This window comes from Solanum stenotomum, chromosome 4, assembly GCF_019186545.1.
Source record: "Solanum stenotomum isolate F172 chromosome 4, ASM1918654v1, whole genome shotgun sequence".
Classification (NCBI taxonomy): Eukaryota; Viridiplantae; Streptophyta; class Magnoliopsida; order Solanales; family Solanaceae; genus Solanum; species Solanum stenotomum.
In genome coordinates, this window is record NC_064285.1 from 9,220,199 (window position 1) to 9,275,389 (window position 55,191).

General features: G+C 34.4%; 2 protein-coding genes and 2 pseudogenes across 5 annotated transcripts; all 4 read right to left on the minus strand.

Annotated features, from left to right (window-relative positions):
* Positions 1–11,187: 11,187 nt before the first annotated feature.
* LOC125861254 (WD40 repeat-containing protein HOS15-like) lies at positions 11,188–46,090 on the minus strand (annotated as a pseudogene).
* LOC125862422 (uncharacterized) lies at positions 40,114–43,102 on the minus strand. Of its 3 annotated transcripts, none has more exons than XM_049542484.1 (8): positions 43,007–43,102; positions 42,827–42,931; positions 42,369–42,743; positions 42,140–42,192; positions 41,135–41,299; positions 40,955–41,059; positions 40,732–40,869; positions 40,114–40,364 (listed from the first exon to the last, which is right to left on the minus strand). In XM_049542484.1, exons 4-8 carry the CDS (start codon positions 42,152–42,154, stop codon positions 40,350–40,352), a joined length of 438 nt encoding a protein of 145 aa, XP_049398441.1. In that variant the 5' UTR covers positions 42,155–42,192; positions 42,369–42,743; positions 42,827–42,931; positions 43,007–43,102; the 3' UTR covers positions 40,114–40,349. The 3 variants fall into 3 exon arrangements, with proteins under 3 accessions (XP_049398441.1, XP_049398440.1, XP_049398442.1); XM_049542483.1 differs by having other exon boundaries at positions 42,140–42,229; XM_049542485.1 differs by lacking the exon at positions 41,135–41,299 and having other exon boundaries at positions 42,140–42,229.
* Positions 46,091–46,409: 319 nt separating the features above from the next.
* Positions 46,410–47,569, minus strand: LOC125862421 (protein PELPK1-like; annotated as a pseudogene).
* A 1,341-nt stretch (positions 47,570–48,910) lies between these two features.
* Positions 48,911–50,516, minus strand: LOC125862780 (protein PELPK1-like). 2 transcript variants are annotated; one of them, XM_049542906.1, is made up of 2 exons: positions 49,433–50,516; positions 48,911–49,237 (listed from the first exon to the last, which is right to left on the minus strand). In XM_049542906.1, exons 1-2 carry the CDS (start codon positions 50,480–50,482, stop codon positions 49,133–49,135), a joined length of 1,155 nt encoding a protein of 384 aa, XP_049398863.1. In that variant the 5' UTR covers positions 50,483–50,516; the 3' UTR covers positions 48,911–49,132. The 2 variants fall into 2 exon arrangements, with proteins under 2 accessions (XP_049398863.1, XP_049398862.1); XM_049542905.1 differs by having other exon boundaries at positions 48,951–50,002; positions 50,117–50,516.
* Between the last annotated feature and the right edge of the window lie 4,675 nt (positions 50,517–55,191).

Genomic DNA, 55,191 nt, shown 5'->3' on the forward strand with positions numbered 1-55,191 from the left:
TTCTTCTTCTTCTTCACAATTAAATATTTGTGTACTTTGCTTATGTTGAGTGGCTCGCTGACACCAATGTTTTTGTTATAAATCCTGGTATGTAGTTTTACAGTCATTAATTTATGCTTATGTTATTACGGATAAATGATAAGATGTAATAATTTTCATTTTCCTTTACATTATTAATGTTTGTTACTACGTAATATTGTATGTAAAATAATACAGTGTTTTAGTTTTAATGACTGGTAGGTTTTAAGTATTATTTTATAAAATCCATGATAGGAAATTACTGCGCGAAGCGCGGATAATTTTACTAGTATATATATATAAAAGAGAACCTTAGTCCCGCTTACGTGGCGCCACCACAAACCAAAATTTCCTTTTAGTTTATTTATTTACAAAACTACCCTTCCCTTTTCATGAAAAGTTGTGACTTTTATTAAGAGTTGCGACTTTTATGAAAAGTTGCGACTTTAATGAAGAGTTGTGACTTTTATGAAAAGTTGTCACTTTTATGAAAGGTTGTGACCTTTTCGAAGGATTGCAACTTTTCCAAATAGTTGTAACATTTCCGATAAGGCACAATAAGCATTTGTTCACACTATCCTTTGTTCTCTATAAATAGAGGGATTTCCTCTCATTTTAAAACAACGAAAATTCTGAACCTCCTCCTCCTTTGACACCATGCTTATGTTATAGATCTTGGTATGTATTTTTTACATTCATTAATTTATGCTTATGTTATTAAGGATAAATGATAAGATGTAATAATTTTCATTTTCCTTTACATTATTAATGACTGATAGATTTAAGTATTATTTTTATAAATTCCATGAGTTGCGACTTTTATGAAAAGTTGTGACTTTTAAGAAAAATTGTGACTTTTATGAAGAGTTGCGACTTTTATGAAAGGTTGTGACGTTTATGAAAGGTTGTGACCTTTCCGAATGGTATAAAAGAGAACCTTAGTCCCGCCTACGTGGTGCCACTATAGACCAGAATTTCCTTTTAATTTATTTATTTCCAAAACTAGCCTTTACATTTCATGAAAAGTTGTGACTTTTATGAAAAACTGTGACTTTTAAGAAAATGTGCAACTTTTATGAAGAGTTGCGACTTTTGTGAAAGGATGTGACGTTTATGAAAGGTTGTGACCTTTTCGAAGGTTTGTGACAATTCCAAAGAGTTGTGACCTTTCCGATAAGGCACAATAAACATTTGTTCACACTAACCTTAATTTGTTGTCTATAAATAAATGGATTTTCTCTCATTTTAAAACAATGAAAATTCTGAACTTCTTCTGCACAATTAAATATTCATGTACTGAACTCCTGTTCAGTGGCTTACTGATACCATTGTTTTTGTATCAATGCATTGGTTGATAAAATCGTTTCATCCTAAGAGGATATAATTCTTTAAACTTCATGTATTAGAGGGGAATAAATTTCTTAAGGCGACATTGTGCACTTAGTGGACTCGATTTTTCCTTTCTATTTCCATCTAATTTTACATATCCTGGTATTTTTTTACAGTCATTAATATATGCTTATGATGTTAATTTTTGTTTTTGAGTACATGTTTTATACTCTGTTGTTATGTTTCTGCAAAGTTATTGTCTCCAGCTATATTGAACATATAGAGGCACATATAGTAGGTATTTTCATTGTGCAGAAAATAATTATTGTACTCAGTTCCAAGAATTCATGTTTTGATATTCTATATAAAATTCTATGACTTAAAAGTACTATATATAAACTTACATATTATTTATTTTAACATAGATATGAAGTTTCTCACTTATCAATTGAAGAAATTCATTATGATAGTTCAAAAGTTATAATTGCTTTCATGTTCAAGAGTAATTTCTGTTTTGACTATGTTAACAAATTTTTGAATTTTTCCTTGAGACATATATCATAGTTGTATAATCTATGCAACTTAAATGTGTTCTTTTCTTATGAAATTTCTTTATATATATTCTTATTTTCTTCTTTATTTTCCTTTTAATTTTGATTAAAGAACCAAAGATTTATTATTTCTGAATAATTCATTCATTAGAGGTTCTTGAGTTATGTGATAAATAATCAAATTCATGTTGGAATATTTCTAATATTTTTTTAAGATCCTATTTTTTATTTTAATGTATGAATATTAGTAAAAGATTATTTGCAAGTTCAATGCAAGTATTATTTATGACCGCGCGAATCGCGGGTAAATTACCTAGTTAATAATATTCGTTAGATATTATTTATTTTACACTTAATGAGATAATTTTAAATCATTTAATTAATACCATTTAAAAATGGCTTAAGTTATCGACGACCCCTTAAAGTTGGCATGATTCACTTAGACACCTTAACTAGGACTAGTACATTGAACATCTTCGCCCATTCAAATTTGAACAATTTTTTGACAATCAGCTAAAAAGTATGAAATATGTGTAATACACTCGCAATGTGTTAGTATACTGATTAATGAATTCATCTCATAAATTGCAGAAACATTGGAAATGCCTCAATAATTCATCTCATCATGAATTGCATCGCCGCTGTCGCCTTCAAATCATCTTAATCCAAAGGATTTTTCAGATCTGACTTTTTTTAAAGTTGAAAATAACAAATTACATATACATAAAAATTTATCAATACATGAACCATCTATAATTTTAGATATCAATAATTTTATTGACTATATAATCATTTATGCAAAGCGTAGAGAAAGGAGGAAGGAGAGGTGATTTGTGTTCTTTTTTTAGATCTGATTTATTCGAGTACAAATATATACTTTTCAATAAGAACAAAAAAAGGGAGAAAAAAATAGAGTAGTAATTGTGTGAATTTCTATTTTTTTTGGTGAATAAGATCATAGTATCCGTCGGATTTAAAGAAAGTGGAGAATAAAATAGTGAGGGTGTTTTACAGTTGAAAATGATACAAGTGAGGGAGAGGGAGAGGGAGAGATGACTGAAGAAAAGAGAAGGGTGGATGGTGGTGGTGGCAACATCAGCGGCAATGATGGAAATGGTGGTGGTGTTGGAAGAAGTTATGGCTAAGGAAGAAGGAAGAAGAAAGAGTTTTAAAAAATAATTAAAAAGTACCCTTCAAACAAACTCAATGCATGTGTATAAGTGTATTGCACCTTATTTGCCATGTAGCGAAAATTGTGTAATAGGTACTTATTTTGAACAATAAAAGTTCTCAATAGAAACAAGTCTTAAATAAGGTATCAAAATAAAATATGCGGACAATTTTAAGGAATTCTGTATCACTTAATCCTTTAAAAAAATATTTGTAAACAAATATGGAACCCGTGTACAACTTTGATATTTCATAAGTAGTATATATATACATATATATATATATGAAAAAATTACATAAATACACAACTTAAGATATTATAATTCCTAAAATTTTCTACCATTTAAAAAAATTTACAAAATTCCCCTCTCGGATACATTTCTATCCCTTTTCACATACAGTACTATCCCCTCTCGGATACATTCATCCCCTCTCGAATACATGCATCCCCTCTCGGATACATTCATCCCATCTCGAATATATGCATTCCTTACATCCCTCTGATTAAATAATGTATCATTTGCAATGTATCATACATCCAAGAAATGTATCGGAGAGCCCCTCTCATTAAGTAATGTATCATTTGCAATGTATCAGACATCCGAAAAATTTATCCGAGAGCAATGAAACATCCAAAATTTTATAATTAAGAATACCTTCAAAATACGATGTAACTAACACCTAAATATATGAGATTTTTATACTTTGAGAAGTGCTAAATGGTCAAAGAATTTGGCCAGAAAATTTTTAAAAATATAATTTTTTTAATTTTAAAATAAACTGATGTTTTTTTCACTGTTAGTTAAAAGGTATTAAAGTTAAAAGGATAAAAATGTTTAAAAAGATAAAATAATATAGAGAAAATATCATTTTGGCCAAATTCTGTGGCGAAAAAGATTTTTCCTTAATACTTTATATATATTCCCTCCGTCCACAATTGTTTGGCAGGTATACTAAAAATAGATGTCCAAGATTAATTGTCAATTTAAACAATCAAGAAATAATTAGTCACTTTTTTCCAATTCTGCCCTTAATGATTATGTAGTTCAATTGAAAAGTTATGTGGACTTTTGATATTCTTGATATAGTAGGGTTATATTAGTCAAATTACACCTTGTATTAAATTTTCCTTGAGGAATGTGCATGACCTTACCCTGACAAACAATTGTGGACGGAGGGAGTACTATTTATATTGGAACTTTTACCTCAAATAACGTGTATGGATTTATTGCTCAATATTAATTGGACCTTGTGTTTTGGGATTTGTTAGGAATAAGAATATATACATGTAAATATGGCACATGTATGATGAACGTTTAGTTTGATTAAAATTGCTCCCTCCGTTCATTTTACTTTTTCAATGTAGTATAAATAGTTGTCCAATTTTATTTTTTTAGTTTGAAAATTTTAAAAATAATCTATCATTTTGTGTCTTTTTTATTCTTATACATTAATGAATAGTTGAATGCTATTAATTTTTTAATATTTAGATAACTTATAATTAATAGAAATAATATACCAATATTACCTTCTTCTTCTTTTTTTTGTTTCTAAAAATTGTGTTAGTCAAACGAATCTATAAAATATATTAAAATGAAGAAAATGACTTCTCTGATAACTATCGAAAACAAGTTTCATAATAATATTCCAAAGCAATCTTCTCCTTCCCACCCCTTGGCCATCCGACCAACCCCAAAGTACTCTCACTCTCTAACAACCATTTTGCCGATATAGTGTTTGCTCGATTATATATAAAATGCTCTTGGGATAATATTCTTTTTTTTTATACTTAACAAACATTAAATATTTATTTTCCAATAAAATATTTTCCTTTCATATGTACCAAGGGCACCCTAATCTTAAGGGTTAATTACTCTAACCACCCTTACAATATGAATAGTACTGTATTAAAATAAAATCAACATAACATTAAATATTAATTTCATAATTTTTGTAGAAGAAAATCAATCTTATTAATTAAACATTTATTAAATTAATGACATCTTTAATTTCAATACAACTAGACTTGATTCTCTCAGCTATTAAATGGCAAAATCAACATATCATTAAATATTAATTTCTTAACTACTTTAAAGGTCTTGATATATCATGCAATATATTCTCCACAAGCTGCGTACACTTCTAATTGAATAAATGAATTGGCAAATGATATAGCAAAAGTCAAGTGGATCTCTTGCAAATTAGGTGAGTATATTTAAAGTTGGAGTGTTATTTACTTGTCAACTGAGGTCAAGTTTGAGTGTTTGTTTATGTATTATGCTTTATATTATTATCAACGACGGAGCAAGGAATTTCGTTAAGGATGTTCAATCTTTAAAAGAGTGAATATTTTTTTAGCGAAGTGGCTACACAATTTTTTTTATTGATAAATGGGAAATGCAAGTTTAAACTGATGAATGGTGAACTTAGTTAACCGACTTAATTGTCGAGCATAAGACGATTAGATATTATTTGAATGATTAAATCTAGTGGTAAAACTGTAATCATATTCAATTTTATTTTTCAACCACATATAGTATAGTTTATATGTGAATATAAGTGACGTCAGCTAGCTACAAATACTTTACATCTAGTAGTTTTTTTATGGGGTGTATCTTTAAGAAATTGTAGCCTTTTTTTTGGTAAAATGATTATCTGTCTGTATATAAGCAAAGTTGAAATCAATTCTCAATATGCATACAAACTTTTTAGTAAGATTTTCAGGTGGCCGGTAAGGGAAGATCTAACAGAAAAGGCTGAATGTAGTCAAAGTCATTCTAGTTTCAATTTATTTTTCAAGAAATCGATTAAACGAAGTAAAAAAAAATTACTTTATGAATACTTTAAATCTTGTCTTTTAAGGTCTGACAAGTCTACACCTCAACAAGGCTCGAAGCAAGGTGCATTTGCAAATATTAAAATTTTAATAGTTAAATTCATATTAAATTTTGGATTAAATCTTAAGCTCAAGATATGTCGATCTAATCAAATTATTGGTTGATAAAGGTAAATTAATGTTTAAGTTAAAATTATATGACTTAGATGAAGGTCAATTACATTTGGATAAGTCTGTTATGTTGACAAGATGAAAACAACTGATGCTCTTCAAGCCCAGATTCCGCTAAAGTCTAAAATACCCCCAAACCCTAGCCTATGTAAAGGAGTCTTCATAAGATGAAAGGAAGAAAAAAAGTAGAAATACATAACATAAAGAAACTTTGTTATCGTTATGCCAAAATGAGTCATTTGACACCAAGCTTGAAAAGAAGAAACCACAAAAATAAATACATATATACTAAATGAATTAAATTAAATTAATTTCCACCACCAGCAGAGGCAGCATCACCAAGCAAATCCCCAAGCAAACCATCAAGCAAACCACCAACACCGCCACCGCGTGTTAAATCAAGCAAACGCCTGTTTCCCATTTCCATGTTGGTTGAAACGATGCCACTCACAAGAACAAGTAACAATACCACTACTCCAACAAAACGTGATGACAAACCAGCCATTCTAAATAGGATTATGATTCTTATTCTTCAACAAGAGATAAACGATTTAATAAATTTCCATTTCTTCGTGCAACTATATATAGTGTTTGAGATCCCCTTAAACTGTGTGTTAGGATGTGTATGTGGAGTAATTTTTTGTTTAAATGATCATCCCTTCATCATTAGATTATAAGAAATGTTTTGGTAGACATTGCATGTGGCTTTCCATAAACTAAGCACACTATCATATAGTATGAGAGACTCAAAAATGTGTAAGAACTTCAAATCGAAGAAATGAGTTGGCAAATGATCTATCGAAAGTCAACTGGATCTCTTGCAAATTAGAGAACACTGTGTAATGATTTTGAAGGTCATTTTTGGAAATTTTCGGAGAACTATCGTTTTACCCCTTCTGATAGTTGCCCCCGAGTTATTTCTGATCAGTTTGCAAAGTTGGTTTTGAAATTTGATTGAAAAGCTGTGATTTTTGGGAGTTTTGAGTTTTGGAGGTCTAAACTTTGTTAAAAGTGTTTTTTTGGTAACAACCAGATTTACGAGTCTCAAAATGAAATTTCGTCAGTATCATCAGCTCCGAAATGGAGAATGTTTTTATTGCTTTGACAGGATCATCCCTGTTGACATTTATGTTCCAAGTTCACTTACTATCAAGGCTTTTCTGTACGAAATATTGCAATTGGAGAAGAAGATAAATGGGCACAAGGATTTGCTTATGTGGTGGACCAAATAAGAGCCTTGTTTTTATGTTTCCATCGATCTGTGTGGAAATAAACCTTTGGCCAAGTACCATATTTTTTGTGATTATTAAGTCAGAATGAGGACTGAGAGTCATGTTTGTGTTACTGATTGTGGCTATAAGATCATGTTGTCTTGTTTTACTAAGTTTTGGTTACGGGTTCATATTCTTATAATTGGAGCTAACCGATGATCCTATTAGTACATCGTTGATTTTGTGTATTGATACTACACTTTCTCTTCTTCTGTTGACTATAGAGCATATTCCAGCGGCTGGTGCGCGACATCAATTGTGAATCTGCACTTTTTGAATCCAAGGGTGAGTTGTTTCTTCCGAGATGCTATGGGTTAATCTTTTTCCTGTAGTCCATTTTTGGATATAGACTTCTTTTGTTTTGGGGTTGTATCCCCGTATTCTAAACTATGTAAATATTTTGATACACGAATTTTCGGTACTAGGGGGGTTATTTCCGCAAATTTTTTATGATAATGGGCTTTCATTATGCGACTTGTTTTAATTGTTGAAAAGTGTTACTTCTAGTTGTTTAGTTGATTGCATGTTAGTAGATAATTGGTTCTCCCATAGGGAGTTTAGTGTGGGTGTCTCTCACAACGAGTTGGGTTGTGACAAAGATGGCATAGATCCCTGGATTCATTGATCTCGTCGTACCAAAACAAGTTTACTAGAGTTTTGCAAAACGATGGAGACGTTTGTAATTTTCTTCAGGAGGCTACAAGACTCTAGGATATCATCTCTTATTTTCTTTCTTTGTGTTATGACTTGATTCTGTTATATTCTAGGTGTTTTGATGATCCTCATAAATGCAGGGACCCAATCCCTAGCAGAGTGATCTCGTCCAGATTCAAATGGGGTACAACTATAAAATTGTCATGTCAGGTGGTAGGTGAAAAGTACAGTGTATTGCACCAATAAGAAGAGCAGACGAGACTATCTGTTTCAGTGGCTCACCAATGCAGGGACCTGGTCCCTGGCAGAGTTCTCTCCATCAGATGCATAATGGGGTACAACTGTACAGCTGTCCTGTCAGTGGTAGGTGAGGCGCAAGCGTACTGAACCAATCAGAATGGACGAGGGTGTTTGTCCAATGGGTAAGAACTCTTTATGGTTGATATTTTCAACATGCCAAACAACATATTAAATTCATTCATTCAAAGGAGGAAGTGAGCCAACAAGCCTTTCAATAAATCACAAAGAACATTGCAAGGGACCTGGTCCCTGCAAGATTGCTTACATGAAAATGTGACAAGACAGCTGTCAGAAAAGCCGCCACCTCTAATGTGGTAGGTGCACAACTTTTCTAAACAACAGGCTTTTAGCCAATAGGGTTGTCTCAACGAGTTTGTGTTGATTTCATATAGTCTCTTCTCAAAAACACAAACTCAAGATTTAGCAAACAAAATCTCACAAGCTTAAAAAGACAACGCCATCTTCAAGGAAGAACTCAAGCACAAGAACGCATACAACAAGGACCTGATCAACTGAAGAAGAGCTTTCCGTATCTGCTGTTGTTCTTGATTGTTTGTATTTGAGCTTAACTTGTAGGATTCGTTTCACTTGTGTTAGAAATGTTTCAAAACTTGTGTGAATCTTTGTAAGAACATAGTTAGGGGTAACTTTGTGTCTTATTGTAAAAGTCTATATTAATCGTTGAGGGTTAGTATAGTAGGCAATGCATGCATTGCTTAGGCTCGTTTAAGTAATAGTTGTATTACTTAGTGTGAGATTAGGAGGTTAATCTCATTGTTGTGGTGTAAACTATGTTTCGCTTTTGCTTAAGAAGATTAGTGAAAACAGTTTGAAAGTCATGTGTGACAGGTCGTGGTTTTACTCCCTTGAGCAAGGAGGTTTCTATGTAAAACTTTTGTGCTTGTTTTACATTGTGCTATTTATTTTCTGCACTGTTATTCTATCGAGGGACCTGGTCCCATGATCACTGGTGAACGCATACATTCCAACATATTCCAATTGGTATCTGACGATCCAAATTTATATATGACTTCATTCTTTGTCTAAGGATGGTTGGCACCAGATACAACAGAGTAAGGAAACCAACTCTAGCTGCGGAACCAACAGCTCGAGGGCAATGAAGGGGTAGGGGTAGACTGTAGAGGAAGGGGCTGGGGTAGAGGAATAGCAACACCCGCTAGGGGTGGAGCCAGGGGCGGACCCACTTGGTACTTTGTAACATCCGACAATTTAAAAATGAATATGAAAAAGCTTGAAATTTGGAAATGAAATTAAGAAAAATTGTATAAAAGTTAAAGGTGAGCACCCATGAAACAAATGGTTTGGCTGGTTTGATGGTTGTAGGTGGGTGCTCAAGGTTGTTTCTCGGTTGTCAACCACGGATCGATTCCCCTTCGGCACGTTACTTTTGGTTTAAAATCCAACTATTCTTTCTCTTAATTTATTTTGCTGAATTGTTTATTTTATTTATTTTTCTCCTTAATGCTGATTGTCTTTTTTTCCTTTCACAAACTGTCTTTTGCTAAATTTTACTAAACAAGATTTTATAGAAAAAAACTGTCATCTTCCTTTTTTTAAAAAAAAAAACCCAAAATATAATTTTTATTGATTTTTTTCGCTATCATATTTAAATATGATTGTCTTTCTTATGAAAAATGTTAAATTTGTAACTTATTTTGTGATTGATAGCTAATGGAGCACCCACAACATTAAAATCCTGTATCCGCCACTAGGTGGAGCTCAGGCAGCGACTGGGCTGAGACCAGTGACCCCTCCCCCACCAGAAAATCTTGTTGAGAAGGATGTTGAGGTAACATATGAGGAGGGTGCGGAACCAGATGTGGCAACACAGGTTAGGGGTGCAGGCCTCCCCTTATTACTTCTGACTTCTGAGGTTGTTCAGTAGGTGCTAGCTTTCCTGAGTGGTTGGTAGGTACTGTAGCAATTCCCATTGTGCCCGCTACTTAGGCTCCAAGTTGGAGGGCACATTTATGTATTATGTCTTCAATGATACATTTCAACTCCTAATAAAGTGTTTTAATTAGACACTTTCAATTCAATTTTTATAAAAACTTATGTACGTATTTTCATTTGTCTATTAGATAATTGAAATTGAAAGAGTCTAATTGAAACACTTTATTATGAGTTGAAGTGTTCAATTGAAACATGATTAAGATCGAATGTCTAAATGAAATATTTTTTCAAGTTTAACGAGTTGATTATGTATTAAGCTGAAAAAGAACCTCTATATAATTGATAAAGCAATGAAAAAAACCATGATATCAAACAACGGCTTATACCACATGTCCAAAGAAGTGCATAAATTAACTAAAATGGAAAATTGATGTTGGTAATTTAAGAGAAACCTAAGTTAGAATATCAAGTTGACGGAACAAACTTTGTACTTTTCAAAAGGAGGTTATTTATATGCATGTAGATGCTTTAGGCAAAAAATGATGAAAAGATATTTATTCAGCTAATATTAAAAATAAAAAGAAACTAAAGTAATATGCTTTAAATCACTATATTATAATTCCCACGCAATAATCCAGTATAACTTGTTTGTAAACCAAACGATCCCTTAGATTTTTTGTCTCAATTGCAAGCAAGGAATTAACAATGTGGTTAAATTACACATAATCAGAATAATCACAACCATGTCAATTTCCTTACAAGCAACAAAAAGAAGAAAATCAGAACAACTATTCAAGCAATACTGCAACCCTAAGTTTAAATCAAAGCCATAATGATTTAGTTGGGGTCCAATACAGATAAATCTAACACATGGTGACGAATAAAAAAAAAACTTATCTACAATCTGCATTTCTAGAAGGTAGAGTTTCTTGAATTGTGAAATTCATCTCGTGCTCCCATGTCCTTTTAAATCTCATAATCGAATATCAAACACGCAAACCTTGTTGTTTGAAAAACAAGCTGCAACCTTATTGCCCTCCTTGTTCCAACATACTTCAAAAATAATGCCATCCCCATTGTAGGTTTTTACAATCTTGGCCTCCTTCACTGACCATATATTCATGCATTTATCAACTGATCCACTTGCCAAGTATTGCCCGTTCGGACTAAATGCAATAGAGTAAATAGGTTCCCTAGATTCAAAATGCAAGAGAATCTACTCAGTAAAGAAACAAAAATATTCAACAAGAACGATACAAACATTTGATAATCTAAAAGAAAGATACACAATTAACTCATTCTCACTCCCCTCCCCTCACATCCCCACTCCAATAGGTATATAGGTATCAATAGTTCAATTGAGCACGAGTAAGCAAACCCCATAGTACTTGAGCCCGTATATGCAAGTTAAAAAGTGAAATTTCATTAAGAGTGCCTTAATATTTCCTGTGTCGAAGTAGACATAATGAGTTCACATCTATTACCTGTGACCGTTCAAAGTGTGAAGAAGACGACCTTGTTCAACATCCCATAGATTCACAGTAGAGTCAAATGAACCACTAGACAGACAAACAATAAAACAAAATCAGCTCAAAGAAATAAAAAAGTTAGGTGCAATACATTAAATCAGCACACACCAAAAATCCATTTTTTGGACGGTTTAAGTAAAACTTTATCTCTCTGGATTATTTTTACTTGCAAGGGGATTGTTGTGCTGCTGTGGAAGGGGGTGTCACGGATCCAGGGAGAGGATGATGAAGAACGAAAGGGAAAATATATAAAAGGGGTTAATTTGTAATCCAGGATTCCTATCCTGACCAAATCGCCTTCCAAGATAAAACAATAAATCAGAGCAGGGGCTAGAAACATGATTGGTAGCAATAGATATATACCTTGCCAGCAACAATTGTTGATTTGGATTTCTTGTACCAGCGCCAGTTGGGCTCCATTTGATGGTATATGTCTCCTAAAAAGGCATAATAGTCAGCAACTAATGTCTGATTTGATTAAATGAATCAACAATGACCACAAAAAAAGAACAAAAATAGAAATAATGATGTTCTATGCAATACTTTGCGATGTTCTCTGAAATCATGCAAGCAGACATGTTGTTCCATGCTCCATATCTGCACAGAAACAATGAATTTTATTATACAACACAATAAACATAATTCCTTGGAAACAACATATTCAAAGTCTTAGCGCGGAATAGGTGAAGCTAAAATTCAACATATGCAAATCTCTGAGGGCCAGTGGCACACTACACCACCTCTCTACCTGAAATGGAATTACCTTAACTGTGGTATCATCAGAGCATGAAGCCAGCAAGGAACCTGAGGGGTCCCACTTGACATCATTGACTTCATTCTGCAATGGCGAAGTTAATAACTCTTTAAGAATATATTCATAAAGGATATTAAGTTTGCGCTTTGCACATACACTAAATGTGCATAAAATATTTCGAATTGGAATCGTTATGAAATGGTACCACACCTTATGTCCTGAGAATCTTTTGACTGGTCGATTCTCCCCAACATTACAAATGTAAATCATGTTATCAATGGAACCGACCGCAAAAGAATCGTTGTTTTGCCAATCAGCATCAAGTACAACTGAATGGGGTTGTATAACAACAGTGAGAATAAATTCAAAACAAAACAAAATCTATAAGGTAAAATATAGAGCAAAGTTAAGACAGATCAATGGAAACAAAACACCTGCAGGAAATTCAAATTGCTGCTTCGGTTTGCCAGACTTCACATTCCAAACAACGGCAGTTCTATCAACACTACCGCTAAGTAGATAATCACCTATCTTGTTCCACTTCAAAGAGAAGATTGGACAACAATGATTGTTAAGATTTCTAACCAATTCCCCTGAATGAAAAGTCAGTTATAGGATTATCAGTAAGAGAAAAACAGACACGAGGACAACACGCATATTTGAACAACAATGAAAAGGACTCAACATTCTTGAATAGATTCGACAGGGTGAAAAGTTTATCAACAAGAAAATGGATTGTTTCTTGGTGTCTTTTAGTTTCAATCAGGTAAACAAGACATGAAAAGTAGTGGTCTATTATGAAAATAATCCAAAGAACAAACTAGCAAACGCATTTCCGGAACTATACTTTCCAATGGTCAATTTATACATTCAATCTTCAAAATAAGTTTTTCCTCCATGTCCCTTACCATATCGGTTCCATATTCTGACTTTGCCTTCGTAAGAACCGGTTGCAAGCAGGGTTCCCTCACTCTGTACAAGAAAAAGTCATAAATACAAGATCGAATAATAACAAGAAAATCAAATTGGTAATCACAAGCAACCAGAAAAGTATAGATCAACGAAAATGACCAGTAGAAAACTCACATTCCAATCAAGTGTTGTAACATCCTTGTGTTCCTGAGTTGCTCGACTTTCCAAAGGCTTCAAAACCAAAACATTTGGAGTTCTCCTTTGGATAGTAGAATTACATGGACCATCTCCAATAGTCCAAATTCTAGCAGTAGAGTCTCCCGACCTAAATTGATATTACACATGGTTAGCTATACGAGAGATGGTTCCTTAGACGAGTCTAAAACTACTCTTAACCTTTTAACTAAGGAAAAACCACTTCAAAGAATTTGACCATGAGTTTTTCATAGACGAGAGCAACAAAAGAAAGAAATCGAACTATGCTTACGCAGATGCAAGAAGTGACCCTTCTGGACTCCAAGCACAGGTAAAAACCTGACATGAGTTTAGAAACAAGAAACAATTGTAATTTTTATAGAGAAGACAAAAAAGAGATGATATTTAGTATTTTTTCCTATTATGAAATCGTGGCGGTCAAACCTCTGAGGTATGTCCTTCCAAAACCATTAAATCAGAACTCGAAATTTCATATGGGGTTGAGTCTGTGTTGATATCCATAGGCTCCGAATCTATCTTGCAACAAAAGCAAAACTTAGTATCACAACAAAAAATGTGTACAAGTATCAGCTGCATGCTCAAAAAATCATGTATTTCAATGAAGCTTCTACTGTTTGTTATCCAGGAAAAAAAAAATAAGCAATATGCAGTTCAACTGAAAATGAAATAGAAAGCATATGACATGGCCAGTGACGGATTTAGGATTTTTGATTTATGGATGCTCACATTTTTAATATAAAATTACTATAAATCACATAGAAATGTCTTTTAACACAATAATTTAAAATATTAATGAGAAAAAAAAAGATTAATATTAGCATTACTCAAGAAGAAAGAAAAAAAAACAACTAGCTTGGAATATTTCTTAACCAAAGAGCAAATATTTCTCGAGAAAAATAAGAAAAGTCTTTGGGCATGACTTCTTTTTTTTTTTTTAAATTTTTGCAGGTCACAAGAAATTACATAAAACGTAAAAAGGAAATTAAGACTAAAAATTTTAAGTATACAAAGAAAGTAAAAAGAGAAAAACATGTGAGACTATATTGGGAGAAAAAAAGAGGAAAATAGGAAATGTGTAAACAATTGTTATTAGCAAAAATCGAACCCTTAACTTCCCCTAAAAAATACAGCCTTCCAACTAGCTACTGGACCAAAGAACTCATTGGGCTTTTTATTCACTAGATGTTGTTCGATTAATATACTCATATTTCAAGAAATAACATAGAAACAAAAAAATGTTCTGTTATTTGAGGTTCGAACCTAGAATTCCTTAATTCAAATGGACACCCATCACCACTGCACTAAGGACATAACTTTTGTCAAGGATGTTCAATTCTAAATATATATCATTTAAATATAGAATTTAACATATATATATATAACGTCATTTTTCGACGAAGGGTGGACACCCTAGGATGGCTATAGCTACGCCATTATGGCGCTGGAGCACCCAATAGGTTGTATGTGGGTCCGCCCTTGCCTATAACATTAGTGTCTTCACCATAGCAAGAAATGCCCATTCTAGCTATTTAAAGTATTGATGTAATTATTTTCAAACAGAATAATATTCTTACTATTATTTTAATACTTTCTCCAACTATCTCTACTTTCATAATAGAAGTAAATCAACAACTTGACTTTTGTGTCCAATCAAACACCATCCCACTCCCCTCAGATCCCACTTGTGGAATAAAACCGAATATGTAGTTATTGTTGTAGGGGCTAATAGTCCTTTTGTCCTTTTTTCATATTCTTTGATGACCAACAATTAGATTCCTTATTTAAATAACCAGACTAGCCAACTTCTCTCTTATTAGTAACTCTTTTTAATCATTAAAATATATTTCCTTCACCATTGTTATATTCCTGCTAAGCATAATTGTTACGAAAATGTTGTGGATTAACTAGCAAACAATCACGAACAAAGAGAATAGAGAAGAAGAATAACACAAGGATTTAATGAGGTTCGGCCAGGCCTACTCCTCCCAGCAAGAGTAGAGAGAGTATTCAACTATGAAAAGAAAGAAGAAGCTTACAATGTTTTCAAGACCTTAGAACTACATCGTGTATCATGTACAATGCTTTAGAATCCCAACTATACTTCCTATATATAGATTCCAAAGTAGTCCCAAACCTATAAGGAAAATGTTTTCCCAATTCTATAAGGACAATATTTTCCTTTTCCAAATCTATTAGGACAAATTGTATCCTAAACTAATATATATGAATTATAGTTTCCTAAAATATATAAGGAAAAATTCAAGACATAATTAATAAATATTCCCTTGGCTTGAATTATTTTCATCAATTGAAAATACCGTCTATCTGCCTTGCTCCCTGCCCTCCAAAGGGCTTACTAAGTACAACTCACACCAATCAAGTCTAGGCAATGCCTAAACTTATTGATTCATACTATCTTGATCATCATATCTACTAAATTATCATGTGTAGACACTTTATTCTCATCAATAACTCCTTTAGATATAACAACTCATCAGATAAAATAATGTTTGACTGCCATTTTATCCCCTTGACAATAAACCAAATTCCATGCTTGATTCTTTTGAAGAGACTTCATATCTTCACCAATTGCACCAATCCATCTATCTTCTTTGGTACTAGAAATAATTTTTTTATAGCTATTAGGCTCAAACACGTCAATTGTCTCTGATAATACAAATTCTATAAAATTTGCATATCCTTAAAGATTTTCATCAACCACGTTTGTGAATCTTTTTGGTTGGTTGATCACTCTCTTTTTCCTACATGTTGAAATACTTTATGATTGTTGTTGTATAGGTGTATCATCACTATCATCCTGATTAATGTCTTGCACCTACTCCACTTCTAAACTATTAGGTTGAGCTAGTGGAGATTCAACTTCTAGCTCTATGCGGTCACTAACACTGTGATATGATTCTGCTATTGCCTTTTCCTTTTGACTGTTTAATGAGGCATATTCATTGAATGTCACAAATTAACCCCAGAGTCTTTTGTTCTCTTTCCCTCAGCTCAAGTTTTCCATCCCTTACATGAGCATAAGTAGGACAACCATATATTCTTAAATTCGAATAATCACCAGGCTAATCGGACTTAACTTCAAAGGGAGTTTTAAACTCAATAGTTGTAGATTACATCTATTGACCAAATAACAATTGGTATTGATTGCTTCAACCCAAAAAGTCTTGCAAACACATGAGTGAAAGCATACTTCATGCTCTATCACAATGTCTTATGTTCATACGTTCTGCAATACCATTTTGTTGTGGTGTTTCAACACAAGTGCGGTGTCTCACTATGCCCTCTCTGCTACAAAATTTATTGAACTTTAAGTTTCAAAATTCCAAACCATTGTTAGTTTGAAGACGTTTAACTTTTCTTTTGGTCTGCCTCAACCATCGTCCTCCATTTGATAAATGTTGAAAATGCCTCATCTTTTGTTTTAAAGAAATACACTCATACCATTCTTGAGTAATTGTCAATCAAAATCATAAAGTACCTTGCACCACTTTTGGAGGGAATTCTGTTTGGACTCCACAAGTATGAATGTATATAATCTACCTTGTCTTTGGTCTTCTGTATAGCCTTCATGTTGAACTTCACCCGTATTTTCTTACCAAACACCCACTGCTCACAAAAATTTAAAGCTTGATTTTTGTAACCATCCAACAAATTCTCTTGTTCAACAAAGACAATCCCTTGTTACTTATAAGACCAAATCACAAGTGCCACAATTGAGATTGATTCATATTATTCTTCCCAGAAGCTACAATTGCTTCCCCTGCAACTACACTGTCTTGTAGATAATACAGTCTAGACGGAAGCTTACCTTTCATGAGTACCATGGAACCGTTACATACTTTAAGTGTTCCATTTTCTGAGTGAAACTTATACCCTTGATCATCCAAAGTCAAAAGAGAAATCAAATTTCTCTTAATTCAAGGAACATGCAAACATTTAATATTTCTGATAATGCCATCAAACATTCTCAATTTGATGTTACCTATCCTCTATACCTCAAATGGATTATCATCACCTAGGTAGAGAATCCCATTTGTCTGTTTGTAAGTTGCAAACCAATTTTTGTGTGGACACATGTGAAAAGTTGCACCAGAATCAAGAACCCAATAATTGTGCCTATGATTAGAACTCACAACAGAAACTTCCCCTAGGTAGTCGTTTTCATCCGAATTATTTCCAATGTGAACAATATTTGCTGAGTAATCAACTTTCTACTTTCCTTTTTTCTCCTTTAATTTAGGACAATCTCTTTTGTAATGACCCTGCTCCCCACACTCATAAAAGTTCTGTTTTCTTGCTCTAGACTTCAACCTGAAATTAAACTATTTTCTATTAAAGCCCTCCAGTTGTGTTCTTCCCCTACTCACAAGACCTTTACCCTCAGTTCTGCTATCCGAAAAACTCTTCTTCAACTCTTTAGATTTTAGTGCATTACTAACATCATCAAGTGAGATATTGTCTTTCCCATATAGCAATGTACAAACAAAAGTATCATAAGATGGTAGTAACAAACATAACACAATTAAGGCATGATCCTCACTTTCAATTTTGATATCTACATTCTCCAAGCCCATTTTAATTGAATTAAACTCATCAAGGTGAGTTTTGACTAGTGTACCATGATTCATACGAAGATTGTATAACCTGTTTTTCAAGTAGAGGCGATTTGTGAGCGATCTTAGAGTACATGTCTTCTAACTTATTCTATGTTGTTGTTGAAAAATTCCCTTCATCAATTTTCAAAAGAACGTTATTTGTAACGGTCATGAATATCACACTCAAAGCCCTCTCCTTCAGGTCTTCTTGTTCTGATTGTTTGGGCTCTTTTGTAAAATCCTTCTCGATTGCCTTCCAAAATCATTTTAACACCAAAGACGATCTCATTCTAATCTTCCATAGACTGAAATTAGAACCCTCATCAAAAAATTTAATTTTATATTTTGTTGAAGATGATGGAGATATCTTAACCCTTGATTATGTCTAGAAACCCTAATTAAGCTCTGATACCAATTGTTGCAGAAATATCGTGGATTAACTAGCAGACAATCACAAACATAGAAAGTAGAGAAGAAGAATAACACAAGGTTTAATGAGGTTCAACTAGACCTACTCCTCCTAGCAAAAGCAGAGAGAGTTTTCAAGCCCTAAGGACTACATTGTGTATCCTATAGCATGCCTTACAATCCCCTACTATATCCCCAATATATAGATCTGAAGTAGTCCCTAACCTATAAGGAAAATGTTTTCCCAATCCTACAAGGACAATCTTTCCCTTTTCCAAATCTATTAGGACAAAGGGTCTCCTAAACTAATATGAATTATAGCTTCCTAAAACATACAAGGAAAAATTCAAGACATAATTAACAATAATTAATGAAACTCTAAAGAAATATTGGGAAGTTTGAAAGAATAGGAATTCTTACGTTTCTAGTTATCTATTTGGTCAGACTTCTTGGAGGCTAAAAGCATAAAAAAAGGGACTCCTTTTATATTTGAGATGATTGGTCAACAAAAAAATGCGCCTTTTAGCAAAACAATACAAAACACAAATTATTATTTTTTATCGAAAAGTACTTTTTGTGTAAGTTGTTTTGACAAAAGTGTCTCTAGATCTGAATAATATTACTTACCCTACCTGAGGTAGATAAATTGTTTCTGATAAACCCTTAGCTTAGAAAATTTTTATATACTAGAATAGTAATGTTAACTTCGTAGAATTTAACTCGTCTAAAAGCAACAACAACAGACCTCAGGTATGAGAAAGGTGATGTGTATGCAAACCTTTAACCCCTACCTTGTGCGGGTAGAGGATCATGTTTCCAAATACATCATTGCCTCAAGTAAAGCATAGATCAAAGCAGTTAAACTCATCTAATAGAAACATAACATCAAAATCTCCATAAAAATAGTACAAAGGAAAAGGTTCGAAAGATAAAAATTGAATTACCTTATTCAAGTAGGAGGAAATCGTAGGTTAAAGAGGCAATTGTTGTGAACTGTCGGCGGCTTAAAGTACAGACGTATGGATTACTACTAAGTCTGATATATATAGAGGAAAAATATGGTAAGTGGAAATTATGGGAAATACAACATTTTTATATGAGACTAGAATTAGAAAGGTTTTCATTCAAAAAGGCATTTTGAATCAAGCGTTGAATGACTAATGTACCCTCAAGGCATTTCGAAGAGTTGAAATTTCAAATTTATTTAATCCTATCTAAAAATGTGGATACAAATTCAGAATTTAAACGAGATGTCTAAATTTGGTAGTATATCATAACATATTCACCAATTTAATGGATTTGAAATTCATCAGTAAAAAAAATATTAATTAGTTAATTCATAATATGGGCTCTGGATGCATGCCAAAAATTCATACTGATAAATCCAAAAAGCCTTATTCATGCAATGTTTAAAGTTAATATTTTTATTCGATATTTATTTACAACCCCTAAACTATATTTTTTTACTGTCCGAAATCAGATTACGATCCTAAATAATGGACTTTCTCCATATGGGAACTTGAAAATTCAAAATCTATGGCCAAAGGCTAGCTCTATGTGTTCAATCTTTTTGTTTTTTTGTATTGAACTCCTTATATTTTTAAACTAGGGATTCAAACCTCTTCTTTGTTGCAATTTTAGTTAATTTCTATATATAAACTTACACTATGAGTTTAAAAGTACTAGGTTCAGATGAATCTGAATGTCATGTTTCTAGTATTTAACTTGACATACTTTTAAAATTATGGATTCAAACATTTTATTCGTTGCAAGTTTTAGTGAAATCTTACCATGACTTATGCTGCAATTAAAAGTAATGGTTTCAGATGAATTCAGAGCCAGAATGGTGTGTGTGCCACTACACATACATTTGCAAGCCGAAATAAAGAATGAAGGCATAATACATAAATATGCCCTTTAACTTGGCTTCAGCTAACATCTATGCCCTCTAACTTTGAGTAGGCACAAGTAGACGGTTCAACTTGTATAAAATTGAACATGTAGACACACATGTCCTACATGTCATGATACATGTAGGACACCACATAGGACATAAAATTGTCATGTAGGACATCACGTAGGAGAAATGTGTCTATTTATTCAATTTTATACAAGTTTAAGCGCCTACTTGTGTACACTCAAATTTGAATGGTATAGATGTGAGTTGATACCAAGTTAAAGGTATATTTATATATTATACCAAGAACGACATATACAGTAAGGATAGTATGCCCAGAATTTACTCTGTTGTAGTATATATCCCTTGACAGGGGTTTAATAGAAACTTATACATATAGAATTAGGTCATCCTATACTACTACATTAGTTTGAAATACAATCGTGTTGAAATATTTCTTATTTATTCTCAATTCCTAAATAGTTCATATAAATAGAGTAAAGTGCACATAGTTTGTATCTATGGACTTTAAATACTAGTGAACATGTATTTATGTAGGCATACTCCAAGGAGTTTAGCTAGTAAGCGTATGTTGGACACTCTGAAGGCCAGAACCGCTTCAACAAAAGTTGAAAGTAAACCATCAGAGTAGCTAGGGTCGGGTCGCTTCGGGGAAAACCTCATCTGCTGCTCCCACTGAGGAAGTCTCGTCCGTTAAAACCGAGTCTTCAAAATTGCAATAAGGTCATTAAGTTTTGAGAAAGTTTCTAGCTCTTTGTGAATTTAGGCGTACTGAGATCTCACATTAGGCTTTATGGATGAAAAATTATTTGCGTCATTAAACCCCTAACTAGGTTGTTTCTGATAGACCTTTGGCTCATAAAAATGCTTATGCACTAGAGTGGTTATGTAACACCTCGTATGCTAGAAAGACCAGTTTGCAGAAATCAGAAGTTGCAGGTGCCACCGACGAGCACCACCCATGGATTGTAGGTGGTGTACGTGGATGGCCACCTGCAGCCCTCCCTAGAAATAGTCCAGAAAAAATGTCTAGGGGTCAACCCACGGTCGGACCCACAGACCGTAGGTCAGACCACGGGTCGTGGTCCTGGTCCATGGATCAGACCCCTCAACAGTCCCTCTCTGAAGCCAGTCGACGGTTGATAGGACGGACCGTGGGTTAGTCCACAGACCGTCGATTGGCCCCGACAACTTTTAAGTAAGGGATCATTTGGTCTTTTCCCTATGCGTTGGAACCCTAAACTACGTCGTTTAACCCCTAAACTATGTGGTTTTGGTAAGTTTTAGCCTAGTAACTAAATTAGAACTTACCCTAGTCAATTCATTCTCCAAATAATCGATTAAACTTAGAACCAGAGAGGAGAAATAGTCGACTAAGCTTTTCAAGAACACAACAAGGTTTCTTCAGTTCCAGCCAAGAAATCAAAATATCTCTCCGTAAAATACATCACCATGTATGTGGGATTTCACTAGTGGGTTCCTTTCACCCATTAGGTCCCTAAATTTCAGTCAGAATCTTGATTCCCTTAATATTATCTAGACCTAGGGTTTCTTAAATGTTAGAAATTGTTGGGTTTTAGTTGTTAGAATGATCCAAATCAGATTATCATATTGTTGCTTAGTTTCTTGCATGATATTCAGAACCCTAGTTGTGTAGATTCGTTTAGTTCATGAATTACACTTGCTAGGTCAGTTCAAGTAGACATATATGCTTCAGTTTACGAATATTACATTATCAGTTATAATTGTTGCATTCTCAGAGTTTGCATGTCAGTAATTGAGCTATCCAACACTTCAGTATTTCAGTCATAATATTGTTTATATACATTCTAGTTGGGAGTAGGCTTAAATCGAGTGGACTAGGGTTCAACGTACTTGACTAGTCCTAGAACTACGTGCCCCCGTAGGTTTATAAGTCCCCTCCGTGGGTACATTTTAGTGATCACGCCAGTCATGCCTTTATACCTTTGGCAGGGTATATTAGGTCCCATCGATGGGGCGTATACATCGGACTCCACCTTTAGCTCATGTGGTTTTATGTCTGTTATTAGTAGTTCCCACAGTCAAATTCTAGTGTATTGACCAGGTTATCAACTATAGTTTAGTGTTCAGTCTGAGCATGTCAGGTACTTGGTCATTACATTTAGTTAGCTCAGTATTCATTATTTCAATCATGTTCAGATTATATCATTGCTTTACCGCTTTGTTCAGTTATATGTTTTATTCAGTTTTATTCCATCATACATGCTCATTACCTTTCAAGTACTGACGCATACTCTGCGCTACATCTTCTCGTGATGTAAGTTTAGGTACTCAGCATTTAGATAACCTATAGATCGGTTCCCCATCTCCAGTTCAGCAGTTTCAGTGGTGATTCCTCATTCATCAAGGACAATATACATGTTTCTCTAATTAGTCATTTCATTTTAGTTTTCAGTATTTGCTAGAGTTAGCTGGGGGCATTTCCCAGCATCTCTAGTTAGTTAAAGGCTTATTTCAGACATAGTTTAGATTCAATTCTAGCTTTTGAGTTTTACTTCAGTGTTATAAACTCTCTTTCAGTATTTATATATTCAGACCTGTTTGGCTATTCCCCACTATTAAGTTTTATCATGATTTAGCTTCCGCATCAGTTTAATTATTATAGAATATTCAGTCTGCTTATGATATGCCAACTTAGGGTTAGCTTGGGGTCACTCGTGTCCCTAGGTCCCGTGTTTATGTCCTGGGGGTTGCCTTGGGGCGTGACAAACTTTGTATCAGAGCATTAGGTTTAAGTGTCCTATGATGTCTAAAATGTCGCACTAAGTAAAGACCTTTTCAAGGTTGTGAAGTGCACTACATCTAATGAGAGAGAGGCTACAAAATGTTTTAGGAAAACTTCAGTTTCTTGCTATTCTTATCGTGCGTGGGTGTGATCTACTTTCTAACTCATCGTTATGCGTTTTAGATCATGCCTCTTCGTAGAGCTTACTCAAGGAATGTGAATGCCCGCAATGCTAACACGACTCCTCTAGTCCCTAATCATGAAGTTTCGAATGCAGAGTTACGGAATGTGATTCAACTTTTGGCTCAGAGTATAACTAACCAAACCAATCGGCAGGCTCCAGTTCCTACTAATAGAAATGGTGGATCACTGGAAGCTAGAGTTTGAGATTTTGTTAAGATGAATCGACCTGATTTCTAGGGTCGCATGTTGGTGAGGACCCACATAATTTCATCGATAAGGTTAAGAAAATCTTTGGAGTGATTCAAGTAACTGTAATGATAAGGTAGAGTTGGCATCCTACCAGCTTAAGGATGTAGCTCATATTTAGTTCACTCAGTGGAAAGAAACTAGGGGTACACATGCAGTTCATATGACTTGGGAGTGTTTTACTGGAGCTTTTATGGATAGATTCTTTCCGAGAGAGTTGAGGGAGGCTAAGGCTTAGGAATTCATGAATTTGAGGCAAGGTACAATGTCAGTCCAAGAGTACGGACTCAAGTTCACCTAACTCTCCAAGTATGCTTTGCATATGGTCGTTGATTTGATGACACATATGTCTAAGTTTTTGTATGGTGTGTCCGACTTAGTGAAGACAGAGTGCAGGAATGCTATGTTGTTAGATGATATGAACATCTCTAGGCTTAAGACCCATGCTCAGCAGGTTGAGGGAAACAAGCGTGAGCATGTCAAGGACAATAAGAAGGTTAGGACAGGTAACTATGAGTACACTCAGCAGAAATTAGGTGGTGGAAATCGCTCGCAGTTTCAGCAGAAATCTTCAGCTTTAGCACCTTCATCAGCTAGTGCTCCATCCTCTAGGTTCCGATTGGATCAGAAAGGTAAGACATCAAGCTCTAAGTCTCAAGATAGTGTTTCAGGTAATAGGACCTGCCCAACTTGTCCAAAATATGGTAAAACACATCCGAGCGAGTGCCTTTCAGTGAAGGAAGAGTCTTTTAGATGTGGTCAGTCTGGCCATAGGTTCAGGGATTGCCCTTCTTCTAAATTAGGACAGGGAGGTAATAATAGTAGGGCTCAGTCTATAGCCCTAACAGCACGAGTAGGTCACCCAACTCAGCAGGGTGCTTCATCTGGTACATGTGGCAGTCAGCGCCAGAACATGTTGTATGTTCTTCAAGCTCGCCAGGATTAGAAGATTTTCCTGATGTGGTTACTGGTACGTTACGAGTCTTTCACTTAGATGTTTATGCTTTGTTAGATCCAGGGGCAACTCTTTCCTTTGTAACTCCATATATAGTAGTGAACTTTAATGTCAGTCCAGAAACTCTTTCAGAACCCTTCTCAGTCTCTAGTCCAGTTGTTGACCCAGTTATAGCTAGACGGGTATACATAAATTTCCATGTCACGGTCTCTCAGAAAGTCACCTTAGCAGATCTTGTAGAGTTAGAAATGATAAACTTTGATGTCATTCTATGTATAGATTGGTTACATTCCTATTATGCCTCAGTTGATTGTAGAACTAGGATCGTTCGTTTTTAGTTTCCTAGCGAACCAATCTTAGAATGGAAGGGTAGTAGTTCAGTGCCTATGGGTCGATTCATTTCTTACCTTAAGGCCAAAAAGATGATTTCCAGGGGGTATATCTATCATCTAGTTCGGGTTAAGGATTCAAGCTTTGAAACCCCAACTTTTGAGTCAGTTCCTGTAGTAAATGAGTTCCAGAAGTGTTTCCAGAAGATCTTCCCGGAGTTTCTCCCGAAAGGGAAATCGACTTTGGAATTGATCTCCTTCTAAATACCCAACATATTTCTATTCCTCCTTATAGAATGGCTCCAGCTGAGCTTAAAGAATTGAAAGAGCAGTGGAAATACCTTCTAGATAAGGGCTTTATCATACCTAGTATTTTTCCTTGGGGTGCACTAGTGTTGTTTGTGAAAAGAAAGATGGTTCTCTCAGGATGTGCATTAACTATCGGTAGTTGAACAAAGTAACAATCAAGAATAAGTATCTTATCCCCAGGATTGATGACTTATTTGACCAACTTCAGGGTGCTAATCATTTTTCAAAAATAGACCTCAGATTCAGTTATCATCAGCTTAGAGTTAGAGATAGTGACATCCCGAAAACAGCCTTCAGAACTCAGTATAGTCATTACGAATTCGTAGTTATGACATTTGTACTAACCAATGCTCCTACAACCTTTATGGACTTGATGAACAAGGTGTTCAAGCAGTATTTGGACTTGTTCATTATCGTCTTTATTGATGATATCCTTATTTACTCTAGGAATGAAGAAGAACATCCAACTCATTTGAGGGTTGTCCTACAAACTCTCAAAGATCGCCAGTTATTCGCTAAGTTTAGCAAATGTGAGTTTTGATTACAATTTGTTTCTTTCCTTGGTCGTATAGTGTCTAGCGAAGGGATCCAAGTGGACTCTCAGAAAATAGAGGCAATGAAACAATGGCCCAGACCTACCTCTCCTACAGATATCAAAAGTTTCTTGGGTTTGGCTAGTTATTACAGACGATTTGTGGAAGGATTTTCATCCATACTTTTCCATTGACTAAGTTGACTCAGAAAAAGGTTAAGTTCCAGTGGTCAGATGAGTGTGAAAAAACCTTTGAAAATTGAAAACTAGGTTGACTACAGCTCCTATTTTGACTCTACCAGAGTGTTCAGATGGTTATGTGATCTATTGCGATGCATCTAGAGTCTGCCTAGATTGTGTATTGATGCAGCAAGGTAAGGTTTTAGCTTATGCTTCTAGACAACTTGAGGTGCATGAGAAGAACTATCCGACTCATGACCTTGAGCTTGCAGCCGTAGTATTTGCCCTAAAGATTTGAAGGCATTACTTGTATGGTGTTCACGTAGATGTGTTCATAGACCATAAAAGCCTTCAGTATGTTTTCACCCAGAAAGAGTTGAATCTTCACCAAAGATGGCTTGAATTCCTCAAGAACTATGATATGAATGTGCTCTACCATCCTGGTAAGGCGAATGTAGTAGTTGATGCTCTTAGCAGGTTATCTATGGGCAGTGTAGCACATGTTGAGAAATAAAGGAAAGAATTAACAAGAGATATTCACCAGCTTGCTCGCTTAGGAGTTGGTCTTATAGACTCGTCAGATGGTGGAGTGATAGTTTAGAATAGATTTGAATCTTCATTGGTAGCAGAGGTTAAGGAAAAACAAGACAGTGATCCTATATTTCTTCATTTGAAAGGTGTAGTCCATTAGCAGTGTCACGACCCAGGGGTACCCCTAAACGTAACATGGCGTACTTGACCCCGAAAGGGTTTCATACAAGCCTTTAGCATAATCATAACATAATATACTAGAAAAGTAGGGACAATTTAAAACTTTTACAATCGAAGTCATTTTCATAACAAAACAAGCGGAAGTCTTTACTAAACCTTTATCTCAAACCATCTAACATAATACTTGAATAAAACTCTTAGGACACATCCCATACAAAGTCTAAAACATAAATAAATGGCATAAAGGAAATGATAGGCTTGTCCTCGATGCTATGAAGACTCACCAACTCTTCAACTCTTCTTGCACCTTAGGAACCTAGCCTCCAAAGCAACTCAATCTCTGAAACCCTACATTTGGTTAGAATGTAGGCAATATGCGTTAGTACAAAATGTACCAAGTATGAAAGCTAGCACAACATCATAAGAGCATCTCAAAATGGTTAGTAAACATAAGACATAAGCATAAGAGATAATAACATATTCATAACATAATCATCATAGTCATAGTATAATCTCCAACATAAGCATCATATAAACATAAGTCAACATAAGACATAGTGTATCCCTTTTTGATCATCTTAATCATAGCCTATATGCATAGTCAACTCATAAACTCTTCTTACCATAAGGGAACCATACTCCTAAGTAACCTCAAGACACACTTGTGAAATGCATGAAAGGTATCCCATACTACCCTTTACCTAAGCATAGCCTTGAAGTCATCTTAGTCATACTCACCCTCCTTTGGTCTCATTATTAGTTTAACTCTCATAACTAAGGGAATCTCTCACCTTTAGTCAACTATATAACTAGGAAGGACAACTATAGCACAATCATATTCTTACAACTTCTCTTTAGTGACCCTAAGTCATACTTGTGCAATGCATGAATAGCACCTCATAATACTACTCATGCTAAGTACTACCTTTAGGTCCTCATACTAACACTTCTTGGTTTGGAACCTAGCTCCTCTCTTTAACTTTAGAACACTATGAGGTACTCTCTTAAGCACATCTTAGTTCCTTATTAGGTTGAACCCTATGAGATACTTCCTTTAGTATGTCTAAGTTCACTATTAGCATGGATGCTATGAGATACTTACTTAAGCATGTCTAAACTCCTTTCTACTTTGAATACTATGAAATACTCTCTTAAGTATGTCTAAGTTCCTTCTTCACATAGACCCTACGAGATACTACCTTAAGCATGTCTAAGTCCACTTATACTCTTGAACATTATGATGTACTTCATTAAGTAAGTCTTAGTTCAATTATGCTTTAGAACACTATGAGATGCTTCTTTAAGCATGTCTTAGTTCATAGGATATGGAGATTGCTACTAGGAACCTTAACTCAACTATGTGAAGGCTCCCATCTTATGAGACCTAACTTTGGGAAAATCCACACTCTACTACGTAAGAGTTCCCCCTTTAACTTGGATAGTCCTCACATCAACTAGGTGTGGCTCTCCTTTCTTTCTGGAGTCCGGACCCTATCTTGTGTGACACTCCATCTCATTGTCAATATCCACTTGGATCCAAGCATACACCCTAAGGTTTACTTGTTAAGCCTTGTTTAACACTCATAACTCATGGAAGGATGTCCTTGACAACCAATCCATGTTCAAGTGATTCTATCACTTTCATCAATCAAGCACACATAAGGTAAGTTAGGTGAGTATATGTCTTTCACCACAATCCATCCTAATAGACTTCTATTCTCTTTTAGACTTCACTCTCAAAGCCTTAACATTAATAGTTAACCACCTTAGCTTCACCCTAAGTCCTAGCTCTCATGATCACAACCTTACTCTCAATTAGGTTTCTTTCTTAATCTCTTCTTTATAACTAGATTTCAAGGTATATTTTGATCACATCTTCCATTACTAGGTGATTCTAGTCTTAATTGATCATAAAGGTTCAATTTTAACTTTACAAGTTAAGATCAATCATATACAATAGAGTCTAGTTCAATTCATGATTATATGATCCTAAGTTTGATCAATTACTACACATGACATTGGTTTTCGAAGATCAACTATGAACCTTCAACTTTGCCTCTAATGGCATAAACCCACAAAAATCACATTCATCAATTTAGATTAGGGTTTACCATAGAAATCACATGAAATCATCATAATATCATTAAACAAAGCTAAATAAATCATAATTGGGTGATATCCACTAGATTGGAATCACACCCAAACCCTACCCACAATGCAAGCACAACCCTAGCTAAAATTGGGTTTTTGATTTCACAAGTGGGGAATCTATGGGGATCTATGGGTGGAAGAACTCATAGATGATAAAGCTTCACATACCTTTAATAAAAGCCCTAAAAAATGCTTGAATCAATGGTGAATTCGACCTAGTTGCTGCCCCTCTTCTTCTTCTTCTTCTTCTTTGCTTCTAGAGAGAGAATTTATTGAGAGTAATTTGAGGTCATGGATAAATGAGTTAGAGTGATTATTTTAGGGGCCTATTAACCTTATATAGGTGGTAAATTAACTAATTAACCGATCTACATTAACCCTGTCAAGCCCCAAGCCTACACCCTGTGCGGGACCGGCACCCGGAGACCATTTCTGGCCCCAAGCGAACCCTTGGCCTGACTTTCTTAACTCAGTGGAAACCTAACCCAACAGAATAACTCAATGCAATGCAATATTACAAAACAACATAACTTATAAACTTTGGCCATAAAGGCAACTCAAATCTCAAAATAGAATATTTACATATATACATAGATGAGAGACTCAAAACTAACTGCCTGACTATCTGTCTATGAAGCCTCTAAAATACTAAGATGGATGTTGGGACAGACCCCGGAACATACTAATAAAACAAAAACTAAGAACACAAAATAATTGAGTCCTCCGGAATGCAAGGAGGCTCACCACTGACTCTGGAGTGCTCAACTGGATCAACGACGTGCAGGATGCTGATCCGGGGTACCTGTATCTGCATCATAAGATGATGCAGGCCAACTGACATAAGTACATGGAATGTACGAGTATGTGAGCTGAAAAACTAAGCAACATAGGCTAGAAGGAAATTTGGAAGAAAACTGAAAAGTTTACCTTGCTGAACTCAACTCAACCTAACTGACTTCTTTCAATATAAGGCAATTTAAAATAAGTGCGATATAAAGAAAGACTGTTTAAAACATGCTATAAACTCAATGTGTATACAAGGATACAATAAGCCTGAGATGTATATAGAAATACAATTGAACTGATGTATATAAAATACAATAATTTATGTGTATAAAAATACAATAACTGCTGTGGGAGTTTCTCTAACCGACAACCATCACATAAGAGCTATAGTGATGATACAGCGATCGACCTCACGCTGCCAGAGCATCTTATACCCGGCCAAAGGTATAAGACCTGAACTGCCTAATGGATCCACTAGTCTAATCTGAAAAGGATTCATCTAAAAAGTATGATCCTTTTCTACCCATGGTGGCTAACATGGTTCTATGGGGGCTGTGGGTTCTTTGAACGCTCCCCCAATTCGGTGCTCGATACTACTCCCAAAAATGTACTGGCTCTTATGTTTTTAAAACATATTTATTCCTGCTGATATGAGATAATTACTCAAAAACTAGCCCGAAGGCTCTTTGGAAATTTCAGTTTCCAACCTTGTTTAGATGTAAAGACATTTCTTTAAAACTTCTTTGGGAATACATAGTTCCCTAATAACTTTGAGAAATGAACTCAACTTTAAACTCTTGACTCTTTACTCTTTACTTGACTTGCAACTTGAGCCTTAGAATGAAGTTAAAACGTTCAATAAAGACTCTTGAAAAGCTTGGAGGACTTGCTTGAACTAACTTCTTAACTTCTAAGCTTGACTTCTAATTTCACTTGACTTCTAACTCGACTTGACTTGGAAACTAACTTCACTTGACTTGGATTATGAATTCAAGGGTAATGATTTGTGTTTGGAAAGACCCCATGATGATTAGGAATAATTTAGGACAGCTAAACTTGAGAAGAATTTCGAAATTAAATTCTGAAAACAGATCAAATTTTGTTCAAAGAGGGAACACAGCCGCGACGCAGACTTGTTTCCCTGAAAGCAGCCTTCCTTTTCTCCTTCATGATGCCAACTCTAACCCTCTTAACTTCAAAGGTTCTTTTCCCAAACACTTGGGGTCATAAACCCCTCAACCTACAGTGGATTCCACTCAAAACACAACCAAATCCTGTCCCAAATCAGCAAGAACTTCAACAACACAACCAACAACTTCAACAACCAAAATAAATCTTTTCTTGGAATTAAAAACGAGTTGGTGTGTGGGGGTATGAACCAACCAACACTGAGGATCATAAAATCCCTCAACATACAAGAGATTACAACTCAAATACACAACCCAATCATGTCCCACAACCAACAATAACTTCAACAACATCAACAACAACTAACAACTTCAACAACAATTCCAATCTTTTCTCAAATCATAAAAAATGAGCTTGGTGTGTGGGAGGAAAGGATCACCCAACACTAAGAACTCACATACCTTGATAGGGATCACCCCCGACGAAAATCCACGATGATCTTGAAAAATCTTTGCTTGATCTTCCCTTTCTCCTCTTCTTCTCCTCTTCTTCTCTTCTTCACTCTCAAGAACCCTAACTCTTTACTCTTTAAAAAAAATGAGACAAACTGATATAAAATCAGTCTAACACTTTAATATAACCAAAACAATTGATTTGTGAAAAGACCAAAATGCCCTTAAATTTCTGGACGGACACCCTGCCAACTGCCCAACTTTCAAAGGGCATAACTCGCTCATACGAACTCGGAATTGAGTAAACTCGGTGGCATTGGAAAGATCATTCCAAGGGCTTTCCAAATATAACTGGAACTACTCCTGGATCATCCTGAGCTAGGAGTTATGACTGCTCAAAGTTGGCCAAAAACTCACCAATTTCCACACTTCGCCAAATTTCCAGATTTTTGAANACTCTTTACTCTTTAAAAAAAATGAGACAAACTGATATAAAATCAGTCTAACACTTTAATATAACCAAAACAATTGATTTGTGAAAAGACCAAAATGCCCTTAAATTTCTGGACGGACACCCTGCCAACTGCCCAACTTTCAAAGGGCATAACTCGCTCATACGAACTCGGAATTGAGTAAACTCGGTGGCATTGGAAAGATCATTCCAAGGGCTTTCCAAATATAACTGGAACTACTCCTGGATCATCCTGAGCTAGGAGTTATGACTGCTCAAAGTTGGCCAAAAACTCACCAATTTCCACACTTCGCCAAATTTCCAAATTTTTGAACTTAGCCAAATTTCCATATTCTGGACTTAGCCAAATTTTCCAGATTTTGAACTTTTTCCAAAGTGATTACTTCCAATTTCAAGCTTCTCCATATTCATTTTAAATTGTCAGATGTTACAAACCCCTAATTAATTACTAACTTAACCCACAAACACTTAACTTAAAACTAAACCACCTAAAACTGGCAACACCTACGGATCCCCATCCACGGACCGTGGATGGGTTGATGGGCCGTCATGTGGTCTCGTGGTTTGCACCTGAGGCTTGTCATGGTAGGCCTCTTGTAGGCCTTGACCTACGCCCTTGACCTACGCCCATAACCTACGGGGCGTGGTTTGATCTACTGGCCATAGATGGCCCTCCGTAGGTCATCAAATTTTCTAGATTTTTGGGACTATTTTGGGGTCCCCCTCAACAACCCATTGGGTGGTCCTTGGGGGGTCGTTCCTGGACGTTTAACCCCTAAAACCCCTACTCTAAGTACGAGAACCATTTCTTTTGATTTTAATGCTCATATACCACTCCAAAACTCCTACGAAAGGCTCTAGAACTCACTAATTTACGGGGTGTTACAAGCACAAAGTATAGGTTTCTCCCAAGGGGGAGATGGTGTACTTCGTTATCAGGGTCGCTTATGTGTTCTTAAGGTGGGTGAGTTGAGGCAACAGATCCTTACATAGGCCCATAATTCCAGATATTCTATCCATCCAGGTGCCACTAAGATGTACCGTGATCTGCAGGAAGTCATTTGGTGGAACGATATGAAGAGAGACATAGCAGATATTGTGGCTAAGTGTCCTAATTGTCAACTTGTTAAAGTAGAACATCAAAAACTAGGAGGTATGACTCGAGAGATCAACATTCCTACATGGAAGTGGGAAGTGATCAACATGGACTTCATTATAGGTTTAACTCGTACTCGCAGACAGTATGACTCCATTTAGGTGATAGTAGACCGAGTTACTAAGTCCGCTCATTTTTTGGCTGTTAAGACTACAGATTCGGTGAAGGACTACACCAAGCTTTACATTAATGAGATTGTCAAGTTGTATGGGGTTCCTTTGTCTATCATCTCAAATAGAGTTCCTCAGTTTACCTCTCATTTTTGAAAGTCATTTTAGAAAGGTCTTAGTACCCAGGTAAATCTCAGCACGACATTTCATCCGCAGACGGATGGTCAGGCAGAGTGTACCATTCAGACCTTAGAGGACATGTTGAGAGTTTGTGTGATCGATTTCAAGGGTAGTTGGGATGATCACCTTCCTCTTATAGAGTTCGCCTACAATAATAACTATCATTCTAGAATTCAGATGGCCCATTATGAGGCATTGTATGGGCGTAGATGTAGATCTCCAGTTGGTTGGTTTGAAGTAGGTGAAGCAACCTTGATAGGGCCAGATTCAGTTCATGATGCCATGGAAAATGTTTAGCTCATTAGATATAGACTTAAGACAGCCTAGAGTCGCCAGAAGTCATATACAGGTGTAAGGAGAAGGGACTTAGAGTTCCAAATTAATGATGAGGTTTTCCTGTAAGTGTCACCTATGAAGGGGGTGATGAGATTTGGAAAGAAGGGGAAATCCAGTCCTAGATATGAGTTAGAGTTGCTAGCAGAACTAGCAATAGTCCATCAGTCTTTCACATTTCGTTATTGAAGAAGTGTGTAGGTGATCCAACATCTATAGTACCTTTAGAAAGTGTTGTTGTGCAGGATAGCCTCACTTATGAAGATGTGCCAGTTGAGATTCTTGATCGTCAGGTTTGAAGGTTGAGAAACAAAGAGGTCGCTTTAATTAAGGTTTTGTGGAGGAGTCAGTACGTAGAGGGAGCTACTTGGGAAGCAGAAGCAACCATAAAGGCCAAGTATCCTCATCTCTTTCCTTTTTATTCCATTCTAGCTTGAGGTAATAGTTCCTCTCTAATCTCTCAGTTTACTCTTGCGTAAAATTCAGTCTTAGTAGTTTGTTACTTCAGTTAGTCTTGCATTTTCTGTGTATTTGCATGTTCTTGGAACTTAGTTCAGTCAAAGCTCAGTTTCCAGTATTGAATGGAAGGGTTAGCAGCTCTTTCCCTCCGTATTCAGTTAGTTTAGTCTTCATTCGAGGACGAATGTTCCTAAGGGGAAGATAATGTATCAACTCGTATGCTAGAAAGAACAGTTTGCAGAAATAAGAAGTTGCAGGTAGCACCAACGGGCACCACCCACGGACCGTAGGTGGGGTCCGTGGATGGCCACATGCAGCCCTCCCCAAAAATAGTCCAGAAAAAATGTCTAGGGCCGACCCACGGTCGGACCCACAGATCGTAGGTCATACCACGGGCCGTGGTCTTGGTCCGTGGATCAGACCCCTCAATAGCCTCTCTCTGAAGCCAATTGACAGTTGACAGGACGGACCGTGGGTCAGTCCGTCGGTTGGCCCCGACAACTTTTAAGTCAAGAGTTGTTTGGTCTTTCCCTATGCGTTGGACCTCTAAACTACGTGGTTTTGGTAAGTTTTAGCCTAGTAACTAAATTAGAACTTACCCTAGTTAATTCATTCTCCAAATAATTGATCAAACTTAGAACCAGAGAGGAGAAAGAGTCGACCAAGTTTTTCAAGAATGCAACAAGTTTTCTTCAGTTTCATCCCCGAAATAGAAAGATATCTCCATGAAATTCATCACCAGGTATATGGGATTTCACTAGTGGGTGGTCCCTAGATTTCAGTCAGAATCTTGATTCCCTTAATATTATCAAGACCTAGGGTTTCTTAAATGTTAGAAATTGTTGGGTTTTAGCTGTTAGAATGACCCAAATCAGATTATCATATTGTTGCTTAGTTCCTTGCATAATATTCAGAACCCTAGTTGTGTAGATTCGTTTAGTTCATGAATTACACTTGCTAGGTCAGTTTAAGTAGATATACATGCTTCAGTTTACGAATATTACATTATCAGTTATAATTATGGCATTCTCAGAGTTTGCATATCAGTAATTGAGTTATCCAGTACTTCAGTATTTTAGTCATAATATTGTTTATATACATTCTAATTAGGAGTAGGCTTAGACCGAGTGGACTAGGGTTCAGCGTACCCGAATAGTCCCAGAACTGCGTGCCCTCATAGGTTTATAAGTCCCTTCCGTAGGTATTACATTTTAGTGATCACGCCAGTCATGCCTCTATACCTCTGGCAGGGTATATTGGGTCCTCTCGATGGGGCGTATACATCGGACTCCACATTTAGCTCATGTGGTTTTATATCGTTTATTAGTAGCTCCCACAATCAGATTCTAGTGTATTGACCAGGTTATCAATTATAGTTCAGTGTTCAGTCTCAGCATATCAAGTACTTGGTCATTGCATTCAGTTAGCTCAATATTCAGTATTTCTATCATGTTCAGATTATATCATTGCTTTACCGTTTTGTTCAGTTATTTGTTGTATTCAGCTTTATTCCATCTTGCATGCTCAGTACCTTTCAAGTACTGATGTATACTCTGCGCTACACATTCTCGTGATGTAGGTTCAGGTCCTCAACATTCAGATCACGTATAGATTGGTTCCTCATCTCTAGTTCAGCAGCTTCAGTGCTGAGTCCTCATTCTTCGTGGACAATACACATGTTTCTCTAGTTAGTTTTTTCATTTCAGTTTTCAGTATTTGCTAGAGTTAGCTGGGGGCATGTCCCAGCATCTCTAGTCAGAGGCTTATTTCAGACATATTTTAGATTCAGCTTTAGCTTTTGAGTTTTACTTCAGTGTTATAAACTCGCTTTTAGTATTTATATATTCAGACCAGTTTGCATATTCCCCACTATTAAGTTTTATCATGATTTAGTGGTCGTTTGGATTGGCTTATTTTAGGTTCTTTTTAGCCAAAATATCTTTTAAGTTGTTTTGAAGTGTTTGGGTAAAGTTGAAAAGTGCTTATAAGCACTTACTTTTATGTCAAAATAACAAAAATAAGCCAAAATCCATAAGTTAGAAATCCTAACTTATGGCTTTTGGCTTATAAGTCATAAGCCAAAAGCCAATCCAAATAGGCCCTTAGCTTCCGCATCAATTTAATTGTTATAGAATATTCAATCTACTTATGATATGCCAGCTCAGGGTTAGCTTGGGGTCACTCATGATCCTAGGTCCCGTGTTTACGTCCTGGGGTAGCCTCGGGGAGTGATAGGTTAGAAAAAAATGTTTGATTCGCAGAATTTTGCTCATCCAACAACAACAATATACCCAATGCGTGTACACAAAACCTACATCTTCCTTGGTAGAGGAGCCTTTTCCAAATACACACTCAACTCGAGTTGCTGATAAATTTCAAAAGTATAAGTTATTATAAAGTAGAGAAGTCAAGAAGAATATTGGTTGAAGACATTTTTGTTGATGTCTTCAGATTACATTTGTAAGACTTGAATGAAAATCGAAGCAGTAAACCCACGACTAGAATATTTCTAACTCACTAAACTTACTCCTAAATAATAGGAATAGATGACTAATAACTAATGACTAAGTCTTATCTAATATAAAGCATTAAAAGTAAATTAACTGCAGTTGAAAATACAAATTCCTAACACTCCTTGCTTTGGAAACTACAAGCTCCAATTTTCTATCTGAGAAGCACAAACTTGTTGGCCGGTAAAGGCTTAGTGAATATATTAGCTAACTGTTCTTCCGTCTTACAGTAGACAAGAGTTATATCTCCATCTTTTTGCACTTATCTCAATAAAAACAACTTGATTTTGAAATTCTTAGTTCTTCCATGAAACATAGGATTGTGAGATATATCTATTGTTGCTTCATTGTCCACGAACACTTGGATGCTTCCATTCGGTTCCATATCCAAATCAACCATAATTTTCTTTAGCCACAATGCTTGATTTACTACTGGTGTAGCTACCACAAACTTTCTTCGATAGTAGATTGAGCCACAAAATCTTGTTTCTTACAACTCCATGAGAAGATTCTAAAACCAAGACTAAAACAGTACCCTGAAGTACTCTTTTTGCATCATCCTCGGGATCGCCCCAATCACTGTCGGAGTACCCACGAAGCTTCACAGGTTGACTCTTCTGAAACTTGACTCCATAGGTGATGGTTTCATTGATGTATCACACAACTCTTTTGGCTGCCTGAAAATATATTTCACCAGGACAGTGCATACCTTGATAAAACACTTACAACATACAATATATCAGGTCTTGTTGTTGTAAGATACATTAAACACCCAATGAAACTTCTGAAGTATGTCTCCTCCACCTTTTCGGCTCCATCATCCTTACTTAGTTTCTCTTTTTGGTTCATGGGAGTACTAATCTCGTTGCAATTTTCCATTTTGAATTTCTTGAGAATTTCCTTTGCGTACTTTTTCTGGCAAACAAAAAACTCATCTTTTCCTTGTGTAATCTGTATTTCAAGAAAATATATCATAATACCAAGATTAGACATTTCAAAAGCTTGTATCATATCTTGCTTGAACTCATCAATTAGCTTTTCACTACTCCCTGTAATCAAAGGGTCTTCCACATAAAGAGAAACAATAAGAATCTAAGTGCTATTATGTTTAACATATAGTGTGAACATTGAAAGACTCTTTTCAAAATCGAGGGTGAGCAAATAATCATTTATTCAACTATACCAAGCTCTTGGTTCCTATTTTAAGCCATAAAGAATTTTATGTAGTCGATAGACTTTATCTTCCTTTTCGTTGATAAAAAGCCCTTCAGGGTGCTCAACATAAATTTCTTCTTCGAAAATGCCATTGAGAAATGCTAATCTTGCATTCATCTGATGCACTTTCCAGCCACGTTGTGCAGAAACAATTATAAGCAATCTGACCGTGTCAAGCCTAGCAATTGGAGCAAAAGTGTCAGAATAATCTACACAAAAAATTTGTGCATAACCCTTAACTACAAAACTTGTTTTATGCTTGTTGATTGAACCATCAACATTTAGCTTGGTTTGGAACACTCACTTTTCCCCAATTAATTTTCTGCCTTGAGGTTTGTCAACAAGCTACCACATATCATTTGTTTCGATCATAAACAGCTCCTCAGCCATTGTATTTCTTTACTTAGGGGTCTTTGAGAGCATCTTTAGGGTTAACAAGTTCGCGAATCACAACATTGCATCTTTAGGGTTAACAACTCGTGCCATCTCCATGATAAATCTATTTATTCTCTCACTAACTCCATTTGGTTCTGGAGTATGAGGAGAACTAAGTTGGCGTTCAATCCATGATTCCTCACAAAATAGACCAAACTGGTGAGAAGTGTACTCCTTGCCATTGTCAGATCGTAAAATCTAAATTTTGCAGCAACTTTCAGTTTTCAACTTCTAGAAAATGCTCTTGACCTCTGATTTGAACTTTAAAAAATAAATCCATCACATTCGGGTCAGATCATCAATAAAAATAGCATAATAAAAACTACCTTTAAGTGAAGGAGTCATTTGGGGTCCTCCAATATCGGTGTGAACCAGCTGCAACTTTCTTGTTGTTCTCCAAGTTGCCATTGGGAATGGAAGTCTACTTTGTTTTCCAAATTTACATGCCCGACAATTTTTAGAACTCGCTCCCAGTTTAGAAAGTTTCTCGACTTTCATTGACTCTTGCATTTTGAGAAGCTCTTAATAATGATAGTGTCCGAGTCTCTTATGCCATAACTCGAAAGCATTTTCTCTTGCCGAATACACCACTTGTTCTTCCTCCAATAGATTTAATGAGAAACTTATGCCTCTCATTTTGACTTTAAACTAGTCATGCCTTGATTGTGTTTCAATTGTAATGGTTCCCATTCCTTTTGCCGGAATATAATCGCCATGACCTATTCTGACTTTTGTAACTCCAATAGGCTTCAAGTCTTTAAAGAGCTCTTTGTCATGAGTCATATGGTTTGTGCATCCGCTATCAATCAGCCAAACCTCAGTTGAAACATTGTTTGCAAAACACGAAGCTACAAAGAGTTGATCCTCTTCATGTTCATTAACAACCTGGGAGTCTGCGTCTTGCTACTGCAATTTATTCTTGCAGATAATTGCTTTATGCCCGATTTGGTTGCACTTATTGCATTTAGCATCCGACCTTTTCCAACACTTGTATGGCGCATGTCCATTCTTTCCACAATGCTTACAAAGAGGATAGTTTCCTTTGAAGCTACTTCTCCATTTGTTAGTTGGTTCTTCGGTCTTTTATATTAACATAACAGTTTTCACTTGTTCATAAACTCCTGCCAGGTGTTTGTCTGTGCTTGGATTCCAGAAGGGTCACTTCTTGCACCTAGGTAAGCATTAGTACCATTTCTTTCTTTTGTTGCTCTCGTCTATGAATCAACTCATGTTCATATTCATACTTCTGTTTCTAATTCTATTGTGATTTTGTGACTTTGGAAATAATCATAATAAGCACCGGGACTTATCATGGCATTTTTGTTTCCACATTTCAGCTTCTAATTCTCTTGCAACATCAATCTCTTCAAGGATTGATACTTCATCCTAAAAATTCTTTATAGAACTATACTCTTTGAAATGCTTAATTTAGACATAGTAATATTATGCACCACATGTTTTCCTAAGCCACTACAAGAAAAAAGGCATTTCCCAACAATTTTTTTTGTTGCTATATATCAAATGTTGTTGCAAAAAGTACTTTTGGCAACAATATAAAAGTTGTTGCATGTTGTTGCAATAAACGCTGATGCGAAAAGTTTTTGCAACAACAAAATATATTGATGCCAAAAACTAACTTATTGCAACCAAAATAATTGTTGCCCTACATTAATATAGTTGTGGCTTATAAAAATTTTTGCAACAAATTTAATGTTGCCACAAATTAACTTTTTTACCAACAATATCAGTTGTTGTAAAAAAATTGACAAAAAGTTAGTTAATAATCTGTTAGAAGGCTTTTAGCAACAATAATTTTTATTGCAATACATATTTATTATACAACTTTAGCAACAATTTGTAAGTAGTTGCTACTTACATAATACACATTTTCTTTTTAGAAATTTTGTACAAATATTTTCTACACTTTTAGCAACAATTTGTGAGTAACTGCTATATACACAATACAGTTTTCTTTTAGAATTTTTTCACAAATATTTAGATTAAGAATTATATAAATTTGCAAAGGTCAATATAAGATTGATAGTCCAAAGAACTAAATACTTCTGCATGTTTGTACTTGTAAGAAAAAAGAATAAGCAAGTCATTAATTATATTCTAATCCTACTAGTAACTTTTGAATAATCCGATCTTCCAAAAGTACTTGTATTGAAGCAATGGTTCAATTATGCATGTCCATCCTGCAAATAAAAGATAAATACAATTATAATTTGACAAAGTATGTTATAAAATACACAAATATAAATCTAAAAGACAGATATTCATATGAATGCACTCACTTATACACCCAAACACACTTTAATCTCCTGATTTCATTTGCATTTAAGAAAAAATAGTAATAATATAGGTGGATTCGAGTTGTTTGAGACTCCTATGACAACTAAATAGTTTATGTTGGGAGTACTTTTCAAGATGCCACAGTACTACTATTAAATTTAGAGGTAATTGAATTACTACTAGAGTCTATCTTGCTCAATACTATAATATTACTCCACTTTATATCAAATATATGATCCATGCGGAACAAGAAATATTTAGGCAACGTACCTCACTTGATTTCTTCTTTTCCAGCTCTACAATTTTTGCCTCAACTGATGATTTTTCACTCAAAAGCCTCTTCTTTGTTTCTTCTGCGGTACGCAACATAGAACGAGCTTTCAGTTCTTCATGGATCTTTTCAAAGACCTGCAAGTGAAGTCACATTAGTTTGTGTTTTGTGGACACTAATCTGGACAAAATATGAAGGCCAAATAATAATTTATAGCTTTACCTGATTATTTGCATCAACCAACTCTTTCGGAATAGTTTTCTTTGAACCTTGAGAACTCAACTTTGGAAGCCGCATTTCTAAGCTTCGCTTCTCTGATAGGGCAGCCTATAAGGAATGGAGCAATAAAATGAATGATTGTCCCCTTGATAAATCAAAAATTTAATAACATTTAAAAAATACCTTAAGCTCTACATCTTTTTCATTGCACAACGAACTGAATTTATCACAATCATAAATAGCCATTTCTAAGTTTTGCTTCTCAAAAGTCAAGATATCTTTCAAGTTATCCAATTCTTTTTGCATCTGTAATTCTTGGTTTTGCTTTCCCTGTAAATCTTCCTGCAACTGCTTATCAATACAAAGATTATAAGCTTGAAATAAATATATATCTAAAATAAGTTTATTACATATTGTGTTTTTCTGTTGTAATTAAAATGACAGATGGATATGCATAGAGATACAACACACAAGGAGATGAAAAATCTATTCCAATAATAATATAGCAAGTCAATGTTAACATAAAAGAACAATCTCTGTTTTCATCTAATTACCAGTAACATTTACTTGTAAACAAAAACAAAATTTCAGCAACGTATACTATTTTCATCTAATTACCAAATGTGATGCTCGAACAAACCAACAACATACATTTTGTGACCAATGAGCAATACTCGACAATACTAGTTCAACATGTAGTAATAATAAAAGAGTTTGCTTACCAATAGAGGTAGGAGGACTAAACATCCTAGATGTAGCCTATTGGAACAAGATAGCTATATGCAAGTTGCTATGGAATTTGTGCTGTAAAAAAGAAGTGGGTCCACTGCTATTACATAAAGAGAAATTCTATCTGAACAACCTGAGAGTATAGACCATCTATTTTTCCAATGTACATATGCTGCTACTATATGGTCCAAGCTGTTACAATGGCTGGGAATAGATAGACAAGTAGAGTTGTTGATGCCATCTATAAAATGACCTTGGCTGCCGGTGTCTACTATGTTTGGATTGAAAGGAATAATAGTGTGTTCAAGGCTATGAAAATTGAGCCCCGTAAGGTAATTCGGAGGATAATCCAAGAGGTCGTGTTCAGAGGATCACATCAAGCACGCCTAACAGCAGCCAATGCAAGTCTAAATTTTTACCCTTGAGAATAGAAACAATAGATATGAGACATTTACTTACCCGTTTGTCATTCATTAGACTTGCAGAACTTGTCTCCTTTGAACTAGTTGAAGCTGTAATGATATTGAAAATTGAAGCAGGAAGGCCATTCTGTACAAATTAATAACTTAGTATGTCGATAAAAGAATAATAGATCGAGGAAGAGGCGAAGATGTATAGTGAGAGAGAAAAAAATTTAAGTAGTAATGTAGCATCTACTAATTTAGCGATGTATACTATAAATAAATACCTTTGGATTCTGCAAATGAGATACTAGCGCCATCATGCTCTCTTTTAACAATTTTTGGTCATGCACTAAACGCACTTCCATTACTTCTCATTTTTTTCGCTCCTCTTCAAGTTGATTCTTAACTTCCATTAGCTTGTTTTCTACACTCTCTCGTTTACGACGTTCTTCTTCTGCTTCCTTTTGTTGTGCTTGAAATTGTTCTTGAATTTCATTTCTAGATATTCTACTTGCTAACTTAATTCCAGATCCTTGACCAAGAATGCACTTTGATTTTTCTCCCATTATTTGCACAAATGCAGCATTAATAATAGGATCCACATCGGTACCCTCTTCAATTTCTTGAATTTTTTCAACAACAACATCTTTCACTTTATCCTACAAAAAAGGTTATACTAGCTTTAACTCTCCATATTTATTTAAATAAACTCATTCTATGAATAAAGGTTAAAAAAAAGTACATTCACTTCAGTAGAAGCATTAGTAACCCATTGCCCATTTGGCTTCATGTGAGTTATTTCCCAAAGTTTTTGAAAATTCGGCTCTTTTCCAGTGGTTGTGTCCCTCTGTCAAAACAAATGAAATTATGTTATTGTTTAAATTGTAACTATAATCGATCAAAAGATAGACATATATCTCACCGCTTCATAAGACACTGCTTGAAAAGTTTTTCTGCCGCAAATATGATTCACTTCTTGTTTTGCCTTGTTATTTTTGTTTCTTTCACTCATTTTCTGCATTGATTTTCAAGAACAATGTTTTCTCTAGTAAAACAAGAACAAGAAACCTAGCTTCAGTTTTCCCCAAAACTGAAGAGGCGCAAGTTTTGGCAAAAGAAAATAAAAATTCTGAACTTCTACAAAATTTTTTGGCGGAAACAAAAAAAAAACCGCGATTGGATTGGCGGAAAACTAAAAGTAATCTATTTTTTGCCACAATGTTTTAAGTTATTGTCAAATTAAATATATTAGCAACAATAATAAAAAATATTGTTGCCAAATATTTTTTAAGATAGCAACAAATTAATTAAATTGTTGCAATTAATAAAGTTGGGCAACAATATCATTATTGTTGCAAAAAGGTTGTTGCAATATTTTAATTTTTGAAACTTATTATATTAATTATTATTAACAATATAATATCGCAACAATACTAACATATTTGGCAACAACAAAAATATTGTGGTTGAAAATTAAAAGACATACCAACAATTAAATCAAGTTGTTGTGATTTATCAATATAAGCCAACAATAATATAGTTGTTGCTAAAAAGTTGTTGCTAATTCCATAATTTGTTGTAGCGTAGCTAATCTGCTTTCCTAGAATGAAAATCTCATTTGTCAATCACATTTCCATAAGAAAGTGGAGTACATAGGAACATTAGTGCATAATATTACCATGACAAAAGAATTTTCAAAGAGGAAACAAAGATTTTACACAGAATTTTTAAAATGAACTAACTTGAACAGATTGTTGTTGTAAGGGAATAAGAAAGCAGAAATGGGAAAAGAAAAATGCCATAGTATTTCGAGTCCCGATGCTTGTGATAATTATTTTCGAAGTCATAAAATTACAAGAGAATAAGAAACAAAAGAATGAAATATGAACACGAGTTGATTCCTAGAAGAGAGAAACAAAAGAAAGAAATGGTACTAATGCTTATCTAGATGCAGGAAGTGACCCTTCTAGACTCCAAGCACAATCAAAAACCTGGCATGAGTTTAGGAGCAAGAAAGAATTATAATGTTAATATAGAAGACGAAAAAGGGAAAATATATATCAAATCACCTATTGAGAAATCATGGCGGACTAGAAAAACTTTATAGACACACGGCCTGTAGAAAATAGCAGAAGAAAAGTATAATCGGAGAATCCTTCTGCTAGCCTGAGATTGTTAACTAAGATCGGAAGATTCAACTAAGAAAGAGGAAGCTAGAAAGGAGAACTTGTTTATGGAAGAAGACTCTTGAATTTGAGTTGTTCTTGGGTTAATTACAAATGACTAATGTCACCAATATTTATACTTGTATAGGGATGCTTCTAGAAACTATTCTAGATACATCTACAAGAAATATCTAGATATCCTTATCTTCTAACTATGTAACAAGATATTTCTATACTTTACTATAAATATCTAATTATCTAGAACATCTAGATTTTTCTTAAGTATTAATATCAAAGATAATTTACTCTACAAAATTCTACTAAATGTCTAAGATATTTTTTGTACCTCTAAAAAATCAACTTTAATTTTTCACACGATCAAACCTCATATGTATGTCCTACAAAACCATCACATCACAACTAGGAATTTCACTCGGTAAAGAGGTTGAGACTGTGCAAAAATCCATAGGCTCCAAGTCTATCTTGCAACAAAAGCAAAACTCAGTGTCACAAAGAAATGTGTAGAAGTATCAGCTACATGCTAAAAAAAATTCCTTCATTTATAATGATCATACGAGTAGCAAATTAGCTGCAATGAGAATGAATTACCTCCAGCTTTTCCATTTTCCTCATGTCCGGCAGCCTCTTTTTGTCCATTCAGTTTTGAATCTATGATGTCCTCGCGTGGATTTACATTGTCATTGCGCTTTTCTTTCTCATTGTTCTTTTTACACCTTTCTCTATCCCATTCTCGCTCTTTTTCCTTATGTTGTTTCTCCTTCTCCCTTTCTCTTGCAGGTTCTTATTTGTGGTCCCTCCCGCGTTATCTTTCCACCTAGTTTATCTTTCTAAGGCTTTTCCTTTCTCTCTTTTATTATAATTTGCAGCTCATATATATTCTCTGTTATGAGATCCAAAGGTTGTAGAAACTTGATGTCTTCATCCAAATATGTATCATACTGCATTCCTTAGTTATTGGTTAGTTCTAACATGATCTAAACTTGAGATCGAAAAATCAGAATATCAAAATATTTGCATTACATTGCTCCAATTTGTTTTCTATTCAAAGATACTTAATACCCTTTTGCACAAATTTAACATGAGCACCCAGAGGAACTAGATTTCCATCCATTGTGCTTTTATTGATCCCTTCCTTGTATCCAAAAGTAAATATTGAATGTGAGCATCCTGAAAAAATATATCAGCAAAACTAGTAGGCCGATTAGATACTAGCATACTAGCCCATCATGATCAAAGTCAAGGTGTCAACCAGCCTATAAGGCACTGAGGGCACCTTTGGAACATAGGACACCTTGTAAAGTCTGGGCAGGGGACTTAGTATTAGTGGAACTCTTAACAATGTATCAGGTATTGGTATTGTAAGGTCTGGAGGTTTGCTTGGTGGTGTTGGTGCTTCTTGGCTTGTAGCGGAAATTAATTCATAATCCTTCCAAAAATTGATGGATCGGAGCTCTTTAATTTAATTCAATAACAAGTTTGGTGTGTTTAATTTAATTTTGATGTGTTTCGTTAGTAAACAACTCCTCATATAAAATATCGGTATCTTGAGAGCTATCTATACATCAAAAACGCTTCAACCTTATCATTGAGACTTCATTGTCAACTATCCCACTGCTATATTAATCAACGCCCTTCATGTAGCTAAGAATGGATGAATGTCTCAAAATAAATGAGAAATAGAACTGGCTCAATGACGAGCTCATAGGATCTTTTAGTTTAGTAGGCAGCATGTTCTGAGTTCTCGATTTTCAACTATGATATATTTTGTGAGCCACCTCTTATTTGCAATAATGAAATTATGTCTTTAATGTACCTGTCATACTTTGACACATTTTGTGAGCCACCTCTTATGCATTGGAGTCCGACTAATCCAAATGAATCTATATACTAATTATATAACCTTTCAATAAAAGGAAATTGTATTCAATTGAAAAATATTTTTCTTAACATTCAAATATTGAATTTAAATGACAAAACAATTACAAACCTACGTAGGAAAAGGAAAAATAAATAAATAAGAATTACAATTTTGATATCATGCCTTCTACCTCATAAATTTGAGAACCCTATGGGTTATATATGTTTGAGCTCGAGAAGGACTTCAATGAAATATGCATGTTGAACATGAAAGATGGAAATTTAATAATATGGAGGTGATGGTGATGGTGATGGTGATGGAGAAGGTGATGGCTTCTTGCAGTAGTCATTCTTTGGCAAAGAAGGCACCTTGTATTCTTCTTTAGGTACTGAGGAACCTTGGGAACATATGACACCTTTTTGTAGCTATCTTCTGAAACTGATGGCTTCTTGTAGTAAATTTTTCTTGGCAAAGAAGGCACCTTGTATTCTTCTTTAGGCACTGAGGGCACCTTTGAAACAAATGATACCTTTTTGTACTTATCTTCTAGAACTGATGACTTCTTGTAGTTATTATTCTTTGTCAAAGAAGGCACCTTGTATTCTTCTTTAGGCATTGGGGGCACCTTTGGAACATATGACACCTTTTTGTAGCTATCCTTTGGAACTGATGGCTTCTTATAGTAATCATTCTTTGGCAAGGATGGTATCTTGTATTCCGGTTTAGGCTTTGTAGGTACCTCTGGAACATATGATGCCTTCTTGTAGTTATCTTCTGGGACTAATGGCTTCTTAAAGTAGTCAAATTTTGAAAAAAATGACTCCTTGTATTCTAGTTTAGCCATCGAGGGTACCTCTGAAACATATGACGCCTTCTTGTAGTTATCTTCTGAAACTGATGGCTTCTTGAAGTAGTCAAATTTTGGAAAAAATGTCTCTTTATATTCTGGTTTAGCCATCGAGGGTACCTCTGGAACATATGACACCTTCTTGTAGTTATCTTCTGAAGGTGATGGCTTCTTGAAGTAGTCAAATTTTGGAAAAAATGTCTCCTTATATTCTGGTTTAGCCATCGAGGGTACCTCTGGAACATATGACTTCTTCTTGTAGTTATATTCTGAAAATGATGGCTCCTTGTAGTAGTCATTCTTTGGCAAGAGTGATTCATGTTCGGGAACAAAGGGTGTTTCTTTATAGTTATCTTCTAAAGCTAATGGCTTCTTGTAATAATCATTTTTTGGCAAAAATGACGACTTATATTCCTTTTCTGACTCTGAGGGTACCTTGAAGTTTTCACTTTTGACTATTGTGTTTGGTACTACTTTATAGTATGTTGAATTTGATTATTCATAAGAATTATATGCCATAGTGCGTGTGACAATCAAGAAAAATATCAAAGCACAAGCAAATGGAAGCCATTGCTTCTTCATTTGGCTTCCCATTCAGAAGAATTGGATTCTAAGGCTAGATATTTCTTGTTTTTCTTTTTCTTGTGTGTTTTAGAATGGAGGAATTAGGAGTTTATATAACATAACTAAGACGGTGATTTGATGATTTTGGATTCTCTCAAAATTAAATAATCCAAACATATCAAAGATTTTGCCATTTTTTGGTTAATGCTGTTCCACAAAAGTTTTGAGATAATGGGAAGCCATGAGCAATTCATACACATTTGCTTGACTCACCTATTTTTAATCCAATTTTTTATTGACTTCCAAGAATGTTGTTCTTGTTTTGTTTTTTTTTTTTTTTTTGTTGGTATAGTGAAAATTTGATTAAATTAGTTTTTAAAAGTTTAGATATGTGTAGGCCTAACAAATATTGTTCATTATTTGGTGTCCATTAATTATATGTAGTTGTGCACGACTTATAATCCACATCATGGCACCACACTTTTTTTATATAAAAAAAATCGGAGTAATTCGCAGTTGCTACTCTTTGGATGCACACTAAATAAATCCACTTATGTGCAATATCTTACAAATCATACATGAGATGTAAGCTGCTTTAGCAAGCACGTTGCGAGTCACAAGAAATTGATCTCTGGCCTTTATTATCCTTGCTAGTAGCCTGAATACTTCTCATTACCAAGAATGACAATATTTTGGGTTTGTTTAGTTCTTAATACAAACAGGGAAAATTAGTAGCTATTTTTATTGTCATATATTTAATGTTTTTGGTAATTAACTCCAATAATTTAAATTTGCGTAGTGTATGATCTATTTTTAAGAAAAAAGAGTGCTCTATGAGATATTACTTCAATATTCCCTAGAATCGAACCCTACCACAAAGATAATTTAGTCGATTGACTTTTTTTTAAAATAAAAAAAAAACCTCTCAAAATATTTTAGAAGTTCTGGCTTTAATAAATTTCATACTTTGAGCAAAGAACTTCTGCAATATTGATCAAATGCGCCTAAACAATAACTAAATGATTAAATATTGAAGGGCTAATGAAAAATTTGTGACAATTTATCTTAAGTAGTGTTATCTTTATGGTCGAGTTTTTTATTGAAATGGTTCGCTTTATTTCTTTATCTCCCAAGAATTGTATGTTTATAACAACAGAGATCGTTTTTTTATTCTTTCCAGTTCTAATAGATTAACGAACTGTATCGATTCTTTTGAGTACTATATCAGAAAATTCACCCAATATAATCCTTAGTGACCTATTTTGAAATATTATCTGATTGTCGTTATGTTCGAGAGTTTTGTTATTAATAGTAAGTGAACAAATTGGCAATTGATGGAAGAATAGATGAAAACTACATAAACTCTCAATAAAAAGAACTTGTATTCAATTGAAATAAATTTTTCGTTCAAAATATAGAATTTAAATGACAAAACAATTACAAACCGGAGCAGGAAAAGGAAAAATAAATAAATAAATACAAATTTTGACATCATGCCTTCTAACTCATAATATGAGAACCCTATGAGTTATATATGTTGAGCTGGAGAAGGACTTAAATGAAACATCCATGTTGAACATGAAATATGGAAATTTAATAATATGGAGGTGGTGGTGATGGAGAAGGTGATGGCTTCTTGTAGTAGTCATTATTTGACAAAGAAGGCACCTTGTATTCTTCTTTAGGCACTGAGGGCACCTTTGTAACATATGACACTTTTTTGTAGTTATCTTCTGAAACCGATGGCTTCTTGTAGTAGTCATTTTGCACTGAGGGCACCTTTGGAACAAATGGTACCTTTTTGTAGTTTTCTTCTGGAACTGATGGATTCTTGTAGTAATCATTCTTTGGCAAAGCAGGTACCTTGTATTCTTCTTTAGGCACTGAGGGAACCTTTGGAACATATGAAACCTTTTTGTAGTTCTCTTCTGAAACTGATGGCTTCTTGTAGTAATCATTTTTTTGCAAAGAAGGCACCTTGTATTCTTCTTTAGTCACTGAGGGCACCTTTGGAACAAATAGTACCTTATTGTAGTTATCTTCTGGAACTGATGGCTTCTTGTAGTAATCATTCTTTGGAAAAGAAGGTACATTGTATTCTTCTTTAGGCACTGAGGGCACCTTTGGAACATATGATACCTTTTTGTAATTATCTTTTGGAACTAATGGCTTCTTATAGTAGTCATTCTTTGGCAAAGATGGTACCTTGTATTCCAGTTTAGGCTCTATGGGTACCTCTGGAACATATGACGCTTTCTTGTAGTTATCTTTTGGAACTAATGGCTTCTTGACGTAGTCAAATTTTGGAAAAAATGACTCCTTATATTCTGGTTTAGCCATCGAGGGTACCTCTGGAACATATGACGACTTCTTGTAGTTATCTTCTGAAACTGATGGCTTCTTGAAGTAGTCAAATTTTGGAAAAAATGACTCCTTATATTCTGGTTTAGCCATCGAGGGTACCTCTGGAACATATGATGTCTTCCTGTAGCTGTCTTTTGAAAATGATGGCTTCTTAAAATAGTCAAATTTTGGCAAAAATGACACCTTATATTCTGGTTTAGTCATCGAGGGTACCTCTGGAACATATGACTCCTTCTTGTAGTTATCTTCTGAAAATGATGGCGTCTTGTAGTAGTCATTCTTTGGCAAGAATGATTCATGTTCGGGAACAACGGGTACTTTCTTATAGTTATCTTCTGAAACTGATGGTTTCTTATTGTAATCATTTTTTGGCAAAAATGACGACTCATATTCCTTTTCTGACTCTGAGGGTACCTTGAAGTCTTCACTTTTGACTACTGTGTTTGGTACTTTATTATATGTTGAATCTGATGATTCATAAGAATTATAAGGTGAATAAGCCATAGTGCATGTGGCAATCAAGAAAAATACCAAAGCACAAGCAAATTGAAGCCATTGCTTCTTCGTTTGGCTTCCCATTGAGAGAATTGGATTCTAAGGCTAGATATTTGGTTGTTTTTCTTTTTCTTGTGTGCTTTAGAATGGAGGAATTAGGAGTTTATATAACATAACAAAGATGGTGATTTGATGATTTAAAAATTAAATAATCCAAACATATCAAAGATTTTGCCGTTGTTTGGTTAATGCTGTTCCACTAAGGTTTTGAGATAATGGGAAGCCATAAACAATTCATACACATTCGCTTGACTCACCTATTTTTAAATTTTTAATCCAATAATTTGTTGACTTGCAAGAATTTTTTTATTTTTTTTTTTGGTTGGTATATTGAAAATTTGATAAAATTAATTTTTAAAAGCTTAGATATGTGTAGGCTTAACAAATATTGTTCATTATTTGATGTCGATTAATTATATGTACTTGTTGAGCACAACTTATAATCCACATCATGGTATTGTACTTACTCTTTTTTTAAAAAAAAAAAAATCAGTAATTCACAGTTGCTATTTTTCGGGTGCACACCGAATAAATTTGCTCATGTGCAATTTCTTGTAAATCATACCTGAGATGTAAGCTGCTTTGAGCAACTCCGTTGTGACAAATCAACTGAAAAAGTGTTGGCAGAAGAAATAATCTCTGACCTCTGTTACCCTTGCGAGTACCATACATACTTTTCATTACCAAGAATGACAATATTTTGGCTTTGATTAGTTTTATTGATACAAACAGGAAAAATTAGAAGCTATTGTTTTTAATGTCATATTTTATGTTTTTGGTTATTAACTCATATTAATTCAAATTTGTGTTGTGTATGATCTAGTCTTAAGAAAAAAGTGTTGTATGAGATATTACTTCATTCCCTAATATTATCGAACCCTACAAAAAAGATAATTGAGTCAAACAAATTATTTTTAAAAATTTCTGAAAATATTTTAGAAGTTCTGATATAATTAAAAGAATTCATACTTTGAGCTCAAAACTTCTGCAATATAGATCAAATGCACCTAAACAATCACTAAATGATTAAAATATTGAAGGGCTTATGAAAAATCCGTGATATTTTATCTTAAGTAGTGTAACATTTATCTCCGAGTTTCTTTTTATCTGATTAAAATGATTCACTACTTAGATTCACTTTATTTCTTTTATCTCCCAGGAATTATATGTTTAAAACAATAGAAATCGTTTTTTTTCTTCTTTTAAATTATAATAGATTAACAAATTGTATCGATTCTTTTGCGTAATATATCAAAAATATAATCCTTAGTTACCTATTTTTGAAGTATGTGATGGTTGTTATATTGCAGGGTTTTTTTATTAATAGTAAGTGAACAAATTGGCAATTGCTGGAAGAATAGATGAAAACTACATAAACTCTCAAGAATAATTCAAATTAATTATTTGGAATTATTTCCATAATAGGAAGCCTCAGTAATTAATTTTGTGGTCCCTCCAGTGCCCATATTTAACTAGAACTCAGAATCCTAATTCTAAAGGGAAAAGGGGAGAGGCGTTAGTTTTCTTATAAAAAGAAAACTAGCGTGTATTTTTCGGTTGAAGAAAAATAACGTGTGTTTTTTTCTCCTCTTTGGATTGTGAAGAAATCCCTATAATTAGGGATTCTTCTAGCCCTAGATTGATTAGTTTTCTATTCATACTTTCCCACCCAAGTATTGAGAGAGTTCAGATGTGAACTTGGGATCACTGTAGAAGATCATAGCTATCTTGCAGATTCACTTGAAGGTCTGTCTAACTTGGGGATTCGCTTGAAGGTATCTGTTCACGCTTCAAGAGGTATTTATCGAATTAAATTTCAATATGTTTATGTGTTCTAGCATGATTATGTGATCTAGCATAAATGATTATTGGTTATCTATTATTCATGTACACTAGAAATTCGTAATTGCACTCTTCTATTTATATTTTGTAATTCCCTATTAAACACTTATGTAATTCCCCATGTTAAGATTTCAGATACTAATCAATAAATTAAATTACTGACGAATTTAACTTAATGATTAATTTCCTTTAGAGCACTACTTAACTTATTTCATGTGTCGGATTCATAAATCCACTTGCAAGGTTTGACACGATGAAAACTTATAAGTTTCTCAAAAAGGCATATCAATCAATCTCTATAACGAGACATGGATTCCATCAACTAACTTATTATTTCACCAATATATATTATTATCATCCAACTTACCAGGCATATTGACCCATCTCAGAATCTCACCTTTTAATAAATCAAAACGATAATTAATATATACAGATCATAATAGTTATATCAGGATTAAGAATATAAGTACATTTAATAGTTTAGAGAATATGTTTTGTCAGTCAGTCTAAAACAACTATCTCTACTCGGTCCCGTTCAATACATACAAAATGCACTAGCACAAGAAGTTGGAACTATACCGTTCCCATAATCAAGATAAATTACCTATAATCTTGTGCTACAATCGTACCGATGGCATGTCCAATTTCCATCCTAGATTGTGAACAAAAAACTTTATACTTATAAGAACCGATGATTTAATCCTCTGTGTATAAGCTAAAACTCTACACACTAAATCATCTACTATATAAGTAAATAGACACCATAAACGAATATATGATCTATTAAAATTGAGCAAATATTTATTCTATAATAAATATTATTTCTTAACACATGGTTAATAGTATATATCCTAACAATCTCCCACTTAGACTTTTAACCATCACAATTGTTATAATGTACTATATCTAAATGCATGGTTAATAGTATATACCCTAACAATCTCCCACTTAGATATTTAATCTTGAAAATTGTTAGAATACTATGTCTAAACACATGATTAATAGTATATACCCTAACAATCTCCCACTTAGACTCTTAACTATGCATTTACAACTTTCACAAGCATTCCTTTATTTCTATTTTCTCATGCAATTTTGTCTAGTAGTGCTTCGTCGTAACAAATCGATTTTGTACTAGATCTTGAGAGAGCTTCTCATGAAACCTTCCAAGAGTGTACTTCTTTTCAGATCATAAAAGTTCTCTCAAGCATACAAAACAAATCAATCTTCGCTATGATTCTCCCACTACGACTAAGCACTACATAATCACACTTTCATGATCTTGAGTCTTAATATTTTCTTCAAAATCTTTCGATATTGAAATATTAACAACTTTTCATGTAGTGTTCTTCAATTTGCTCAACATCACTTCCACTACTTGAGGTAGTAGTTTTCTTATGTCTAGCAACGTTCCTCCCATTACATAAATGCAATGGAACGTCATTTCTGACATACCGATTAGATGTTTTTGAGCATCTGAATTTATAATTGACTTATTTGTTATTTCTTTGTTCAATTCCTGTAAAACTAGTTTACTTCTACGAACATGGTTTACTAAATGATTCTTTTCTTGAAATCTGACAGTTGTGTTAACAATTGTCTTAACAATTGTCTTATTTTCTTTAAGACACTATAATAAACCTTCTTTCATTCTTTAGGATATCTAATTAACACACACATTCCGTTCTTAATTTCAATTTTCTTATTCTTCCACTCAACACATGTGCTGAACAATCCTATAACTGAACATGTCACAGATTAGACTTATGTCAAATCCAACTAGTTCTATAGTTGTTCAAGGTTCTGATTTGAAAGAAATTGAATTCAGAATGTGATATGTAGTTATTAGAACCTATCCCAAAAGAAACAAAATAACTAATAATAAGTCAATAATTAATTTTATCATCTTCATAAGAGTCTACTTCTTTTCTCTTCTACACCAATCTATTATAGAGTGTCTGGTGTAGACAATTGAAATGCAATCATTTTATAAGATAAGTGACTCATGAACTCTGCAGAGAGGTTTACGTCACTACAATCAGATTGCAGTGACTTTATATATATTTTTCATGATGCTATTTTCGTTTGTCTTAAATATTTTGATCAGTTTATCTAGACATTCAGACTAACAAAACATCAAAAAATATATATTCATATCATGAGTAACCATTTGTGAAAATCTCAGAATACTCAAATTCACCTCTTGCCTGAATGTTCATTTACCTCATAAATCAAAATAGAATAATTCTAACTTATCACTACTACTTTTTCCTTTTTAATAGGAAAGGTCTCTTAGTTATTTTTCCTTCTGAACATAACTCACATGTTGGTAGTGACTTCACTTTCAATGAACCGTTATGTCCATCCATTAACCAACCTCGAAGTTCTATTCAAAATAAATAACTTAGACGCTAGTGTACAATAAGTTTCATTCAATCTAAAAAATACTTTCTCTTATGAGATAGATTAATAAAATTCAGTTTATGCGAGATAATATTAATTAAAAAAAATCACGCATCAATAGACCACAAGAAATGAAATATTCATCAAACTCAATGATAGGAGAGTTATAAATAAATATATCAAATATTCATCTCTTATCTAATTAGAAACTGAAAATAATTCCTTCTAACATAAAGTACATGTACAATGCATTCTTTGAATTAATATCTTTATCTCTACCAAAAGAAAACTTAAGTAGTACTAAGTGGGTGTGTAAAGTCTATTGAGAATATGAGATATAATACTTTAAATAGATCATAATATTTTGAATAATCCTAAATAACAAAATTCAGGGCTCATTTATACATATATATCCATGCATCTCGAATAGCCAATCGATGGGATTGGAGAACTACTCGTGCAATACACATGTACAATGACCGATTATT

What these genes read in the sequence shown, in the direction of transcription:
- LOC125862422 (XM_049542483.1), bottom strand. Translation starts at nt 42,449, where the DNA reads ATGGAAGTGCGTTTAGTGCATGACCAAAAATTGTTAAAAGAGAGCATG. An exon ending in GTCTAATGAATGACAAACGG is followed by an intron (nt 41,300 to 42,139) that starts GTAAGTAAATGT and finishes ATTGATAAGCAG; the next exon opens with TTGCAGGAAGATTTACAGGG. An exon ending in AAAAAGATGTAGAGCTTAAG is followed by an intron (nt 41,060 to 41,134) that starts GTATTTTTTAAA and finishes CATTCCTTATAG; the next exon opens with GCTGCCCTATCAGAGAAGCG.
- LOC125862780 (XM_049542905.1), bottom strand. Translation starts at nt 50,482, where the DNA reads ATGGGAAGCCAAACGAAGAAGCAATGGCTTCAATTTGCTTGTGCTTTG. An exon ending in AGGAGTCATATGTTCCAGAG is followed by an intron (nt 50,003 to 50,116) that starts GTACCCTCGATG and finishes TATGTTCCAGAG; the next exon opens with GTACCCTCGATGGCTAAACC.